The sequence below is a fragment of the Silene latifolia genome, chromosome 2 (assembly GCF_048544455.1).
Source record: "Silene latifolia isolate original U9 population chromosome 2, ASM4854445v1, whole genome shotgun sequence".
NCBI classification, from domain to species: domain Eukaryota; kingdom Viridiplantae; phylum Streptophyta; class Magnoliopsida; order Caryophyllales; family Caryophyllaceae; genus Silene; species Silene latifolia.
The window spans coordinates 39,372,919-39,445,007 of record NC_133527.1 but is presented as its reverse complement, the minus strand read 5'-3'; the positions used below and the strand labels follow the sequence as shown (position 1 = coordinate 39,445,007).

General features: G+C 37.0%; 5 protein-coding genes across 13 annotated transcripts in view; all 5 read right to left on the bottom strand.

The window, feature by feature from the left end:
* Positions 1-3,531: 3,531 nt before the first annotated feature.
* On the bottom strand, positions 3,532-4,563 carry LOC141639945 (uncharacterized). The gene has a single exon (XM_074448916.1). The coding sequence runs from the start codon at positions 4,561-4,563 to the stop codon at positions 3,532-3,534; it is 1,032 nt and encodes a 343-aa protein (XP_074305017.1).
* Positions 4,564-47,129: 42,566 nt separating this feature from the next.
* Positions 47,130-47,612, bottom strand: LOC141639940 (uncharacterized). The gene has a single exon (XM_074448911.1). It carries the CDS (start codon positions 47,610-47,612, stop codon positions 47,130-47,132), a length of 483 nt encoding a protein of 160 aa, XP_074305012.1.
* A 2,983-nt stretch (positions 47,613-50,595) lies between these two features.
* LOC141642629 (F-box/kelch-repeat protein At3g23880-like) lies at positions 50,596-59,219 on the bottom strand. 3 transcript variants are annotated; one of them, XM_074451481.1, is made up of 6 exons: positions 59,000-59,219; positions 53,736-53,840; positions 51,507-52,778; positions 51,293-51,382; positions 51,004-51,098; positions 50,596-50,861 (listed from the first exon to the last, which is right to left on the bottom strand). In XM_074451481.1, the coding sequence occupies exons 3-6, from the start codon at positions 52,730-52,732 to the stop codon at positions 50,836-50,838; spliced, it is 1,437 nt and encodes a 478-aa protein (XP_074307582.1). In that variant the 5' UTR covers positions 52,733-52,778; positions 53,736-53,840; positions 59,000-59,219; the 3' UTR covers positions 50,596-50,835. The 3 variants fall into 3 exon arrangements, with proteins under 3 accessions (XP_074307582.1, XP_074307583.1, XP_074307581.1); XM_074451482.1 differs by having other exon boundaries at positions 53,736-53,829; XM_074451480.1 differs by lacking the exon at positions 53,736-53,840.
* A 3,866-nt stretch (positions 59,220-63,085) lies between these two features.
* Positions 63,086-66,830, bottom strand: LOC141629346 (cysteine-rich receptor-like protein kinase 25). Its single transcript, XM_074442365.1, has 7 exons — positions 65,953-66,830; positions 65,629-65,763; positions 65,404-65,525; positions 64,918-65,128; positions 64,574-64,811; positions 64,339-64,489; positions 63,086-63,778 (listed from the first exon to the last, which is right to left on the bottom strand). The coding sequence occupies exons 1-7, from the start codon at positions 66,809-66,811 to the stop codon at positions 63,470-63,472; spliced, it is 2,025 nt and encodes a 674-aa protein (XP_074298466.1). The 5' UTR covers positions 66,812-66,830; the 3' UTR covers positions 63,086-63,469.
* Positions 66,831-68,005: 1,175 nt separating this feature from the next.
* The window catches only part of LOC141642628 (cysteine-rich receptor-like protein kinase 25), a 7,330-nt gene continuing 3,246 nt past the window's right edge, over positions 68,006-72,089 (bottom strand). For 3 of the 7 annotated variants that reach the window (XM_074451475.1, XM_074451477.1, XM_074451476.1), the window contains exons 2-9: positions 71,063-71,823; positions 70,316-70,450; positions 70,061-70,182; positions 69,747-69,957; positions 69,271-69,508; positions 68,798-68,948; positions 68,276-68,583; positions 68,006-68,212 (exon numbers count right to left, since the gene is read on the bottom strand). In XM_074451475.1, the coding sequence (XP_074307576.1) occupies positions 68,182-68,212; positions 68,276-68,583; positions 68,798-68,948; positions 69,271-69,508; positions 69,747-69,957; positions 70,061-70,182; positions 70,316-70,450; positions 71,063-71,823 (1,957 nt within the window). In that variant the 3' untranslated portion in view covers positions 68,006-68,181. Of the gene's footprint in view, positions 68,213-68,238; positions 68,584-68,797; positions 68,949-69,270; positions 69,509-69,746; positions 69,958-70,060; positions 70,183-70,315; positions 70,451-71,062 lie in introns of those variants that run through there. The other 4 variants (XM_074451473.1, XM_074451479.1, XM_074451474.1 and 1 more) reach the window with 4 other exon arrangements.

Sequence of the window (72,089 nt, the reverse complement as noted above, 5' to 3'; positions counted from 1 at the left end):
AATGGTTTATTTTGTAAATCCATTTGCACTGAAGAGGTCGTACCTTGTTAGGTAAATCAACAAGATCCCATACGTCATTCTCATACATGGAGTCCATCTCTGATCGCATGGCTTCAAGCCATAGCTTAGAGTCAGAACAGGTCATGGCACCTTTATAAGTAGCGGGTTCATTACTCTCTAGGAGTAAAACGTCATTTTCCTCGACCATACCAATGTATCTATCTGGAGGATTAGAGACTCTACCCGACCTCCTAGGTTCCTGAGGAATATTAACCGTATCATTAGTTGAAGGAACGTCTTCCTCCATCGGTTCCTCGGTTGTTGATTCTTGAATCTCTGATAGCTCGAAGGTTCTAATACTTGACTTGTTCTCGAGTAATTCTTTCTCTAAGAACTTTGCACTAGCCGCAACAAAAACTCGATGTTCGGTAGGCGAATAGAAGTAATGACCAAACATTCCTTTTGGATAACCAATAAAGTATGTCTTGACCGATCGCGGACCGAGCTTATCCTCGTGTCTTCACTTGACATAAGCCTCGCAGCCCCAAACCCGAATAAAGGACAAGTTAGGGACCGTTCCCTTCCATATTTCATACGGAGTCTTGTCGACAGCTTTAGACGGATTTCGGTTAAGTATAAGAGCAGCTGACAAAAGAGCAAAGCCCCATAATGAATCAGGTACTACCGTGTGACTCATTATGGATCGAACCATATCAAGTAGTGTTCGATTTCTCCGTTTGGACACACCATTTAATTGAGGTGTTCCAGGTGGAGTTAACTGTAAAACTATTCCACAGTCTTTAAGGTGTTGATCAAACTCATTTGAAAGATATTCGCCACCACGATCTGAACGGAGTACTTTAACCTTTCTTCCTAGTTGGTTCTCAACCTTATTCTGGTATTCCTTGAATTTTTCAAAAGACTCACTTTTATGCTTCATTAAGTAGACATATCCGTATCTACTCAAATCATCCGTGAAAGTGATAAAATATCTATAGCCGTCTCTTGTGGTGATTGACATAGGTCCACATATATCAATATGTATGAGCCGTAATAGGTCATTAGCGCGCATTTCAACACCTTTGAAGGAAATTCGAGTCATTTTGCCGATAAGACATGATTCCCACGTGCCAAATGATGAGAAATCAAATGTGGAGATAGTCCCACTCTCAATGAGTTTCTTTACACGTTTTTCATTTATATGTCCCATTCGACAATGCCATAGATAAGTTTGATCTTTGTCACCAACCTTTAATTTCTTATTATTCACATGTAATATATCTGTGGTTTAATCTAAGATATAAATTCCATTCATGGAAACTGCTTTGCCATAAACCATTTCATTAAAAGAGAAAATACAGCTATTGTCCTTTATTGAAAATGAAAAACCGTCTTTATCAAGTACAGAAACAGAAATAATATTCTTAGATAAACTGGGTACATAGTAACAGTTATATAAATATAACTCAAAACCACTCGGGAGATGGATTACATATGTTCCCATTGAGACTGCAACAACTCTTGCTCCATTCCCGACTCGTAGGTCCACATCACCCTTTGCGACGGGTGTGATGTTTTTTAGGCCCTGCAAATGATTACACAGATGAGAACCACAACCAGTATCAAGTACCCAAGTTCCGAAACTTGCAAGGTTAATCTCAATCATATGAATATAAGATGACATACCAACATGAGTGACGCGGCCTGCTTTTATGTCCTCACGGTACACGGGACAGTTCCTCCTCCAATGCCTAGTCTTGTGACAATGGTGGCACTCAACGTTACCGCCCTTGCTCTTTTCCTTGCCATGTGAGCCACTAGTCTCACCAGGCCCACTCTTACCGTTTCCTGACTTCTTAAACTTTGGCTTTCCTACAGTTAGGTCGCCGTGAGCTTTGCCCTTACCCTTATTCTTGTTGGAAATCATGAGAACATCTTGCTTCATGCTCCCACTCAATTTCATATCCTTCGCGGTCTGTACGAGAAGTGAGTGTAGCTCATGAGGACTTTTCTTCATGTCATTCATGTAGTAATTTGCCCTGAAAAGGGCAAAACCATCATGAAGTGAATGAAGCATACGGTCAATGACTATGCTCTCACTGATTTTGCAATCAAGTGCCTCCAGTTTCTCGACATTCTCAATCATTTTAAGAATGTGTGGGCTAACCGGTTGGCCCTTCTGGAGTTTCGCCTCAAAGAAGCGACAGGTATGCTCATAAGTAACGATTCTCGGTGCTTTTGGGAACTCATTAGTGAGCGTGGTGAAAATCTTGTTTGCACCTTGGGCAATGAAGCGTCTTTGCAAATTGGTTTCCATTACAAAAATGAGTACGTTCTTTATCGCACCCGCTTCCATGACGAAGTCACTATAAGCAAGTGACTCGTTAGCTCTTGCATTGGGGCCTGGGTTTGGCGGTATTGGCTCAGTCAAGTACTTGAGCTTACCATCAGCAATGGCAGCATTCCATAATGATGCCTCCCGATCCAAAAAGTTGGACCCGTCATTCGTTAAATCGTGTGGGACTGATTCATGTGGTCTATGAAAGTTTTGAGCCAGGACTCGCGTGCAAGTGTGGCACTTGGCATAGGGATATCATTATTTCCAGCCATTTGTTGTAAGCAGTATTATCAATATAAAACGAATTCTACACTGCGAAAAGAAGAAGAAAAACATAATAAGCATACTCATCGTTATGATTTAAGTCTAATGCAAAACTGTTATAATGCGAAGACTCAAGCATTTATACAATTGACCTCCCTCAAGAATTATATAAATGATCCCAAGACTCAATTATCTGTAAATTGATAAGCCAACCTCTTGGCTAATTCTACTTTTAGAATTCTTGGTTGATAAATTTCTGTAAATTCTATCTTTAATCCATCATAATCTCGAGAAACTCTTCGGATTATAATGTTGAGGTAAAATAAGTCAACACAAACTACTTACCCAACGTAGAAGGGGTCATATGGAGAGTAATGACCTATATGCCTACCGACGAAGAAGGGATTCATAGTTGTTTGGCCTATAAAGACTAGTCTCAATTTTAGTTTTAGAAGAAGATCCCATCAACTTTATTTTAATACATTTTTTTTTGGGAAAGGTTAAGTATATTAATCATCTTCTCAAAAGGAGTACAAAAATGGAGTATAAGTTCACTAGGTATCTAGGGATCTACAAAATATACACAAATACCATACAAAAAGCAGGGAACTCAAAACTAATATCTAATTTGCTGCAACCAATTTTCTTCCTCTCTTGTCAATTTGGACGTATTCCTAGCATGAAACCGAGTACACACATCCAAAATCAATGTCTTGATGAGCACTGTAGGATGAAGTACTTTAGAGTATATCCTCTCCTGATTTCTCACTTGCCAGATCAAGTAAACCAGTTGTATGTGACAAGCACAAATGAGTCTTCTAATTAGAATGCTTCTTCTTCTTCCTCTCCTGTTCCATTCAACTAACTCCCTAGGATTAAACTGGACATTGAGTTTCAGCTGCAGTAAAGAGACACACCTGGAGCTAAATTCACAATAAAAAAAAGAGGTGTCCATGGTTCTCATCATCAGTAGAGCAAAGAAAACACTTCAGATCAATTACTCCTCCCATATGAACAAGACGATCCTTAGTGAGAAGTCTACCAAGGTTATAAATCCAGAAAATGAACGAGGCTTTAGGTATGTTCAGTGAGTTCCAGCAAATTTTATACCAACTGACAGGAGGGCCAGGGCATCTCAGCCAGTTGTACCCTTCAATCACAGAATAATCAGAAGCTTTACCAAGCCAGGAATCAGCACTATACGCAGGTTTGAAGATGCACATAAGATGAGCTATTTTTTTCCAAGACCAACTACAATCAACAGGAGGATTGTAGTTGGACCAATGAACCCCTTTCAAGTAGACATGAGAGATCCATTTAACCCACAAATGATCCTTCTTAGATGCAATCCACCAAATATATTTGCCTAAAAGAGCCTTGTTCCAATTTTTTGAATGTTTGAGCCCTAAGCCTCCCTCACTTTTTGGTACACAGCAGTGATCCCATCCCACAGCAGGGGCACGCCAAGATGTATCTTCCCCCCCCCCACCACATAGGAAGTTACTGCACATGCTATCAATCCTGTTCATTCTACTATTAGGTATGAGGAAGATTGTAGACCAATAGGAATGAAGGGACTGTAGAACTGATGTCACCAAAGTGAGCCTGCCAGCATAGGAAAGATGGGTTGCCCCCCAGGATCTAATTCTTGTAGTGATCTTATCTGTAAGTTTCCTTCCCTCATTCTTAGTGAGTTTCTTTGAGGAAATAGGAATCCCCAAGTATTTGAAGGGAAGGGTGCCTTTCCTGAATCCTGATACTTGTAATATATCAGCCATAATCAGATCAGGTACACCATTAAAGTAAATTTCAGTATTCTCCTTTTTCAAGCACATCTCATAAGCTGAAGAGAAGGTTGCAAAAGCTCTCATCATCCACATGATAGAGGTTGCAGTCCCTTTGGAAAATAGGAGAAGATCGTCAGCAAAAAGTAAATGGTTCAATTTCAGAGGACCACACATGGGATGAAACCTAAAATCATCTTGTTGACCCACCACATTAAGGATCCTAGACAGGTAATCCATGCACAAAGTGAAGAGGAGACAGAGGATCTCCTTGCCTGAGACCCCTTTTTCCCTTGAAAAAACCAAAGGAATTGCCATTAAGTGTTAAAGAATAACTAGGAGTGGTTACACAACTCATAATCCATCCAATGAATTTTTTAGGGAAATTCAGATAGGTGAGCATCTGCAGGAGGAAATCCCATTCAACACTATCATATGCCTTCCTTAAATCAATCTTACGGAGACACCGAGGGGAAGCAGCTTTCCTATTGTAAAGTCTCACTATGTCCTGGCAAATGAGCACATTTTCAACTATATTCCTCCCTTTGATGAAGCCTCCTTCGTTAACACTAACTACCTCAGGCAACACATCCCCCAGTCTAGAACATAAAAACTTGGCAATACATTTGTAAATTGTATTGCAATAAGCAATCGGTCTAAACTCAAGGACACTGGTAGGGTTATTGGTCTTGGGAATGAGAGTAATGTTGGTAGTATTTAGCTGTTTCAAAAGTTGGCCAGTAGTGAAAAAATCGGTAATAGCAGCACAGATTTCAGGCCCCACAATGTCCCAAGAGTCTTTAAAAAATTGACTAGAATAGCCGTCAGGTCCAGGACTCTTATTGGATGGGATAGAAAAGAAGCATTGTTTAATTTCCTCAGGTGATACAGGTTTCAGAAGTCTTTGGGCCATCTGAACATCAACAACTCTCCCAGTTTTAACAGTAGCCTTATGCACCTTAACAGTAGTAGCACTCGTCCCCAGCAACCCTTCATAATAATTCAAGAAAGCTTGTTTAATAGCTTGAGGATCTTGATGTAAGACTCCTTGAACATCCTGAATCTGAAAAATTTTGTTACTGATCTGCCTCTGTTTAATCTGGCTATTAAAGTATCTGGAATTTTCATCACTCCCTTTAAGCCATTCAGCTTTAGATTTCTGCTGCAAATAACTATTTATGCTTTCTGAAGCAAAGAGTAAGAAGCAGCAGCCTCTCTCTCAGCATGACTGATATGAGTATCATGAGTGCTAAGATGCAACTGAGTTTGTAAATCTTCTAAGATGACCCTAGCCATATCAGCTGTTCTTTCCACATCAGAGAAGTTGTTCCTGTTCAGATTCCTCAAGGGTAGCTTGAGATTACTAAGCTTAGTAACCATCTGATACATTTTCACACCCTTGACCTCCTTAGCCCATTCCATCTGAATGATAGAGTGAAAGTTAGGAGCAAGACTCCGCATGTTGAAATATCTAAAAGAAGTTTTCCTAGCAGGCGTGTCAACTTTCCTATAGCAAATGCAAGGACAGTGGTCAAACGTGCCCTCATTCATGAAGTAAGCATAGCTATCAGGATAAAGGAACATCCAATCAATATTAACTAGGAATCTATCAATTCTTGAAAAAACTCTAGTATCAGGATCGTGCTTATTGTTCCATGTGAAGAAAGACCCATGAGCTTGTATATCAGTTACTTCACAGTAGTGCACACAATGCCTAAAATCTCTGAGTTCATTCCCATTCACTTCACTACCAAGCCTCTCATTATAATTGAGTAAAGAGTTGAAGTCCCCACACACACACCAGGGTTTAGTACATATGTCTTTAAGATGTTTCAGATTATCCTATAGACTATAAGCCTTTCTCCTTCAGTGTTGAAACCATAGACTACAGTATACCAGAAAGAATCCCCAGTACCAGAATCAGTGACCTCCACAGTAATATGCTGATCAGAGCTATCAATAGTCATAATAGAAAATATTGAGGTATCCATATGACCAAACTCTCCCTCCAGGATGATGATTATTATTGTTAACTCCCTCCCAATAATGCCCTAATTTATTGAGAGTAGAGAGAAAATCTAACTCTTTTATTTTAGTTTCAACAAGCCCAAATAGACCAATCTTATTCTGATATAGGAATCTTTTAATCTCTAACTGTTTATTTGGGTTATTCATACCACGAACGTTCCAAAAGCATAACTTATCCATTATCACTAGTTGAGGTGGAATCAATCTCCCTAACATCTTGCACAACATTCTTCCCTTTATCTCTTTTTGGTGAAATAGCTTCAGCATAGGTCTTTGAAGGACTTGTAGGACTGCTAACCACATGCTCCTTCCTAGAGACTTGAAAAATTGGACTAACAACTGGTATTAGATCAGAGTTATGATGTGTAGGTCCTCCAAAAGGAGTCTCAGGAACAGCACCATGTGCCAAGGAGGGTGCAGGGGGAACAGTGTCTGAGCTTGAGGCGACCAGAGGTGCCACTGGTACAGTATGTGGTTGCACTGACCCAGAGGGCACACTAGTTGTCACAGGCACAATATTTTTGGTTACTGGTCTCCACACAGGCACCACCCTTGGAGGGGCAACAGGTTTCTTCTTGCAAGCTTCCTTGGTGTGGCCAATACCTCGGCAAGCACCACATTGTACAGGCTTCCACTCATATTCCACAATAACACATACATCCTCCCATTTTTCATCTTTGAAAAAGATCCTATTAGGAAACTCTTGTCCCACTTGCACTTCCACCATGAGTCGAGCATATCCAATCCTAGTTTTATCCATGGTAGCAGTATCAGCCCTCAAATACTTCCCTACTAGAGATGCAATTTTCTCTAAGCACTTCCCACCCCAGAACTTAAGACCAAGCCCACACAAACGAACCCAAATTGGCACAGCTTTGACTGGTTCCTTTGCCAAAGAAGCAGTCTCAGTCCATGGTTTGACAACAAGAGGCTTATTCTCAAACATTGGGAACCCCTACTTTAAGACCAGATCCTTGCATTCCATGATAGGAAAATGAACCAAAAAGGCTCCATTAGGTAAAAAAGACACCTTATCAAACTTGTACTTTCCCCAGATATTGTTAATAAAACCAGACAATTGTGCCCACGGAGGGTTCCCTCCCAACACATAACATATAACCGTTGTAGACCAATAATCAATTTCTGGCTTAACATCATCAATGGTAATTTGAATAGAAGAAGGAGTCTGAGGGGGAGAAGAAGGACGACGCTTACCCGTGACTGTTGTCCATCCTGATTCCTCAACAACAGGCACAGATGCTTCCTCCGTTCCAACAGCAGACTCATCTTCATCCTCCGTTTCAACAGTAATCTCAACCACCTCATCAAGGTCAAGAACCGGAATCCTCACAATATCACTGACCGGACGAGTAGACTTCGCATCAGCAGTATTTGGGATAGACGGACATTCTGAAGTAGATGGGGGTATCACCAGATCTGTTGGTTCTTCCATATCGTCACTAGTATCAAGACGCAAATTCTCAGTATTAGTAAAAGATAGACGTAATTTAGCTTTAGATTGTAGTTTTTGTTTATTGAGAGAAGATTTGGATCGAGATTTCTTTGCCATTTGCAACTGAAACCCTAAATTTCTAGAGAGGATTTTCTCTCTCTAGATGTCATTCTCTCTCTAACATTTTAAGTGAACTAAACTAAGTTGATGGCTTAAAATTGTGTGACATCTTTATGTCCATGATAACTAACATCCAAACTATATGAGTCAATTTTCATGCTTATAAGTAGGTGGTTTGGTTTTGGCGGAATATGATGCACTAATTATCATGCGAAGAAAAGCAACAAGTATGGAAAAACGTAAAATAAAAACAAAGTCCTAGTGTGGCCTATCTACCAAAATGAACATAAATACAACTTTGGAATCCTTCCTAAGACCCGAGAAGCTTGTCTTGATGTTCCATCTTGGTCCATGTAGCGGGAGTGACTAATCCAATCTCCATCTTTAGTCTTCTCAAAATTACAATTAATAAATTACAAAATAAACCTATTTACATTCTAATTTCACAAACATAATACTAAAGAAAACCAAAGGAGATTCGAGATCTCAAAATTACATCAAGATTATGTTTCCATCATTACGAAAACATAATCAAATAAGGCCACACTATGTAATACAAATTACAACCGATTGCAAAAATACGTAAATAAACTGTTCAACAATTCATACAACTAAATAAAATGCATCAACAATAAATTAATCATTCAAGACATAATTCCTTAATTATGTAGAGTAATTTATCCAAACCACCTATTTTAAAATAATCAAAATTATGTGACAATTCCTCAATTACTCACAATAATTCCAATCTTAATACACATTAACTTGTAATATGAATTAATCTAACATCATTTTAAACCACTTTAAAATAATTGGGTATCTAAAATTTGTGAACTTTTTCACAACAAAACAATCATACATTATAGATATAATGTATAATAATTATTGGCCAAAACAAACAAAAAAAAAACGAAAAAATCTATTTTTCTTCTCGGCATTCAGCCCTAAAATCCCGAAAAACAGTTTTTTTTTTTTATTATTTCTTTTTCTCGAAAACAACCCCTTTTATGAGAACAAATTTGTTTAAAGTTGCTACTATAACAAGATTGGCATAATCATCAACTTTTAATTTAAACATAGATCCAAACTAACCTCTTAAAATGAATATCTAAATTATGTTTAAATCGATTATCTGAATATTTGATTCATCACAATTGATTTGAACATTATTAAATTAATGAATCATGATTCTAAACAGCAATTTAACACCATGTATGCCAAAACTATGTAGCAAAAACAAATGAACATCATAAATCAAAACAATTTCCATTTACATTTCAATTTAATTCTTATTAAATCAAAACATCTACAAATTTATCATATTATCATCTTAACATATTAAAACAACAATATCAATAAATCAAAATGGAAACAAGGCATCAAAAAAACCAAAACCCTCTCGGCAAAAAAATTTGATGCGGCCGATTTTTTTGTTTTTGTTTTTTGTTTTAATCCATTTATGAAAATCATATAAAATAATTTCGTGACCTATGCTCTGATACCACTTATGGGAAATATCGGTATATTTCATCAAGAAAATTAGGATTATAACGAAATTATGAAATATGAAATTACGAGTCATAAACGAAATTGCATAAACAAAAGAATAGAGATTAGAATTAACCTCCGGTCCTAGCAATTTGGCCTAAGAACAAATATCGAGATCGATATTCTCCTAATCGTCGCACCCAAGATGCCACTACTACAAATACAGGCTATAACAACGGTCAAAAACCGTTGTTATATAAAAAAGCGGACGTTGTTAAAGCGTCCGTTGTAGAAGGTTTTAACAACGGTTGGTTATCTTAAGGAAACCGTTGTTAAAACTATTAACAACGGTTTTATGTATAAAAACCCGTTGTGGAAAGTGTGACTCAATTTTGGGGGGAAAGTTATAACAACGGGTTTTAATATACAAAACTGTTGTTATAACTAAAGACAACGGGTTGCTTGTAAATAACCGTTGTTGTTTGTTCTTAAAATATAAAAAAAATTAAATTAAATATTACTAGATGCATGCATAATTACGGCCCGTTAGAATTCCGATGCATGCATTATTACTGACATCACTGTGCATATGAACGGACAATATGGAATGAGAAGGGTTAGTAATAAGATTTGAAGCAGCATTGAGAGATATGATGATTATGGCACAACTTACTAACATATATATTAATTAAAAAACAACTCAACCCACACATTGCTTAGTATAAATACATTGCATTATCTCAACTAACATTTCCATTATCTCAATATATACATCTCCAAACCCTAATCAAAAAACAAACTCCAAATAAATAACTCTACTTAATCTTTCAAAACAAACTCCAAACTCCAACAAAATGAATGATTTCATCCTTAAGACTCTTACTATGATCGAGAACAACAACAACTTCATCCGCCGGTTCCTCCATATTGAGGAAAGTTTCAGAGCTACCTTGCGGATCTTTGGATCCGCATCAAGCACGCCAAAGAAGATGGCTTGACGGAGCAAAGCAGCGATTGCGGTAAATGTATGACGATATAGCAACTGCTGAACGGAACCTTCAAATAGCCAAGGAGGAGAGGACGGATACGATAGAGCAGAATAAGATCCTTTATGAAAATATAAGAATTGCATTTTTATATATGTAATTTTTTTTTTTAATTTATGTATTTATAAATATATATATATATATATATATATATATATATATATATATATATATATATATATATATATATATATTAATTATGTTTATCTTGCTTCTTCATCTTGCTTCTTCATTGTTTTACTAACTAATTATGCGAACAATACTTAAACAAATAACATAATGGTCGATAAAAACACATACATGCAAAAGAAATAAATAGAAAAAGAAAATAATGACGATGAAACTAACAGTAACGGCGAGATTTACCTGATAAATACAGAACGTAAGAGACGATGAATTCAACAGTGACGGCGAGAAGAAAAAGCGACGATGAGAAAGAGAGAAAGAGAAAGTGTGTGTTTTGTGTTTGTTTGTCTGCTGTGTTTATGTTTGTGTTTGTGTTTGTGTTTGTGTTTGTGTTTGTGTTTGTGTATTAAGGGTTGTGTTTTGTGGCTGCAGCAGACTTGTGTTTGTGTGGTTTATAGTATGGAAGGTATTGACAACGGTTATTAAACAACAACTGTAATACTCCGTATTTATAAGTCTTGGGGTACTCTATCGAGTAGGCCTTACTCTGTCGAGTAAGGGTAAGTTGCGAAATAAAATAGTTTCTGACCTGTTGGGTACTCGATCGAGTAGCTGGGGTACTCGATCGAGTAAGGGGGTACTCGATCGAGTACCTTGGGTACTCGATCGAGTGTCCGGTTTACGGGGGAGTTTTTCTCGGGTTTTGTTAATTATGCGATTAGGGTATTTAAACATAATCGTCATTGTTTTAAAACACTTTTACCAAAACCTAAAACCCGTTTAAGAGAGAAAGCGATCATTCATCTTCCTAATCGCATCCTTAGCAATTCCGGAGTTCGACGGTCAGTTTGTGTCATAGTTCGTGTCGTTGAGTTCCTTGCGTCAAGGGTAAGCTTTTAACATAATTTTTATAATGTTTTGCTAAGATTGGTTAAACCCCAATTTAGGGTTTGGGGGTTTTTATGAATAGTAATTGAATAGTAGTATCTATGTGTTGTATGGTAGGAGGAGAGTTCATAGAAGAGGCGTTTTGAGACAGCTGTAGATACCGTCTGCGTGTTGTGCTTTCCAGGTAGGATTTTCCTACTCAGTATTAGTCCCATAATGGGATATTGGTGATGTGCTGTAGTTAGTTGATTGATATGATGATTGTAATTGTAATTGTGATTATGATTGTGGTTGTGTTTGTGATGGTTCTCAAGATGCGTTCTCGGCTGAGTGGGGTCACTTGCGGGAGTGATCTCACGCCCTAGTTTCGCCCTTCGTGGAACCCGCCACGGAAGGGGATGTGAACATTAATGGACAGGGTTATCGCTCGGTATGATGAGCGGGGCTTAGGTGGGAACGCAGGCTGCGGTCCCCCACTGGGCGGTGGTCCGGTGGACGATCGGTGATTGAGATTGTTGGGATTGGTGTGGTTGTGTGTGTGTGTGACGGTTAGCTGTCTGCTTATCTTATTGTTGATATATTGAATTGTGTGATTAGTACTTGACCTCGTTTAAATGTTTTAAAAACTCGTGGTGATCCATTCGGGGTGGTGAGCGATTATTGAGCGGTATGATATGACGCGTATGGGATAGCCGGGATGAGTCATCACGTGGCGCTTAGAAGTCTTCCGCCGTGTCGACGGTGTCTTATAGCTTTGATAGTTTTAGCAGTAGACCGTTTGAGAATGTTGTATTTCAGTTTATTAGTTTTGGTTTTGATCATGTAATCACTTAAACTATTTACTTTTAAATATGTTTCTTTATTGTCTTATGAATATCATTGCCTCGGGTAACCGAGATGGTGACATCCTTATACCTGAGTGGTCCTGGTAAGGCACTTGGAGTATGGGGGTGTTACAAATGGTATCAGAGCGACGATCCTGAAACCTGTAACCAATGAATCCAATGAATATAGGGAGTCAATTAAAATGAATCCGGGGTAAAGGTTGTAGGAGCTAATGCAAAGACTTGGGAGACGTCCTAAAGTCGCGAACTCGCCCTATAATTTTGAACCGGTCACATGGGATATGAGTTGGGATCGCTATGTGTTTACCTTGTGCTTTGTGTACCTATGGAGTGATGTGTGGCATGAATCAGTGGATGTATGTATGTGGAAAATAGGGAATGTGTAGAAAAGATGGTGATAATGTGATTTCGTATGTTGTTGATTGAAAGCATGTTGCATGATAGTTGATTTACAATGTTGGTTGGAATTGTTAGAAAAGTGTATGAGAATGATGAGTAATGTGTTGGAAATAGATGAATTGATTGGAAAAGATGGAGTAGCAATTGCATAAAAATATGAATTTTGTGATTATGAATATGTTTAGGTGACGAAGTGTAATTGTAATGTTGTTGTATTAGTAACATGGGAATATGATTCGTAAGGTATGATATATTTTGTGTTCCGAAAAGTTATAAAATTAAAACATGTGGGTAATATGTGATTGGTAAGTTGAATGATATATGTGCATCGGGTTATTTGTTGCTTAAGTTTTGAAAATAGTAACATGTGGTTAGGGATACTGGTTTTGTGAGTATTGAGTTGTTTTGTTTACCATTGTTATCGTTTAAGTGTTTGAAAGAGAAAATGGAATAGTTATGTCGTCTAATTACAGCAAAGTTGTCTTTAAACTGTTATGCCTTGAGATGCATAAATGATTTTAATGTGATTCCAATTGGAGGTGATAGCTTGTCCTTTTACGATTCTAACGATAGGTCACACGCCCAAATTGACCAAGAAATGAGTGAGTTATGACTGTTTTTCTACGAAAACTGGACGGTCTTTGAGAATTGGGGTACTCGATCGAGTAACTAGGATACTCGATCGAGTAGGGGGGTACTCGATCGAGTAGCCTTGGGTACTCGATCGAGTAGCCCTGGTAATTTGTTTACGTGCTTCTGATCTTCACCTACTCGACCGAGTAAGTCACTTACTCGATCGAGTAGCCTGTACTCGATCTAGTGACCCCTGTTTTGGGTCATATGCTTATCTTTTGACTTCGTTGCATATTATGTTTAATTCAAAGGCGTCATTTTGCTTCTTTATGCATTGTTTTACATGTATGTTAGTCTTGACGCGTAAGTTACCCAATTTTGTGGTGTAAAGAGTGGCACCTATGATGAGTATGAGTTCGGTGGGGAGGACATGATTTATGTGTGTTGGGATTGGTAAGACTTAATTGAGGCATAGAGCATGTTGTGTGAGACGAGATGAGTGACATGATTGTATGTTGAGTAATGAAAATGTAAGTGAATGTGAGCAAGGCATGATGTAAGTTTAAGGAACGTGAGAATGAAAAGAGTGAAAGAAAGGATGTGGATAGTAGCAACCTGAGATGTATAATAAATTATGGAGGGAGATGGTTAGAAATGGTGTTGAGTAAGAACATATGTAATGACGTTTGGAAATAGTGGTATATAGCGAACTTAATGGAGGCATGTCGCGACGTAGATTTGCAGATAGTGAGTGAGATTGGGAGATTTGGTTCATTAAGAGGTGAAACTAATGTGTGACTTCCTTGGGCAATTAATGGTATGAAATAAATTTGGATTTCTAGAGAGGTTCAAAGGAGATGCAATTGTTTGAACAGTGAACGTTGATTTTATGGATAAATTAGTGGCAAGGGTGAGTGATAGCATAATAAGAGGATATCTATGGTAAGGAAGAGGGAGATGATATCGATATAAAATAATGAGATGTGAGTTCTTGAACAATGAGAAGGTAACCGGAGCACTAGAGAGTTAGATAGAAATAATGAAGAGTTGAGTTAATAAGGGATTTTGTCAAGGGCAAAAGAAAAGAATGAGGGGAATAAAACTAAGGAAATGTCCACCGAGGTTATGTGATATAAAAGTAAGGAATCGTCGAGATGTATGATAATATCATGAGGATTTGAGTTTACAGTTATATAGAAGTTCCAGAACAACATGATTAGTTTTGAGTTTTGAGGAATTAAGGAAAGCAAGAAGTTGGTAGAATATCTGCATGATATGAGATTTTGGTGGAGAGTTAGATGACAATACAAATAAGATAGTATTGGGAATAATGTTGAGGTAATTTTGTTGATGGGTTTGTTGTTCGTTGTTTGGGATGTTAACCTAAGATAGGAAAGAAATCGTGATGTTTAGAGATGAGTGAAAAGGGTTCAATGTCCGGATAGTGGTAGTGTTATGGTTTTTGACTAATGGTTAAGAGTGACGGTATGTTAGAGAGATGGTAATTCTAAAGAGACTGATTTTGTAGAGACTGAATTGATAAGTATGGTTGTGAGGAAGTATAAGACATAGTCTTGGGAGGCGGTTTCTCATAGTGAGTGTTAGCTATATGGTTATGTATGGCAGAAGGTGTTGGGCATGCGAATGGAAGAATGTGATGAGGGGCATGCGAGTTAAGCTCGGGTGACAGGTAACCTTGGTCGAGTGGTAACTTACGTGATCAGGATTGATTGGTTGGATGTGATTATGAGTCTATGTTATATATAAATGTTTGTGTGAGGTTCTGACCTCACAAGAAGTGGTATGGTGTGATAATTATAAAGTTGTTATATGATTGTTTTGTAATTTATGTTGGGTACGGTATACTAATTGAATGATATCCAAAAGGGTAATAATTTGATTAATTTAACATGGCTAGTTATAATTTTGTGTGTATTAATAACACGTGTGTATTCCGTGAAATGGTAGAGATGATGTTCATGAGATGCTTATCTGTTTATCCATATCATATGTTGCGTGGTGATTTAATAAGTGGATTTGAGTAAGTTTTTCTTGTCGAGAAATTATTCTCGAGTCGTATTTATGGGAGTTGTATGCAGTCGTGATGACTATCGATGTGGTTGTGGTGCCTCGGGTGGTGATCCGAGCACGATATTTAGTGTTGTGATGCGGGTATTTTCGCACTGCGGTGTGACTGTTGGTGGCGGTGTTGTGATGCCGTCACCGGTCGTGGTGGAGTAGGCAGGATGATTATGATTCGAGTTTCGAAAGTACATAGCAGTTATACATAGATTGTTGTTTTGTTTGATATTGTTCCCTGCGAGTTTCAGTTTGTGTAGATAGACAGTTGTCTTATTTATTGATGTTTTCTTTACCTGGTTAAGTTGGGAACGAGGGTAGAGTATGATATACATAGAGTTGTATATGTTTTCGTTGTTGTCATAGTATAGTGACGTTCTGTTAATGGGACACGGTTGTGAGAGGTTGTTACAATAATTATGATCTTGTTCTAATTAAGGTTTCAGTAGACATGGTAATGGCAAGTGAGTCGTAGAACATGTGTGGTAATGACCCGAAAGATGCAGGTGGTTCATAATCTTTTGTTGAGACAGTGAGTGTAGGGTATTGGGAATTAGCGTCATGTTAAGTTGTGTATGAGTTTTGCGGTAATGGAAGAAAGAACTTGAGGATCTAGTGTGCGTGTACGTAACGAGTGTGGATCGTGAGTTATGCTTCTGGGAGATAAGTGCCTTACATAGAGAGGTATGTTGTTTTGCAGAAATAATGGAGAGTTAGTATGGTGATTTTGCTACGAGTTTTATGGTATAGGTTAGGTGGTATGCCAAATGAGTTGAGTTATGAGAAATGTTTAAGTAAGAGAGCCTTGGATATATGCATGGTGAGTGTTTGGTTTATAGACGGTTATCTTTGACATGTGGTGGTAAAGAGGGTAATGAAAAGATATATCTAGGATTTAGTATTAGTGAGTTACGAGGACGTAACATTTATCTTAAGAGGAGTAGGATGCGATAAAAGAGATTTTGATGGTTGTTCACATGGTAGTATATTTGAAAGTAGAGTGTTGGTGTAGCATAAGATATGGATTTGTATATGTTGTGGTTGATGGTGTTAAAAGGTCATGGCCGTACTTGTAGTAGTTTGATGTTAGGAATGCGAGAATACTTCGATAGTGTTGACAGTTGGATGATGAGATTATGAGTCTGAGTAAACTTCGAGGACGAAGTTCCTTTTAAGGATGGTAGAATGTAACATTCCGTTTGATGTCTATGAGTGTCTTGTTTTTGGATTTGATAGTGGATGATATTATGGAGCTAGCAGCGTTAGAGGATGGTAGTTGGTTATGTATGGAGTTGGTGTCGTGAGATATATATATATATATGTGGAGTTGATACGATATCGTGAGCCATGTTGTGGAGGTAGGAATAGTTAGTGGAGTTGGTGTTACGAGTTCATGTTTGGGTTGGAGTTTTGTTTTGAGTTCTTAGTTACGTTGTTGTGTCTTGATCGAGTTAGCATGTTTGTTTTTATGTATGGGTTGAACTTCGGGGACGAAGTTCTTTTTTAAGGAGGGAAGACTGTAATACTCCGTATTTATAAGTCTTGGGGTACTCTATCGAGTAGGCCTTACTCTGTCGAGTAAGGGTAAGTTGCGAAATAAAATAGTTTCTGACCTGTTGGGTACTCGATCGAGTAGCTGGGGTACTCGATCGAGTAAGGGGGTACTCGATCGAGTACCTTGGGTACTCGATCGAGTGTCCGGTTTACGGGGGAGTTTTTCTCGGGTTTTGTTAATTATGCGATTAGGGTATTTAAACATAATCGTCATTGTTTTAAAACACTTTTACCAAAACCTAAAACCTGTTTAAGAGAGAAAGCAGTCAGTTCATCTTCCTAATCGCATCCTTAGCAATTCCCGGAGTTCAGACGGTCAGTTTGTGTCATAGTTCGTGTCGTTGAGTTCCTTGCGTCAAGGGTAAGCTTTTAACATAATTTTTATAATGTTTTGCTAAGATTGGTTAAACCCCAATTTAGGGTTTGGGGGTTTTTATGAATAGTAATTGAATAGTAGTATCTATGTGTTGTATGGTAGGAGGAGAGTTCATAGAAGAGGCGTTTTGAGACAAACAGATACCGTCTGCGTGTTGTGCTTTCCAGGTAGGATTTTCCTACTCAGTATTAGTCCCATAATGGGATATTGGTGATGTGCTGTAGTTAGTTGATTGATATGATGATTGTAATTGTAATTGTGATTATGATTGTGGTTGTGTTTGTGATGGTTCTCGAGATGCGTTCTCGGCTGAGTGGGGTCACTTGCGGGAGTGATCTCACGCCCTAGTTTCGCCCTTCGTGGAACCCGCCACGGAAGGGGATGTGCACATTAATGGACAGGGTTATCGCTCGGTATGATGAGCGGGGCTTAGGTGGGAACGGCTGCGGTCCCCCATCGGCGGGGTCCAAAGGGACGATCGGTGATTGAGATTGTTGGGATTGGTGTGGTTGTGTGTGTGTGTGACGGTTAAGCCGTCTGTTTATCTTATTGTTGATATATGTATTGAATTGTGTGATTAGTACTGACCCGTTTAAATGTTTTAAAAACTGTGGTGATCCATTCGGGGTGGTGAGCGATTATTGAGCGGTATGATATGACGCGTATGGGATAGCCGGGATGAGTCATCACGTGGCGATTAGAAGTCTTCCGTTGTGTCGACGGTGTCTTATAGCTTTGATAGTTTTAGCGATGAGACCGTTTGAGAATGTTGTATTTCAGTTTATTAGTTTTGGTTTTGATCATGTAATCACTTAAACTATTTACTTTTAAATATGTTTCTTTATTGTCTTATGAATATCATTGCCTCGGGTAACCGAGATGGTGACATCCTTATACCTGAGTGGTCCTGGTAAGGCACTTGGAGTATGGGGGTGTTACAACAACCGTTGTGAAATATGTTTTAACAACGGTTGTAAAAAACACCCGTTGTGATTACTTTTCACTAACTTTGCGCCAATTTTGCGCCAAATTATTAACAACGGTTGTTCATGTGTGACCCGTTGTTAAAACTAATAACAACGATTTTTATAACCATACCCGTTGTAATTAATTTTAGTAAAATTCGCGCCATACATTCTACAACGTCTATTGTGATTTTCGTGAATAATCGTTGTTAAAGGGGCGTTGTAGTTGCCTGGATTTGTAGTAGTATGCTCCAAGAAAATGCCTTTTTCTTGCTAGAAAGAGAACCCCTAATTACTAATAATTTTTAGGGTTTTGAGTGGTGAGAGTATTAGGTCAAAAACAAGTGAGAAAAATGATCCTCCTCTTTCTCCTTTTAACCGTGCAAAAGAGAGAAAAAAGGGAAGATTTTTTTTCTTCTTTTTTTTCTTTAAACCGTGAATAACCAAAAATAAGGAGAAAATCTTCTTATTTTAGGTTGTTTTCATATTGTATAAAATGTGTATAATCATCAATTGTCATTTATGTCATCACGTATTAATAAGTCCACACACAACAGTTTGTAGTCGATTTATTAATACCGGTCTGTCATCATTTATTATGACAATTTCGTATAATATATACATTAACTATAAATATCGCATATTTATAATTTACTAATTAAATATAACCTTTTAGGTTTAATTACGAATTAACATCTTAATTCGTTTAAGCTAACATTATATACATTAATTAAATATAATAGTTTATATTCAATTTACGAATTAAAAATTAAATCGTCTAAGCTGATATTATTTAATTGTATTAAATAATCGACTCATCATCACATTGACTAACCTTTTAGTCAAATACATGGACTAACCTTTTAGTCATATAAGGCATCAATGTGATTATTTTTTCATATAATCACATCTCTCAAACACATCCTTTAGGTGTGACTTTTAGGGACCAGTTGATCACCGCCATCAGTATGATAATAACGTCAAACTTCAAGCAAGCCAACCGTTATTAATAAACGTTAATCAACTGATAAAATACTAAGTATACCCTGTGAACCTATAAAAGATTTATACACGTTATCACACTAACTGTGGAGGACACTAGCTCCAACAGATAGAGTTTGCAAAGCAGAGTAGGTGTGACAATGTTCTCTTATAGAACAGATAACCTGCAAAACTAATCAAAAACTTCGCAAAAATGAGATCAGTCTCAAGGAATAAATTCCTTGAAACGAGAGACAAACTTAAATAAAGCAACAAAATTGCACCACCTCCCCGGCAACGGCGCCAAAATTTGACAGGCTGTCGTATACCTATCAAAAATAACCAACTGGCTCTAACTAATATAGCTAGGGAAGTCAGGTCGATCTCCACAGGGAGATGGGAAAATGGCAGCTTTGACTAAGTTCGTCACGGTAACCAAATTGGGGAGTTGTGTTTGTTTGTTTTAAACTAAAAAGCCTAAGAAAGAGAGGAAAAGAAGAGAATAAAGATTAAGCAAAAATAGAGAAAGCAGCTAAGACAGACGGTTCACCATGATCATTCAGTGAAGTAATCTAAGTCTCAGGTCAGTGCAAGTATGGTCTGAGGAGCAGTGAATATCTCCTTCCGGTCTCAATTCGCCCTAAAGCACAAATAGCTTAGCTTCCGCCCTCACTACAGTGCCCTAATGTTCGCTATGAGTCTCGCCCTTTCCAAACTTTCGGTCTAGGTCAAGGTTTACTACGATAAAATGACTAATTGCGTCGACTCAAGTAGACAGAAACAGTTAACTGCAGCGATTAACAACAGAGACCACACAAGCACAAAACCTAAAATAGCAACTACTATTCCTTCATAATCATGGATCCCCTAGTCTTAGCAAGGGAATTTAGCTATGCATCACCATCGAATTAGCAACAATAATATACAGACGACAAGAATTAAACATGATAATGATAAAATGAAATGAAAACAAATAGCAATAGCAAAATAAAGGAATAGAGGAAATGGAAGCAATGAAATGAATTAAGAATAAGAACAAGAATTAAAAGAGAATAATAATACCCAATACAAGTTCCGGATCCGAGTAGAAGGGAGTAAGAGAAGAGTAAAAATCAAGAAGCAGTAGAAAAAGATAAAAGTCTAAGTGAATGAAAGATAAATTCAGAGTTACGCAGTCTACTCTCTTTAGTAGCATACGAAAATCTCTCCCTTAAACCTAATCCATAGCTTAATTAAAAAAGCCCATAGGAAATTAGGCGGAAAAACTCTTATACGGGCCAAACCACTCGATCGAGTAACTCAGCGACAAACCCTTCAATCGAGAGGAAATAAACCACTCGATCGAGTAACTCCTTGTATTGTCTTCTCGATTAGATACTAGAACTGCTCGATGGAGTAACCTTCAGTATATAAAGCATTCGATCGACTAGAAAAGTAGTCGATCGAGCTATTTCGGCACGTTAGACACTATGACACCTTCCGAAACCAGCTCACGCGTCTTCAAAGTGATAGATTCCAAGCTCCGGCTCCTTGTTCTCCATAAATGCATGCAAATGGGACGAGTTTAGGCTTGATTTAGCTCCTCTTTGGTTTATTCCTGCAATTTACACAAAACGAACCAAAGTAGAATATTCGGGGGTATTTGTAGCTAATTGCCACGTAAATAGTACAGAAATGCGTGTAAAAATGAGGTAAAAACCTTATATAAAATAAACGCATCAAACTGCCCGAGAAAATTACACATTAGTTTCACCTCTTGCTAATGCAAATTCCCAAACTCACTCGCTATCTTCACATCCACATCGCTTCATAACTCAATCTAAGCTCTTTATACACCATTTCTTTCCATTTACCTATAATGACCTTTCCATTACATATATTCTTTACCAATTGAGTCATAACTACCTCTGTTCATAATCCTTAAACATCCAAAGTTACCACCATTTGCATCTCTCATTTCAATCTTCTCATTCTCATGTTCCATAAACTTACATCACCCCTTGCCCACATTTACTTACCTTTACATTACTCAACACACAATCATATCACTCATCTCATCTCACGAAATATGCTCCATGCCTCAATTAGGTCATCAAAGTTCCTTTCCTTTTTCCACTAACTATTAGAACCACATATAACTCATGTCCTCCCACCGAACTCATACTCACCACAGGTGTCACTCCTTACATCATAATATTGGGTAACTTACGCATCAGGACCAATACATACGTAAAACAATGCATAAAGAAGCAAAAGGACACCTTTGAATCAAACATAATAGGCAACGAAGTCAAAATATAAGCATATGACCCAAAACAGGGTACTAGATAGTTGTTTTACGATATGGCATTATAGAAATACGGAAAGAAAGTTTGTTTTGTTTGAGTTATACATACATACATATATATATATATATATATATATATATATATATATATATATATATATATATATATATGTTGTTGGTTGTTTATGTACGAGTTTAAATAGCTGAAAGTTTGAGTAAGAGCATGCGGGTAGTGTACGAGTCTGCATGACTCGATCGAGGGGGGGGGGGCACTCGATCGAGTGGGCTGGATTCGATCGAGTGGGTGGTTTCGAAATTTTCTGGACAGTAGTCTGTTTTGGGGGCACTCGATCGAGTGTGGTCAACTCGATCGAGTGGGTGATAGACTCGATTGAGTATGTCATAGCAAAAGCTTCTAGTCAGATTCTGTGTTTATCATTGTTCTTATGCATATTCTGGGTGAATAAGTTGAATGGATATGTTGGGTGAATAAGTTGAGTGGATGTGTTGGGTGAATATGTTGAACGAATATGGTGGATGAATAGGTGGTATGATGGATGAATTGGCGGAAAAAGATGAATAATCGTTGCATTATAATATGATTTATGATTAAGCATGTTATATGATGGAAATTATTTTATAATGTTGTTATGCTAGTAACATGTGAACAGGGGACTTGATGTCATATATTTGTGATTCTGTTTACGTAAAGTTAAAGAATAATAATATGCGGGTAATATGTGATTGGTAAGTTGAATGATATAAGTGCATTGAGTTGTTTGTTGCTTGGCTTTTGAAGATAGTAACATGTGGTTAGGGATAGTGGCTTTATGAGTATTGAGTTGTTTTTGTTTACCTTGTTGTTGTTTAGGTTGTTTAGAAGTAAAAATCAAGTAGTTGTGTTTTTCGATTATAGAGAGGTTGTCTTTAAACTGTTATAACTTGAGATGTATATATGATTCTGATTTGATTCCAATTGGAGGTGATAGCTTGTTCTGTTACGATTCTAACTATAGGCTATAGGTGAAGGTCAGAAGCACGTAAAACAAATTACCAGGACTACTCGATCGAGTAAAGGCTACTCGATCGAGTAACAAGGGGTGCACTTGATCGAGTGAGGGCCACTCGATCGAGTGCCCTACGCATTTCTCAGCACTATCCAATTTTCGTAAAACGGTCATATCTCACTTGTTTCTTGGTTAATCTGGAAAGAAACAGGGTTACGTCCATGTAACCATACATACCTGATCAAAAAGAGCGGGTACCACTCTCTCATGGCCTCTTCCGCTTCCCATGTAGCCTCCTCAACCTCATGATTAGACCAAAGAACCTTAACCAACCCTGTCTCACCATGTCTAGTTTTCCTAACTTTCCGGTCAAGAATCTGTTTAGGCACCTCAAGATAAGATTTTGCATGTTTTTATGTTGATTTTGATATAGTTAGTAGTTGTTTGAGTCGGGTTGAGTTTGGTTTGGGAAGTATGTTTTGGAGTTTTATGTTGTGTTTTGTTTTTGTTTTTGTGTCGGGAGAGTGTTAGTGTTTTATTTGTTTTGTTGTGGTTTGAACTTCGGGGATGAAGTTCTTTTTAAGGAGAGAAGACTGTAATACTACGGTTTTATGAGTCTTTTGGTACTCTATTGAGTGGGGCTTACTCCGTCGATTAAGTATGTTTTTATACGAAACAGTAGTCTGCCTGTAGGGTGCTCGATCGAGTAGCCTTGGCACTCGATCGAGTAATTGGCACTCGATCGAGTACGTGACTTACTCGATCGACTAAGTCGGTTATCGGGTGATTTGCGACGGGTTTGTTAATAATGCGGATTAATATATAATACTCCGTCATCTTTTTCCTAAACACTTTTACAAACCTAATGTTGGAGTAGTGTCCTCCACAATAAGTGCGTTTACATATTAAATCTCGTAAAAGGAATATCAGGGATTTATTTATTTATTTGTCAGCTGATCGTCGTTAATCGGTAATGATTGGCTGACTAGAGTTTGACATTAATTTCGTGTGACGGCGGTGATCAGCTGATCCCTTTAGGTCACACCTATAGGATGATGCCCAAATAGAATAAATTAATTGTTTGTATGAGATACGAGATAATTAATTCCTTGTATTATTTGACTCTTAGTTAGTCACATAAATGTATTATTTGATGACGGGTTACGAACTCGGGACAAAGAGATTTATTATTTAATTATGAGATATTTAAATAATAAATGATTAGAATTTATTAATTAATTGTTAATTAATTAATTTTATACGATATGTGTATATGTTTTGAGGTCGAATTAATTAGCTATTAAATTTTACAAGAGGTTGTAAAATTAGCTAAATGGGTTAATATTGACACATTGTATGTTGATAAAATGGTCTTATGATTACTTAATAGTTAAGTAGTCATTGGTAGTTAATTTATATTATTTAAGTGTTAAATAAATTAAATTAATATTTAATTATGTAAGATAATTAAATATACGACTTATAAGCACTTGTGGGGCAAATATCGAAAATCGAAATGGACCAAAAGTAGTCCACATATACTGGTTTTTTGAGGACATCACAAGTGTCTTTTAGGTGGATTTTTCCACTTATAATTGTCCCCTCAAATTGCCTATAATTACCATTGAAACTCCACCATTTCTCTAGTTGGAAAATTTTGAAGAAAAATTGGTCTAGGTTCATATACACTACCTAAAGACCAAATTTTTCTTCTTATTTTGTTCATCTTTTATATCAAAAACATATATAAATATTAACTAATAATATTATCAAAGTAATAATATTTATTAGTACATCATATATACAATTAAACAAGGTTTACTACTACATATATCTAGTTAGTATTGTAGTAGTATTTTGGGTTGATTCTTGGGTGTATCCTTAGGAGACCATCTTTTTGGTGGTTTGATGTCTTGGAGGATCATCCATTTTCATAGCTCAAGAACAACATCAAGAAAGGAGTCCTTGAGTTTTGCCCAAAACTTGTCTTATACAATGTAAGGAACTTTTGTCTTAAGATGGTTTAATACCATCTTTTATACTTTTATTTGCATGCATGTAGATTTAGACCATTTTAAATTAATTTGTAATTTTAATATCATAAGATGAGTATTAATATGGTCTAAATAACTAACACCTAATACTACGTTGATCGATTCATTCGCATTGTTAGCAAATCCCGGAGCTAGAGGTGTCGGTTTCCTTTGTTCTTTATACCGTTGTGATCCTTGTGTCAAGGGTAAGTTCTACATATCATTTTTATAGCAATTGGTTAATATTGGTTAAACCCTAATTTGGGGATTTGGGGGTTTTTATGATTGTATGGTTAAGGTAGTAATTGTATGAATGTATGTATAGGAGGAGGGTTCGTAGAAGAGAGGTTTTGAGACAGCTGCTAAATCGTCTGATTCTGTGATTGTATTTCAGGTAGGGTTTCCCTACTCAGTATTAATTACATAATGTGTTTGGTGGTTTCATTGTGATTATTATTAAAGTATATTGTTGGTGGTTGTGACGGTTGTTGGTTATATTGTTGGTTGTATTGTTGGTTACATTGTTGATTGTTGATTGTATCTATGTCTGTGATATTCGGGGCGCGTCCCTGGTTGAGTGGAGTCACTTGCGGGAGTGGCTTCACACCCTTGGTTCGCCCTCTGTGGAACCCGCCACAGGAGGGGATGTGCACATTAAGGAAACTTGGGTTATTCGCTCAGTGGTTGATGAGCGGGGATTTGGTGGGTACGACTACGGTCCCCCATTGGCAGTGTGGAGTACCTGTTGCAATGGGTACTCTGGCAGGACTACACACTTTATTGTGTAGTCAGTTGTGTGGAGATTGATTATGGAGACTGGGGTTTGATGTGACGATTGAGCTGTTTGGCATTTGTTTTATTGTGATTTTTATTGTGTAATTAGTACTAACCCCGTTGTTTGTTTTGTAAAACTGTGGTGATCCATTCGGGGATGGTGAGCAGTTGTTGAGCAGGTTTGATATGATGCTTTTGGGCTAGCTGGGATGAGTCATCACTTGGCAATTATAAGAGTCTTCCACTGTGTCAGACGATGTCCTTAGTTGTTCAGTTTTGCTAGTAGACAGTTTTGGTTTTGGATTGTATTTTATTTAACAGTTTTGAGTTGGAACATGTAAACACTTAAACTATATTTACTTTTAAAATACGTTTCTTTATTGTCTTATGATTATCATTGCCTCGGGTAACCGAGATGGTGACGTTCCTATACCTGAGTGGTCCTGGGAAGGCACTTGGAGTACTCATAAACATCAGACGGAATGTTACATTCTACCACCCTTAAAAGGAACTTCGTCCTTGAAGTTTACTCACACTCATAAACATCATCATCTCACTGTCAACACTATCGAAATATTCTCCCATTCCTAAACATCGAACTACTTCAAGCACGGCCATGACCCTTTTATAAAATCAATCACAACAAAGATCCATCATTTATGCTACACCAACACTCTACTTCCAAATATACTACAACATGCACAACCATGAAACTCTCTCTTATCGCATCCTGCTCCTCTTAAGACAAATGGTACATCCTCGTAACTCCCTAATACTAAATCCTAGCTTATCTTCTCATTATTCTCATCACCACCGCATGTCAAAGATAACCGCCTATACTCTTAACACTCACCATTCCTATATCCAAGGCTCTCTTACTTAAACTGTTCCCATACCTCAATTCACTTGGCACACCACCTAACCTATACCACAAAATCTTTAGCTTAACCAAAACTTCAAATGTTCCCTATTACCGCCAAAACGGCATAGTCCTCTATTGATGCACTTATCTCCATACTCAGAACTCACGATCCACAATTATTATACACACTCACACTAGATCCTCAAGTTCTCCCTTTTATTACCACAAAATCATCCACAACTTACCATGATACTAATTTCCAACACCCTATACTCACTGTCCTAATAAAAGATTATGAATCATCTGCAGCTTTCAGATCAGTACAACACATGTTCCACAAATCACTTTCCATTACTATGTCCACCAATGCCCCATCTAAAACAAGATTAAAAGTACTGTAACACCCTCTCACAACTGTGTCCCATCACCAGAATATCACTATATCATAACAACAAAAACATTCATAACTCTCTTCCATACCAAACTCTACCCTCACGCCCAAACTGAGACTGGTAAGAAACATCAATAAACAAAACAACCGTCTATATGTACAACCCGAAACTCACAGGAAGCAACATAAAACAAAACAACAATCTATGTATTACTGGTATGTACTCTCGAAACTCGAATTATAATCATCTCACTTACTCCACCACAACCGGTGACGACATCGCAACACCGCCACCAACAGCCGCACCGCAGCGCGAAAATACCCGCATCACAATAGAAGTATTGTGCCCGGATCACCACCCGAGGCAAAACAACCACATCGATAGACATCACAACCACATACAATTTCCATAAGCACTGACTCAGTATAACTTTCCGGACAAGAAAACTTACTCAAAACTGCTTTACTAAATCACAACACAACATATTATACGGAATAAACAGACAAGAATCTCATGAATATCATCCATACCTTTTCACCGAATAAACATATATCATGAATACACATACCAGTATAGCTAGCCATGCCAGATCACCCAAACTATCACTTTTGAACATCATTCCATTAGATTACCGTACCCAACATGCATTACAGAACTTTCAAATAACAACTTTATAACTATCACACCATACCACTTCTTGTGAGGTCAGAACCTCACACAAACATTTATACACATCATAGACCCGTAATCATATCCAACTAGTCAATCTGATCACGTAAGTTACCATCTGATAAAGGTTACCTTTCGCCCGAGCTTAACTCGTATGCCCCTCATACACATTCTTCCATTCGCATAACCAGCACCTTCTGCCACATATAACCATAAAGCTAACACTCACTACTAGAAACCGCCTCCTAAAGCTACGTCTTATACTTCCTCACAACCATACAAATCAGTCCGGTCTCTACAAAATCAACCTATTTAGATTGGCCATCTTTCCTATTTATCATCACTCTTAACCTCTAGTGACAACACCTCAATACTACCATCGTTCAGACCTTAAACCTCTTACACTCACCTTTAAATATAAAGGTTCATTTTTTATCTTTGGTTAACATTCCAAATAACTAAAATCAAATTCACCAACAAAATTTACCTCAACATTCTTCCCAATACTATCCTTAATTTTATTGTCACCCAACTCACCACCAAGATCTCATATCGTGCAAATTCTTTACCCAGCTTTTTACTTTCCTTAATTCCTTGAAACTCATGATTAACATGTCATCCTAGAACTCCTATATAACTGTTAAATCAAAACCTCATGATAGTATCATACATCTCGACGATTCCTTACTTTTATATCACATAACTCCGGTGAACATTCTCCTAGTTTACTCCCCTTATTCTTTTCTTTTCACACTCGATAAACTCAGTTACCATTTCATCTCCTTACTCCTTATATCCAACTCTCCGGTAATTCAGTTACCTTTTTGTTGCTCCAAAACTCAGGTTCCATTACTTTATCTCGGTACCTTCTCGCTCTTTCTTACCATGGGTCCTTTCTCATCAATCTACTCACTCACACTTGCCACGAATTATGAATCCCAAAACTCATTTCATACCGTTAACTGCCCAAGAAAATTACATATTAGTTTCACGTCTTGCTAATGCAAATTCCCAAACTCACTCGCTATCTACACATCCACATCGCTGCATAACTCAATCTAAGCTCTTTATACACCATTTCTTTCCATTTACCTATAACGACCTTTCCATTACATATATTCTTAACCAATCGAGTCATAACTACCTCCCTTCATAATCCTTAAACATCCAAAGTTACCATCATTTGCATCTCTCATTTCAATCTTTTCATTCTCACGTTCCATGAACTTACATCACCCCTTGCCCACATTCATTTACCTTTACATTACTCAACACACAATCATATCACTCATCTTATCTCACGAAACATGCTACATGCCTCAATCAGGTCATCAAAGTTCCTTTCCTTTTTCCACTATCTATCAGAACCACATATAACTCATGTCCTCCCACCGAACTCATACTCACCACAGGTGTCACTCCTTACATCATAAGATTGGGTAACTTACGCATCAAGACCAATACATACGTAAAACAATGCATAAAGAAGCAAAAGGACACCTTTGAATCAAACATAATAGGCAACGAAGTCAAAAGATAAGCATATGACCCAAAATAACTACTAACTATATCAAAATCAACATAAAACCATGTAAAATCTTATCTTGAGGTGCCTAAATAGATTCTTGACCGGAAAGTTAGGAAAACTAGACATGGTGAGACAGTGTTGCTTATGGTTCTTTGGTCTAATCATGAGGTTGAGGAGGCTACATGGAAAGCGGAAGAGGCCATATGGGAGCGGTACCCGTCTCTTTTTTATCAGGTATGTATGGTTACAGGGACGTAACCTTATTTCTTTCTAAATTAACCAAGAACCGAGTGAGATATGACCGTTTTACAAAAATTGGACAGTGCTGAGAAATGCTTAGGGTACTCGATCGAGTGGCCCTCACTCAATCGAGTGCACCTCTTGTTACTCGATCGAGTAGCCTTTACTCGATCGAGTAGTCCTGATAATTTGTTTTACGTGCTTCTGACCTTCACTTGTGGCCCATCGTTAGAATCCTAACCGAACAAGCTATCACCTCCAATTGGAATCAAATCAAAATCATATGTACATCTCAAGTTATAACAGTTTAAAGACAACCTCTCTATAATCGAAAAACACAACTACTTGATTTTTACTTCCAAACAACCTAAACAACAACAAGGTAAACAAAAATAACTCAATACTCATAAAGCCACTATCCCTAACCACATGTTACTATCTTCAAAAGCCAAGCAACAAGCAACTCAATGCACTTATATCATTCAACTTACCAATCACATATTACCCGCATATTTCTATTCTTTAACTTTATGTAAACAAAATCAAAAATATATAACATCAAGTCCTCTATTCACATGATACTAGCATAACAACATTATAAAATAACTTCCATCATATAACATGCTTAATCATAAATCATACTATCATGCAACGATTATTCATCTTTTTCCACCAATTCATCCATCATACCACCTATTGATCCACCATATTCGTTCAACATATTCACCCAATAAATCCACTCAACTTATTCACACAACATATCCATTAAACTTATTCACCCAGCATATGCATAAGAACAATAATAAACACAGAATCTGACCATAAGCTTTTGCTATGACATACTCGATCGAGTCTATCGCCCACTCGATCGAGCTGACCACACTCGATCGAGTGCCCAACCTACTCGATCGAGTGCTACCAAAACAGACTACTGTCCAGAAAATCTCGAAACCACCCACTCGATCGAATCCAGCCCACTCGATTGAGTGCCCCTACCTACTCGATCGAGTGCCCCCCCACTCGATCGAGTCATGCAGACTCGTACACTACCCCCGCATGCTCTTACTCAAACTTTCGGCCATATAAACTCGTACAACAACTACCAACAACATATATATATATATACACACACACACACATAACTCTATGTATAACTCAAACAAAACAAACTTTATTCTTTCCGTATTTCTATAATGCCATATCGTAAAACACATATCATGCTTTCAATCAATAATGTATAAATTCACCTCATTATCATCTTTCTCTACACATTTCCCATTCTCCACATACATACATACATCGTTTCATACACCACCTTACTATATAGATACACAACACACATGGTAAACACATAGCGATCCCGACTCATATCCCATGTGACCGGTTCAAAATTGTAGGGCGAGTTCGCAACTTTAGGACGTCTCCCAAGTTTTTGCATTAGCTCCTACAACTCCTACCCGGGTTCATTTTATTTTGACACCCTATGTTCATTAAGTTCATTGGTTACAGGTTTCAGGATCGTCGCTCTGATACCACTTTGTGACACCCCATACTCCAAGTGCCTTACCAGGACCACTTAAGCTATAGAAACGTCACCATCTCGGTTACCCGAGGCAATGATAATCATAATACAATAACGAAACATACTTAAAAGTAAATACGGTTTAAAATGATTACATGTCAACTCCAAACCTGTGTACTGAAATACAAAATACTCAAAATGGTCTACTGTTAAAACTATGAAACTACTAAACATCGTCTGACACAGTGGAAGACTTCTAACTGCCACGCAATGACTCATCCCAACTATCCCATACGCGTCATATCATATCTGCTCAATAACTGCTCACCATCCCCGAATGGATCACCACAGTTTTTAAAACATTTAAACGGGGTCAGTACTAATTACACATAACCATGGTTGGTAGGGTTTGGAGTTGGTGTCCAGAGAGACTATGATGTAGTTGATATGATATCGTGAGCCGTGTTGTGGAGGTAAGAATAGTTGGTGGAATTGGTGTTATGAGTTCATGTTTTGTAGGTTGGACTTTTATTTTAAGTTCTTAGTTGCGTTGTTGTATCTTGATCGCGTTAGTGTGCTTGTTTTGAGTATGGGTTGAACTTCGGAGACGAAGTTCTTTTTAAGGAGGGAAGACTGTAATACTATGATTTTATGAGTCTTTGGGTACTCTATCGAGTGGGGCTTACTCTGTCGAGTAAGTAGTTTTTGACGCAAAACATTAGTCTACCTGTAGGGTACTCGATCGAGTAAGTTGGGTACTCGATCGAGTAAGGGTCACTCGATCGAGTAAGTGAGTTTACGGGCTGAGTTTTGACGGGTTTTGTTAATGATGCGATATTGGTATATAAAGACGTCCGTCACTTTTCTTAAATCTTTTTATCATTATAAAAACCTAAATTGAGAGAAGGAAGTTACGTAAGTTGATTCATCGCACCATTAGCAAATCCCCAAGGCTAGGAGAGTCGGATCATCTTGTTCTTTACGCCGTTGTGATCCTTGTGTCGAGAGTAAGCTTTTTATATAATTTTTATAATATTTTGTTATAGTTGGTTGAAACCCTAATTGAGTAATATGGGAGGTTTTGGGGAGTATTGTTGATGTTATATTGTGATTGTATGATTGTATGTTTGATAGGAAGTAATTTTAGTGAAGGGCGATGTTGATTAGCTGATTGTGACCGTCTGTGGTGATTTCTGTTCCAGGTAGGGTTTTCCTACTCAGTATTAATTACATAATGTTTGGTGATGGTTGTTGTGATTAAAGATTGATTGTTTTGCTAAGTTGTCAAACGGTTGTTGGTTTCGTACTGTTGATTGGTGTGTATCTGTTTGTGATCCTCGGGGTGCGTCCCTGGCTGAATGGAGTCACTTGCGGGAGTGGCTTCACGCCCTTGGTTCTCCCTTTGTGGAACCCGCCACAGGATGGGATGTGCACATTAAGGAAACTTGGGTTTATCGCTCAGTGTTTGATGAGCGGGGATTTGGTGGGTACGGCTGCGGTTGTAACACCCCCTCATACCAAGGTACCTTACCAAGGACTACCCTAGCATGAAAGGATGTTACCATCTCGGTTTCCCGAGGTTAGTATATCAAAGTTACAATTTCCAAACAACATTTATTAAAGTATAAAGAGTTAGCGAATACATTATCTCAAACCAACTCAAACTAAAAGTGTAAGAACTTCAATACAACTGAAATCATTGACGGCTAAACTCGTAACGGCGGAAACTAGACTCGAAGTGATGTCTCCCCATGTCTGTCCCATAACTAAACATCTGCATTACCTGTCATATCTGCTCACCATCCCCGAATGGATCACCGCAGGTTTTACAAAACAACAACACGGGGTCAGTTACCGCATAATTCAAATAAAACAAACAAATAATGTAACCGGCTGATCATCCTCCATCACCGGTCTCCCGATTTCACACATTAACCGACTACACACCGAAGTGTGTAGCCCTGCCAGATTACCCATCGCAACAGGTAATCCTCGCCGCCAGTGGGTGACCGCAGCCCATCCCCACCTAGTCCAGCTCATCAACGAGCGACTAACAATCCCTGTCCCTTAATGTGCACATCCCCTCCCGTGACGGGTTCCACGGAGGGCGAACTAGGGTGTGAAGCCACTCCCGCAAGTGACTCCACCACAATCACACATACCACAGCATCACAGCTGTCACAACACCACTTCCATCACAACACAACCACATCACCACCGTCACCACAACACCAACACTCCGATGATCAGCAGACAACAATCATACACAATACAACAAATATCTCAAATCAATTACACAAGAACTGAGTAGGGAAACCCTACCTTAGCAATCAACAGTGGAATGAACTCGAACAATCAGAAAGGCTCCTCTACGAAGTCTTCTCCTATACCATAATCATATCACACAATTACACATTGCACAACCCCCATATTCCCAATTCCGTAAATGTACAGTAACCCCAACGAATACGAATAACATATAATTAGAACTTACCAACAGTAGGATGAGGAATTATACGCAAGGACTCCAAAGATTTCACAAACAACAAAGCTATGGGATGATTAGGGAGTGATTAGGGAGAGATTAGGGTTTACGTAGAAATGAGGAAGTTGAAATGATGTTTTGAAAACTGACGCGGGATATAAAATAATCTTAAACACTCCCTAATCAAACCGTCAAAATAATACTCGCCAGACCGAATACTCGGTCGAGTAAAGTTATACTCGACCGAGTATCCGCTACTCGGTCGAGTATTCACTATACTCGGCCGAGTATTTATCGGCAGAACCAAAACAACTCACAACAACAGCACTACTCGGCCGAGTAGGCTCTACTCGGTCGAGTAGTCACCAAAGAAAATCCGTAGTGTTACAATCTTCCCCCCTTAAAAAGAACTTCGTCCCCGAAGTTCCAACCCAACCTATAAAACATGAACACTTAACAGGAACTTCGTCCCCGAAGTTCCAACCCAACCTATAAAACATGGACACTTAACACTAACTCCACAAACCACTCTTCCTTCCACAACATGGCTCACGATATCGTCTCAACTATAGCATAGGCTCCCAATACTGACTCCATAACATTACCAAATAACCACAATATAATGTTGCCAACCTTGTCTCACTTCCATAACACTCAATAGCACTCAATCCACAAAAGAAGATCAACCATCAAAACGGAATGTTACATTCTACCATCCTTAAAATGAACTTCGTCCTCGAAGTTTACTCAAACACATAAACATCATCTTCCAACTGTCAAAACCAACTGTCAAAACTATCGGCCTCATAATCATCATCATTCAACTGTCAACACTATTGAAATATTCTCTCATTCCTAAACATCGAACTACTACAAGCATGGTCATGACCTTTAATAAAATCAAAACAAATATCCGTCCTTTATGCTACACCAACACTCTACTACCAATTATACTACCATATGCACAACCATCAAAATCTCTTTTATCGCATCTTACTCCTCTTAAGATAAATGTTACGTCCTCGTAACTCGCTAATACTAAATCCTAGCTATATATTCTCATTATCCCCATCACCACCGCATGTCAAAGATAACCACTTATAATCTGAACAGTCGCCATGCATATATTTTAGGCTCTCTTACTTAAACAACTCTCATCCTTCAATTCACTCGTCACACCCCCTAACCTATACCTCAAAATCTTTAACTTAACCCAAAACTTCAACTCTTCCACATTACCGCAACATGACACACATCTTTATATAAACTATATAAAACTCATATCACCAAAAGCATAACTCACACTCCACACTTGTTATGTACACTCACACTAGATCCTCAAGTTCTTTTCTTTTATTACCGCAAAACTCATACATAACTTAACATGACACCAATTCCCAATATCCTGCACTCACTATCTCAACAAAAGATTATGAACCACCTGTCGCTTTCAGATCATTACAACACATATTCCACGAATCACTTGCCATGACTATGACTATCGATGCCTCATCTTAAAACAAGATCAAAATTACTGTAACAACTTCTCACAACTGTGTCCCATCAACAGAATATCACTATACTATGACAACAACGAAAACATATATAACTCTCTTTCATATCATACTCTACCCTCATTCCCAAACTGAAACTGGTAAGAAACATCAACAAACCAAAACAACAGTCTTTATGTTCAACCAAAAGTCACAAGGAACAAAGAAAAAACAAAACAACAATCTATGTTTAATCGTATGCACTTTCAAAAACTCGTATCATAGTCATCTCACCTACTCCACCACAACCGGTGACGGCATCGCAACACCGCCACCAACAAACCAGACCGCAGCGGCGAAAATACCCGCATCACAACACGAAGTACCATGCCCGGATCACCACCCGAGGCACCACAACCACACCGATGGACATCACAACATACACAATCCCATAAACACTGACTCAATATAACATCTCGGACAAGAAAAACTTACTCAAGACTGCTTTACCAGATCACAACACCATATATCATACGGAATAAATAGACAAGAATCTCATGCATACCATCCATACTTTTTCATGGAATAAACATATATCATGAATACACATGCAAGTATAACCAGGTCTTGTCGGACCACCCAAACTATCACTTTTGATCATCATTCCATTAAGTTAACGTATCCAACATATATTACAGAACATTCAGATAACAACATTATAACTATCACACCATACCGCTTCTCGTGAGGTCACAACCTCACACAAACATTTATATACATCTTAGACCCATAATCACATCCAACTAGTCAATCCTGATTACGTAAGTTACCACTTGACAATGAATATCTCTTATCCGGACTTAACTTAGGTGCCCTTCCTAACATATCTTCTCTTACACACAATTATCACCCCTCCGGCAAATGTAGCCATAACATCGCACCCAACTTCCAAATAACACCTCGTATATCCACATCTTATACTTCCTCACAACCAAACATACTAACCACCTCCAAAAAATCAACCTCATTAGAACAACTAACTTCTCTAAAGTAACATCATTCTCAGCCACTAGTGACACTACTATGACACCAACATCCTTCATGTGACTACTCTCTTACTACCACTTCTTAATATAACAATTTGTTTCCTCTCTTTGATTATCATCCCAAATACGAACATCCAATCCATCAACAAAACATACTTCAACATTATTCCCAATTCTATCCTTTATCATATCGCTACCTAACTTTCCACCAAAATCTCAGATCTTGCAACACTCCACAAGCTTCTTATTCCCTTAATACCTCGAAACTCACGGCTAACACGTCGTCCTGCTCTCCTATATAACCATTAACTCACACCCTCTAGTGGGGATATCGTACATTTCATAATTTCCTACCTTCATGCTCCTTAACTCCGGTCAACGTTCTCTCAACTTACTTCCATCCCTCTTTCCCTCCTTTTACTCAATAATGCCAATTAATAAGTCATCTCCTTTCTCTTTCTACCTAACTCTTTAGTCATTTGTTTATTTTCCATAGCTCCACAACTCTAATTCCATTATTTCATATCAATATCTTATCATTCTTCTTATCATTTATCATCTCTCATCTTGCTTCACACTCACCCTTGTCACCATCAAGTCCACGCACTAACAGTTACTCTTCAATTAGTCGTATCTCCCTTTCGCATCTCTAGAAACCAAAATTCACTTCATACCGTTTGTCCAAAGAATTACACACTAGGCTCACCCCTTGATATTCCAACTTCCCAAACTTAGCCACTATCTACAAATCCACATCGCGACATAACTTCCTTTAAGTTCACTATATACCTCTCTTTCCTATCTTCTTACAACAACCTTCCATTACATATATCCTTAAGCAACTCTATCCTAGCTGTCTTCCTCCATAAATCCTTACACATCCAAATATGCCACTATTCGTATCCCTTATCTCAATCTTTCATTCTCATGCTTCTTTACACTTACATCACCCTTGCCCATATACACTTACTTTTATACTACTCAACACACGACTATATCACTCGTCATATCGCACAAAACATGCTCTTTACCTCGATTAGCTCATCATTCTTCCCTTTTCTTTTTCCACCATCCTTCACAACCACATTAACACATGTCTTTCTTACCCAACACATGTCCCTCATAAGCCGTCATTCTCCATGTCATAACTTCCGGTAACTTACGTATCAAGACCGTCTCACATATAAAAGAATGCGTTAAGACTCAAAACATACATGTGTATATACCCTACGACTCAAAACAATGTAAAAACATAGCCACCGGCTCAAAGTGGCCGCCCAATGAGGTACTCGGTCGAGTACATAACATACTAGGTCGAGTACAAGGTACTCGGTCGAGTAACTATATTACTCGGTCGAGTTTTCGACTCCAGAAGCAAACTCAATTGTCGCAGAAGGATTACTCGGTCAAGTATTGGGAATACTCGGCCGAGTAGACCTTACTCGGTCGAGTATGAGACTACTCGGTCGAGTTCACGACTCCAGACGCTAAACAGTATTATCACAGAGAGATTACTCGGCCGAATATGGAATACTCGGCCGAATATGGAATACTCGGTCGAGTATAAAAGATACTCGGCCGAGTAGGGACTACTCGGTCGAGTATCGGCGCGTTCTCAGGACCGTCCAGTTTTTTCGTAAAACAGTCATATCTTACTCGTTACTTGGTCATTTTGGGCGTGTGACCTATCGTTAGAATTGTAAGAGGACAAGCTATCACCTCAACTTGGAATTACAGCAATATCATTTCTAGAACTCGACTTATGTCAGTTTTAAGACAACCCTTCCGTAATCGTTCTTTATACAAATCAAGTTTTCTAAGCCAAAACAACTTGAACATACATAAGGCAACTATAACAATTCAATACCTCTAAAAACCAGTACATAGTTGAACATTTATCATACTCACATTAAAATTAAACACGACATTTACATATATAGACGCATGACCTTAATCACATGCTTCTACCAACAATTAAGCATTAAAATCATCATGTTCATATGCACATGTACCACTACCATACTTCATGCTCAACATTGTATTAAACAGATAACATGATCGCATTCTTCATACTCAATATCAATCAGATACAAATTCACAATTCACCTTTCATATTTTACCATGTTCCAACACTTAACATGCCAACATATTCCTTCTCAAAGTTTAACATGAACAATCCTCGATGCATCTTTCAACAACTATCACATTCCACTTCTTTCATCATTTCATCCAACCATGCACAAGGTTCAAACTATAGATATCAAACTCACAGAACTCAAGCATACAACAGTCCCCCCCATGTGACCGGCTTGAGATCGTAAGGGCCTTAATGCGACTTCGGGACGTCTCCCAAGTCTTTGCGGTAGCTCCAAACAACTCTCCCCGGGTTCATTTTATTTAGACTCCCTAAGTTCATTGGGTTCATTTGTTTTAGGTGCCGGAATCGTCGGCTCTGATACCACTTTGTAACACCCCCTCATACCAAGGTACCTTACCGAGGACTACCCTAGCATGAAAGGATGTTACCATCTCGGTTTCCCCAGGTTAGTATATCAAAGTTACAATTTCCAAACAACATTTATTAAAGTATAAAGAGTTAGCGAATACATTATCTCAAACCAACTCAAACTAAAAGTGTAAGAACTTCAATACAATCAAATCATTGACGGCTAAACTCGTAATTAACGAAACTAGACTCGAAGTGATGTCTCCCCATGTCTGTCCCATAACTAAACATCTGCATTATCTGTCATATCTGCTCACCATCCCCGAATGGATCACCGCAGTTTTACAAAACAACAACACGGGGTCGATTTACGCATAATTCAAATAAGACAAACAAATAATGTAACCTACCGATCATCCTCCATCACCGGTCTCCTGATTTCACACATTAACCGACTACACACCGAAGTGTGTAGCCCTGCCAGATTACCCATCGCAACAGGTAATCCTCGCCGCCAGTGGGTGACCGCAGCCCATCCCCACCTAGTCCAGCTCATCAACGAGCGACTAACAATCCCTGTCCCTTAATGTGCACATCCCCTCCCGTGACGGGTTCCACGGAGGGCGAACTAGGGTGTGAAGCCACTCCCGCAAGTGACTCCACCACAATCACACATACCACAAAGATCACAAATGTCACAAACACCACTTCCGTCACAACACAACCACATCACCACCGTCACCACAACACCAACACTCCGATGATCAGCAGACAACAATCATACACAATACAACAAATATCTCAAATCAATTACACAAGAACTGAGTAGGGAAACCCTACCTTAGCAATCAACAGTGGAATGAACTCGAACAATCAGAAAGGCTCCTCTACGAAGTCTTCTCCTATACCATAATCATATCACACAATTACACATTGCACAACCCCATATTCCCAATTCCGTAAATGTACAAAGAACCCCAACGAATACGAATAACATATAATTAGAACTTACCAACAGTAGGATGAGGAATTATACGCAAGGACTCCGAAGATTTCACAAACAACAAAGCTATGGGATGATTAGGGAGTGATTAGGGAGAGATTAGGGTTTACGTAGAAATGATGAAGTTGAAATGATGTTTTGAAAACTGACGCGGGATATAAAATAATCTTAAACACTCCCTAATCAAACCGTCAAAATAATACTCGCTTGGATCAATACTCGGTCGAGTAAAGTTATACTCGACCGAGTATCCGCTACTCGGTCGAGTATTCACTATACTCGGCCGAGTATTTATCGGCAGAACCAAAACAACTCACAACAACAGCACTACTCGGCCGAGTAGGCTCTACTCGGTCGAGTAGTCACCAAAGAAAATCCGTAGTGTTACAGCGGTCCCCCACTGGCGGTGTGGAGTACCTGTTGCGATGGGTACTCTGGTAGGACTACACACTTTAGTGTGTAGTCAGTTGTGTGGAGGTTGATTGTGGAGTTTGGAGGATTGTTGTGTTGTTGAGCTGTTTTTGTACTTGTTTCGTTGTGGATTGGTTATGTGTAATTAGTACTGACCCCGTTTAAATGTTTTAAAAACTGTGGTGATCCATTCGGGGATGGTGAGCAGTTATTGAGCAGGTATTATATACCACGTATGGGATAGCTGGGATGAGTCATCGCGTGGCAGTTAGAAGTCTTCCGCTGTGTCAGACGATGTTTACTAGTTTGATAGTTTTAACAATAGGCCATTTTGAGAATTTTGTATATCAGTACTACAGGTTTGGAGTTGACATGTAATCAGTTTAAACCGTATTTACTTTTAAGTATGTTTCGTTATTGTCTTATGATTATCATTGCCTCGGGTAACCGAGATGGTGACGTTTCTATACCGTAAGTGGTCCTGGTAAGGCACTTGGAGTATGGGGGTGTCACAAAGTCTTGGGAGTCAGTACTAATTAAAAATTAAAATGAAGCCGGGGTAGAAGTTGTATGAGCTAATTCAAAGGCTTGGGAGACGTCCTAAAGTCGCGAACTCGCCCTACAATTTGTTGGAGCTTGTGTCCTCTACAAATTAGTGTGATAACATTTATAAATCTCTTATAGGTTCACAAGGTTATACTTCGTATTTTATCAGTTGATTAACGATTACCTAATAACGGTTGGCTTGCTAGAAAGTTTGACGTTATTATCATACAGATGGCGGTGATCAACTGGTCCCTAAAAGTCACACCTAAAGGATGTGTTTGAGAGATGTGTTAATGAGACAATTATTTAATGCCGATTAAATAATATTAGTTGAGACGAATTAACTGTCAATACGTAAATTGAATATAATAAGTTATATTTAATTAATGTATATAATGTTAGCTTGGACGAATTAATATGTTAATTCGTAATTAAATGTAATCGGTTATATTTAATCAGCAAATGATAATTATATGATATTGTCATAAAAAATTATTATTGACCCGTATTAATAAATCAATCGCAAGCTGTTGTGTGTAGACATGTTAATGCGGAATAATATAAATGACAATTTATATTTAATACATTTTATACATTTTGCATACTACCAAAATAATAAGATTTAATCTCCTTATTTTGGGTAAGTAGAAAAAACCGAAAAAAGAGAAATTAATCTCTCTAATTTCGGTTATTATGGGCCGAATAATAGGAAGAGAAAATTCTACCCTAATCACTCCTAATACACGGTTAAAGGGAGATTAAGGGGTGAATTTTTCAAACCTAATTTTCTAACCTATTATTGCCTCTCATCTAAAACACAAAAACCGAAAACCCTAAGCAATTTTACAGAAAATTTAGGGATCGATTCTAGCAAGAAGCAGGGCATATCTCATATCGTCTTGGGTGCAACTGATAGGTGAATATCATTGCGATATTGTTCTTAGGCCGATTTTGCTAGGACCGAAGGTTATTTCTTATTCATCTATGATTTTGTTTATGCAATTTATTTTATGACTAGTTATCATCACAATATATTCGTTATAATCCTTAAAGTTAAAGGGATGCATACAGATAAATCCCACAAGTGGTATCAGAGACAAGGCCACGAATTTTATTTTGATGATTTTCATAACATTGGATGTAAACAATTTTTAAGGTTTCGAAAAAAAAAGGGGCACGGCTGAAATTTTTTTTAATGCCGAATTGATTTTTTTTTTTTTTTCAACCGGTGTTGTTCTTGTTTTGTTGTTTTGATTCCATTTGATTTATTCATATTATTATTTTAATAGGTTAAAATGATAATATAATGAATTTATAGATGTGTTGATTTAATAAAAATTAAATTGATATGTAAATGGAATTGCTTGTTTCTTTGATGATAAATTGTTTTTTTTTTGCTATATATTTTTGGCATTAATGGTTCTAAATCGTTGTTTAGAATCATGTTTCATAAATTTACATGTTTAAATTATAAGGTGATTATGCCAATCTTGTTAATAGCAACTATAAACGATCTTGTTCATCAACATGTTTTTGCAATTTAGGGCATAATGCCGAATAGAAAAGGATCCGAGAAAAGAAAGAAAAACCGTGTTTAAAGAAAAAAACGGGCTGTTTTTTTCTTTTTGCTGTTTTGCCGAAAAAGAAAAAAAAAACTTGTTTTTGTTTTTCTTCCTGTTATGCCGAGAGCATTTTTGAAAAAAAAAAATCGTTTTTTTTTTGTTGTTTTTGGCCAATATTAATTTTACATTACATTTACAATGTATGATTAATTGTTGTGAAACGGTTCACAATTTTAAGATACCTAATTATTTTAAAGAAGTTTAAAATATTGATGGATTAAATTCATATTACAAGTTTAATATGAATTAAGATTAAATTTAATGTGATTAATTGAGGAATTGTCACTTAATTTGATCAGTTAAATAGGTGGTTTGGATAAAATTAATCTACATAATTAAATAAATTATGTCTTGTATGTTTAATTTTTTTTAGTTGATGCATTTTATTTTAGTTGAATGAATCGTTGAATGGTTTTATTTACGTATTTTTGCTATCGGTTGTAATTTGTAATACCTAATGTGGCCTTAGTCAAATTATGTTTTCGTAATGATGGGAACATAATTTTTAATGTAATTTGAGATCTCGTATCTCCGTTTTGGTTTTCTTTATTTATTACGGTTTTGAAATTAGAATGTAAATAGGTTTATTATGTAATTTTTAAATTGTAATTTTTGAGAAGACTAAAGATGGAGATTGGAGCTCACTCCCGCTACATGGATCAAGATGGAACATCAAGACAAGCTTCTCGGGTCCATGGATGGATTCCAAAGTTGTATTTATGTTCATTTTGATAGGATAGGCCACACTAGGACTTTATTTGTTTTACGTTTTACCGTTCTTATTGCTTTTCATTCACATGCTAGTTAATGCATCATGTTCCGCCTAAAACCAAACCACCTACTAAAATGCATGAAAATTGACACATATAGGTTGTATGTTAGTTTTCATAGACATACAGATGTCACATGTTTATTAAGCCATCATCTTAGTTTATTCATTCACGCATGCTAGATATTAGTTCACTTAAAATGAATTAAAATAAAGTTGATGGGATCTTCCTCTAAAACGGAAATTGAGATTAGTCTTTATAAGGGCAAACAACTATGAATCCCTTCTTCGTCGGTAGGCATAATATGACCCCTTCTACGTTGGGTAAGTAGTTTGTGTTGACTTAGTTTATCTCAACATTATAGTCCGAAGAGTTTCTCGTGATTATGATGGACTAAAGATAGAATTTACAGAAATTTATCGACAAAGAATTCTAACAGTAGAATTAGCCAATAGGTTGGCTTATCAATTTATAGATAATTGAGTCTTGGGATCATTTATATAATTCTTGAGGAAGGTCAATTGTATAAATGCATGAGTCTTCGCGTTATAACAGTATTGCATAGACTTAAATTAAAATCGATGCACATGCTTATTAATAATTCTTCTTTTCGCAGTGTAGAACACGTTTATATTACTGTTACAACAAATGGCTGGAAATAACGAAATCCCAATGCCAAGTGCCACACTTGGACGCGAGTCCTGGATGAAAGTTTTTATGGACAACATGAATCAGTACACACGACTGAAGAATGATGGGTCCAACTTTGCGGACTGGGAGGCAGCACTACGGAATGCTGCCATTGCTGACGGTAAGCTCAAGTACTTAACTGAGCCAATACCGGGAAACCCAGGCCCCAATGCGGGAGTTAACGAGTCACTTGCTTATAGTGATTTCGTTATGGAAGCGGGTGAGATAAAGAATGTACTCATCTTTGCAATGGAAACCAATTTGCAGAGACGCTTCATTGCCCAAGGTGCGAACAAGATTTTCACCACGCTCACTAACGAGTTCTCAAAAGTACCGAGGATCGTTACCTATAATTAGATTGAATAATTTGAGTACCACCGTCCCATGGATCGACCTCGACTTACCACTAACTAGTTGTTTGTTGAGAATATAAATGTGTTTGATTGAGAGCCCCAACGACACTCTTCATCAATAGCAATGATTGCCTTCTTATATTTTAGCTTGGCACCATTGAAATCAACCACAACCATCACACTTGTAATATAGCTTCAATGAATTTGCTGCAGTAGGTTCCGAAGACCTTATATTTGATCTTTTGTTGCATCTTGGACATTGTTTGTTTTCTACTTGAATTCCTCTTGGATAAGAACTTGCATGAGATGTATAAGACATTATTGAGTTATTTCCTTATGTATTGATACTTATTTTAATTGTAAAAGAGGGAGATTTGCCTTTTGATGCGTGCGTTAAATCCACTTTTTCATTTCAACCAGACGTGGATATATAAGGGAGTGGGTGAGACCATAGAACCCTTTTTAAAGAATGAAAAGATATTGACGAAAACATAGAGGATGAGACCATATGCTCAGTTGATAATCCTTTCTTTGAGGAAAATTTAGAACCTCTCTATGACAAGTTTACAGAATGTGAGGCGCATGAGGAAGACTTGATGGACCCTCTAGAGAATCCCTTTTGTGACGAGTTTTGCGATAAGGAGAGTGAGGGTGTGCCATTGGAAGCTCTTGAGGTCAAATGGGATACATATGATGATATACTAGATGAGCTTATTATGGGAGATCCCCTTGACACATTTGACTTTACCACCCCTTGTATTTGGGATGACTACGCACCTTTTCCTATTGCACACTTGACTCCTCCACCTCACATAGAATGCCCGTCTATGCATGTTGTTTCTACTTACGTGTTTTTAATGTTATATGCTTCAGTTGTACCTTATGGTTTGAGCTTTGATGTTCCATGCTTAGCTGATGGGTGGAATAATTTGGTGGATTGCTATGAGACATGTCAAAGAAATTACAGCAAGCTGAGACGGTCTTTAATCTTAATTTTATATGCTCATATTATATGTTGGTGCTACTTCTGCTTTTGTGTAGCACGTGTGCAGATTTATGATAAGCTTTTAAGGGCCTTGATCGCTTACATACTTTTACTCACACTTAGATGAAGGTTGCTAATTAGTGGCATGCTGTCTACGACCTCCCCTTGTTGTTGGTTAGTTTGGGGAGGTCTTTTGCGCCCTATTTTGTGAGTTTTCTTTTCCCTTTCTGATTTACTTTACTTGTTTCCATCTCGTTTTGCATACCCTTTTCCCATATATTTTGATACTGTTGGTTGTTTGCTGATCACAATGAGGCATTGTGTGATTTGGTTTAGGGAGGGTATGCATCTGTCTGTTTGTATCCATTTGCATTTTTATTGCATTTCTGTTTGCATATTTCTTGCATTTCCATATGCATGATCTTTCTTTTCCACTTAAAAGAACACCCAAAAAAATTGAAAATTTTGAAAAAAAAAATACAAAAACATGTTTTCTTTTGCATATTAGGTTGAGTCTGAACGGTTGAATAACAATGATGAAACTGCGTCTGTGCTTTTATTTTAGCCCAAGCCTTGCATAGTTAGTGCCCTTCTTGTACAATCATTGCATAATCTATGAGTTTTTAATTAATTTACTAAACGAATAGACTTGGCTTAATATCGGCAATCTAGTCAAAATTTCTGAGATATAGAGCTTAATAAACTGATGACATTCATGATCAATTTCATTCTAGGATGAGAGTAGTACTCCTTATGAGGCATGTAACATCAAATTGCATAAGCATGACATTTGTCTCTTAGTACCTTTATGCATTCGATTTGTGGCGGTGACACATGTGGAGAGGCAAATCCCCCTTTCTCGTCTTTTTACCCTTGAACTTCACTAGCCAAATTGACCTATTTTGACCAATTTATTAACTACAATCCTAAAATTAGCCTACCTTAGTCAAGCTAGTTTATTTGTTAATTGTGGGTATGTGTTGCTCGTCATTTTGGTATTTGTATATTGAGAATGAGAAGAGGGTTGAAAAGAGAAGGGAGAAAAGAAAAAAAAAGTTGGAAAAAAAAAATCAGCAAGAAAAAAAATGATAAAAAAAAAAGAAAAAAAAAACTGCTGAAGAAAAAAAAAAGAAAAAAATTTTGTCGGGCTTACTCCCTTGTTGGTCTTTATATATTATGGGGAGTCGTGTTTTAATGATGTGAGTGAGTTTATGCCATCTTGGCATCGTTTCTATCTTTTTAGTTAGGTATACAAAGCGGAATAAGCTTTTTATTTGGTTACAGTTGTACTAGCTTGACTTTACCTTTACATTCCCAAATCGTTTTGTCCCTTTTTACTAAATTACTTCACCTCACACTATATGTAAGTCCTCGACATGTGTCTTGGTCCTGTTTGGTTGGAATGCATATGTACGGATGGTAGAGATCAGTTTCATGTTAGATTGCATGCATGTTCTTATAGGTCGCAGTTAGGTGAGTGGCTTATTTTCTTTCTATCTTACAATATATTTACCTTGTGCTTTAAATGAGTGATGAGCGGGCCGTGAGAGTCCGATATATACATGTCTTACAAGGTCGACGGTTCAGTAGCTTTATCATTGGTTTAACTCGTTTGCATTTGATTTCGTACTTTGGTTTTGGCTAGATTGCATTAAATTGATTTTGGCGTACCAAAAGAATAGTTAGCTCTGAGTTTTTATACTGTTCCATCAGCCCCATTTTATTTCGTGTGTCTATTGCTTGTTTGGGGACAAGCAAGGGTTTGGTTTGGGGAGGTTTGATGCGTGCGTTTTATATTCTTTTATTCCATCTTTTTGCATGCATTTCTATGCATTTCATATGCTATTTCATTAGTATATTCCCCGCGTTTGCTACTTTGGGTACATGTTATGGATTTGACAGGTTATTCACCTAAATGTGTAAATATAAGCCAAATCCTATCAACAAAGGTGAGATGAGATACCGTTCCTAGTCTTGATATAAACGAGCTCGTAAATCATTCTTTTGGAGTAGTGAAGTAAGGAAACTTATCGAGCAAAAGAAAAGCTTCACATTACTAGTGCCTACTTTGAAGAGCCATAACTCGAGTTCTATAAATGATAATCAAGTGATTCAAATTGTTTATGAAAGCTTGTCTTCTTAGCTTTCCAACGCCACCAAAAACGCTCTGTTTTCCCAAGTAACGAAGACATGGCGGCCATTTGAAGTTCAGTGATCGTTGCAAGAAATGCGCGACGACAAAAAGTCGATCAACTGGTGTTTTTGGTCGATCAACTTATTTCATCTCAACAGCTCTTTTTAGTCGATCGATCATTTTGCTTGGTCGATCGACTGAATGTTATTTTGGCCGAGATTTCCAGCTTATGTTTTCAGCCCAATTAGTCTCTTGTTCAGTTTATTTTGGACTTAGTATAAAAGAATAACTTGAAAACTTTATTAGGTTACATCTTTCATATAATGTTAAACCATCATACATTGTTTTTGCTTTTGATTTCGGATCTGAAACTTGTAATTTCTCCTTCCGATTCTACATTCGGTAACTTAATTAAGCTTTGTTCTTCATTCAATTTCTCCTTTTTATTTTCCTTTAATCTCTTTATTCTTTATTTCTTTTGTTTGATGTTTTTTTTTTCTTGACAGCTGTAAATAAAGATATACCTAAGTAGCCATGGCCTCACAAGCGAGATCATGAGCAATTTTATTAAAAGACCTATGAATAAAACTAAAAGCTAACCAATGAAAAGAAGAAGCAAGAGCATGAATGTCGTTAAGGACATCCGCAAGATGTTGATGAGGCTTCTGAATCCCTGCAAGATTAAAAATAAGCAAAATACAATCCGAGGAGACTTCCAAGTGACGAAACCCCCTATCCACAGCCCATAACAGAACCTCATAAATCCCCAATCCTTCAGCCTGTAAAGCTGACTCGGCTCTAATGCTTCTCCTAGCTGTGAAGATAACCTCCCCAATATCGGAGTACATGACCCATCCTATTCCTGCATTATCCATTGTTTTCCACCCAACGTCAACCATAATCCGCAAATGTTCACAAAAGCTAATGGTTCCCACGACACAAACAAGTTTGCTTTCTCGAACCCATAGAAGTTGTTCTTCCTGTTGTCCCGAACCATTATGCCCCATCACTTGCCTTTCCAGCCTTAGTCATGTCCAAAGCCTTGTCGGCCATCCCAACAACTTGGTTCCATAGCCGGAAAAACATTTGTGGATGAAAGGAATCCGCTTGAAAAAAAAATATGATTTCGTATACTCCATAAACACCATAATGTGGCTATAAACCTGACCACACGAACCTCTGAATCCTCCAGCTTATCCAGATAAGAGATCTAATCGATGATCCATTTTCCAACAGATAGGTGTGACCCATGAGTCGCACGAATTCGAATTTCGGATGAAGCCCACAATCTTCGTGATACAGGACAATCACGAAACAGATGTTCCATAGTTTCCATAACCGTACCATCATTGTTACATAGCTTACATCCCATATCAATTCCAATGTTTCGTCGTGCAAAGTTGTCACCCACTGACAGAGCGTTAGTAATAATACGCCAAATCAGAATTTTCCACACTTGTGGCCCAGGTAGTCTCCACAATTTCCTTCTACAGAAAAGACGTCCATCATCATTAAGCCTTAATTTATCCTTTGTCGACCCCTTTTTATCCATAAAATCACCAAACAGAACCCCATATCCACTTTTTCCACTGTAATCCCCGTCTTTAGTATGCATCTAATAAATTTCATCGCGCTTCCTCGACCGACCAATCGGAATAGCAAGTATATGTTTGGCATAGTGATCTGAAAAAATATTTCGAATTAGTGGTTCATTCCAGGTTGCACCAGACCCATTACGACTCTCACACCTTAGGTCTTTAATCGTTAAATTACAAAATTCCACATGTTCCGGCGCCAAAATCTCGTCATTTGGTTTGATGTTTAATTGTTATTGTTCTCATATCATTATGTTCAATTTAATTTCAGTTGTCAATCTTGTTATTATTGCTTTATTCAATTTAATTATGCATAGCTAAATTCCATATGCTAGGATTTAGGGGAACCACGGTTTTATGATGGTATTATTCTGTTAAGTTTTTAGGTCTACCCTTTTACTCCGTCTGAATTGTTAATCGTAGCACTTAATTGCGGTTTTAATTAGTTAAATGCATGTGACTAATTGACCACCTTGTTAAACCTTGACCTGGATCGAGAGATTGGAAAAGGTGAAGACTTGCCACGAACAATATAATACTCTAATTAGGGCGAGAGCAAATTAGAAGTGTTTCTAGGGTGAATAGTGGATCGAGAGGACCTGTTCATTACCCTTCAGGCCATTTTATGTTGACCGTTGACCTGACCTTAGACCGTTGTAGAGCGTGGTGAACTGACTATCCTAGCTATTTCTCTATCTATTTTTAGACCAAATTTCTTATTTGTTTACTCTTTCCTTACGCTACATTAGTTTTAGTAATCAATCAAACAACCCCCAATTTGTGACTCAGACGGACTTATAATTAGCAAATAGAACACAATTGTCTCCTTGTGGATACGATCCCGACTTCCTCTACTGCATTAGTTTAGGCCAGTTGGTTTATCTTTGACAGGTTTGTGATTTAGCCTTTTAAAGCAAGAGATTCCAGCGGTTACATCAATATAGCCGTTATTTTTGTTCTGTTCATGTAATTGGGTATATTTGGCAAAAGTTTGAAACACAGGGGTACCATGGGCAAAAAATATACAATTTCAACTTTCTCACCAAAAACTGAAAACCTAAGTGATGTTAGGAATACTCAACAGCCGTTTGTCAATGGGCATTTTGGGAAGGATAAAGTCAAACTAATGGGTACCATATGTAGAAAGTTAATTTGAGGGGTATCATGTGTAATCTGCCAATGTTCGAGGGTACCATAAGAAATTTCCTATTTTTGACATCAAAAAATTAAAATACAAATAAAGAATTATAAGTGTTCGAAAAAACTACACATAAACTCAATTAAATTGGTCATGATTGTACAATACTTTTGTACAATCGGTTGTATAATAATGTTTGTACATATTCATCATTAGTTGAGTAATAGAACATGCACCTTTTCGTCCTAATTTGAGCAAAAACACTTCATTTTATTTTCCCCAAATCACCTTAAATATCGCAGAAACTGAAATAATAATTCAACCAAAAATTGCATGCATAGCTAGTTGCTAAAAAGAAAGCCAAAAAATTCAAACACCAAGGCCCTCTTCAATCGGGATGAATAGAGTTAAATTTAACTAAATTGAGCTGAATGAGACTGAACTAAATTGAAATTTATTGAGATAAATATAGCTGAAATAAGCTAAACTGAACTGAATTGAGCTAATTTACGATGAAATTAAGCGGAAAAGAACAGAGCCTAAACATCTAAAACTGAAACTTGAAGTCTTTTTAAACTGTCTCATAAAAGTCAACAAAACACCATCTAACTAAAATATCAGTTACTTTAACACTTCAAATTTACTTTAAACCTAGACCAAAAAAAGCTTTAAAAAAAGGGAGAAATTATACCCCACTTTTCGTGTGTTTCCAGAGCACAAATTAAATGGAATAAAAAAAAGGATCTATTAAACTTGCTATGTTTTGTTTAATGAACTGATAATCATTCCACGTTTTCAACATATTTTTCATTCAGGTCATCGAGAAATAAAAAAAAATTAAATGGAATATAAGAAAATGAGCGGGTAAACTGGTTATGTTTTGTTTAATGAAGTAATCATTTCACGTTCTCAGTATATTTTTCATTCAAGTCATCGAGAAATAATTTCTTTATCATATCAAGCTATCCCCTCAAAATAAAGCTACATATATCTCACCCATGTCTATCATGGGAGCCTTTTTTAAGGAAATAGGATAAATGCATTTGAACTCATGGTTTGAAACTTTGAATACACCAATGCCCCATGATTTGAGTCAATCATTTACTTACTAAATCGATCAATAAATGGGTTTTCAAAGGAACCCATCCTCCAATAACAGTGAATTCAAGATCATTCATGTCTCATCTTACGTCTCACCTCTCACTTTTGTGTCTCGTTTCAAAAAATTCTGTCTAAAGCTAATTAAAGAGTAAAATAGACGTTAAGAAAACTTAAGATAAAAGGTTTAATCGCGTCATGTAAATTTACAGCGTCCGAAAACCTAACCAAACCGACAAATCCGGCAGCAATGTCGAAAACATGTCTCAAAAGATAAAAGTGTACGTAAAAGCGAGAACGTAGTCTTGATTAAGGCTTACAACAGCCACCATTAGTTTTATGTTGTAATATTTCAACTCTGCACAAAATGCTGTTGTGTTGCATTCCTAAGTCAGATGGTTAAAGTTGAGATATCCCGTCAGGTTCTGCATGTTAGAATTCAACATATAATGAGTTAGACTGAGTGCAAGGACGATTGCGAAAACGAGTAAATCATAGGACGAATTTAACATATAATGACTTGGAAGTATGAAGAATGAAAAAGCGAATAAGTTTAGGGTCTCATACCTAAGTAAGATAGGAGGTCTGAGATCTCTTCAGTCATTTTGCCACCACTAAATTTAAACAGTTGCTCGCAAATCACGTAATCACCATCATAAAACCTGCATTAAGAGTAACCAATTGTTTCATCTTTAATTGATGCATTAAACCTGTCAAACTATCTCAGCAATCCAATGATGTCGGTTCGAGACCCGACCAGATACAGTGAAAGAAATTCATGAAATCAGCTTTTATTGTCTGTTTGAGTGGGAGGGCGCAAAATAAAGTTTTGAGAATCAGGAAGAAGAAAACTTACATATTAATAGTACCATTATTCGGGACAATCTTAACCTCCTTTTCTTTCACAATTTCAGCACGAGTTCTCGGGTCAATCTTGTACTGAAATCTGCAGACAGCATAGTGAAAGAAGCAACAAAAGCAGTCGTGATTACCGAAGGATTAGTAAAAGCAACATTGAAACACATCATCTATCTCCAACGGAATTACTCGCTCTATAACAAAACCTTTACCTCTTCTTTCTGTGCTTCGTAACTTGGTCGTAAGTACCCACGCCATCCTTCTTGTCTAGGAGAATCAGACTCTCAGTAAAATCGCAAGTGAACCACGATAGCCAACGGCCATTGAGCCCGTGTGTTTCAATTTGCTTTGTACTTGGATCATATGACACTAACGTTGCTCGGTCACCGATTGCAAGTACCTCTCCACTCTTCCTGAGACAGTGAACCCAATTCAAACATGCCGGTTCCAAATCAATGTTAACCATTTGGCACCATGACTTCCCTAGTTTATATTCTTTCTTGACCCAAATCTCACAACGTTTCATTTGTCTGCCCGTTAAATTATCCTTCAGCTCGGAGCATAAAATCGACAGTTTTCCATCATAATGAGAAACACTCAGATTGAGAGTGTTTACCTTGCTAAGCGGCTCAGGTACCTTCATTTTTTTAAACTTCTCTTGCTCGACATCAAACAGCAGCAGCCAATTCTTTAGGAAACATCGGGTTTTATCATCCCTCTCCCAAGAAATCCAATGGATATTACCATTCAGGAAACACTGTGACCACCTCATATTACACACACACATATTAACCACAGATTCACCGGAAATCCACCTCCATTTCCCATCTTGAACTGAGTATAGCTCGACCATAGGAGGAGTCGTGTCTAAATTATCCTTCCCACGTATATAAACCAGTCTCACCACTTTGTGATCACCCTTCTTAGAATCATACCCGAAACCTAACATAGATATAAAGTCACCTACTGTTGAATTGTGTGTGGCTAAAGGAACGGGAAGTTTAATGTACTTGTGGATGAAGGGGTTCCAAAGAAGTACGACATAAGTGTGACCCTCATAAAATAGGTCATCAGAGAGGCACAACAAACCATTAACGGAGCCTACAACACGGAAATGGTGTACCTTCTTTGAAGCCATAAAGGGACTAGTGAAGGTGCGGTGGATATCTAGTTTGTCTCCTTTTGATTCAGGTGAATCGAGAAAGAGAGTGTAGCGGTCTTCTTCTTCTGGGTAGCCGGTGATCTGCCTGTACATAAGGAGAGTATTGGCAGCATTTTGAGAGTAATGTTTGAGGTGAGTGGCTATAAAAGATGACGAAACAATTCGACTGTTCCAGGGTTTACAGACACAACGACATTGCCCCAGAGTTTTCACAGGAAGGCGTTTCAGGATTTCCGACCAAACTTCATGAGTGATATGTTTGTTTAAATCAGACATTTTAGAACAGGGAGTTTGTCCGTATGAGCATCAAATCGAGGCTAACCTGGAACAAAGTACCAAAGAAAAAAAAAATAGATCAAAATACTTAAAACTTCATTCTTTTTCCCATGGAAAGTACATCAAATAGACCATCAAAATTCTGACAGGGACATTTCGATAAAAACCAAGAACGAGATAACAAAAAAGGCTCATTCTTTTTGTTCTAACAATTTTGAAACGTAATAACCAGCTTTTCCCTAAAAACTGACCATGGAAACTTCAAAAGGGTAATATAGGTGATCAAGTGAACACGTGTGACATTGTGAAAATGTAACAATAACCCACAAAAGATAGCCGAAAAGATTCAATTCTTTTGGTTCCGAGAAGATTTCGGAACAAAATGATTACCGATTCTCAGTTTTCCCCCTGCAATTTTCAAAGGAAATCGACCGAATGTCAAACATTAAAGACCCATCAAAACATCAAAAGACTTCAAAAGGGTGTAACATCACTAGTAGAAAAAAGTGCTATTGACATCGGCTTTCAAACAACTCAAAAGAGTTGCAAAGGAATCTCCCCTTGAAAATTCAACATCACACTTCCCCTTCTACACCTCACATATTTGTAGCTCTAGTTGATTGCGCTAGCAACTTATTACTTTTTTTCTTAATATGTTGAGGTATATTTTATTAGTAAAAAAATGACAGCATTGTAGTTCATATAGACTAGACAATCACAACATAGGCAAAGCATATGATAATACATTTGCAGTAACACCCTTGACTCCTTGAGCATCATTTTGTAAAACTATCAAACCATTTCCTGTCATGCCTAGCGCATGACTCCCGAGGACGGTATCTAATTCAACTAATAACATCCTTCTTAGTACTGAGTGCAGTCCTGTCAATATGCTCCATTTGTTGGTTCCATACAGCTTCAATACGTATTCCCAATATAAGATGATATAGAGTAGACCATTCTATGTAAAAATTTACAATAAAACACCCTTCTCAACTTTCACCTTTGCTATTAGGGTTGGGTCTGGATATTACTGTATGTCTCAAGCGAGAGTGGGAGACCTAGTTCCAGTTGCTTTCCTTTCCTATACGAAATACCTGCAAATAGACTGAATTCTCTTGCAGTCGGTATAAAGCACAATGAATATAGAAGCCCATTAAGAATGTACGGAAATTTCTTGAGTGATGAGTTTCACGCTGCCGGGATAGGGCATATTTCTAGCACCCTAATGTTCTAATTCTCAAAGTAAGCTTTTCAATAAATATTTCATAGTCCATCTTGCTGATATTCCTTGAAGATCTAATTAATCACTTCCTAGACATAGTACATAAATTTATTAAAACACTAATGATCTTGTAGAAGTCTTTTATAAAGCAAAGGACAATATCCAGCTATTATTGGGTCTGACTTCTGAGGCAATTGAGTTTTATGATGTTATGCAGCTGAGCATATTAACGAATCATCTAATTATCTAAATGTGGTTACCATTAACATCATGTATGAATGAGTATAATATATACACAGATGTGAAATGTGCAATTGGGATTAGTGATTTGGAAGAAGTATTAAGGGGTAGAAGACCTACAAAAGAGACAAACGCCATTAGAACAAAGCCACCTATCGATACAATCAGCGTGGAACTGGTGGATGCAGACAGGCAGAATTTTCAAGGTCTCGTGTGGGCAATAATCAAATTTCCTACCCTTTATTTATGTTTTGAGATTCATTATGCAAAAAACGATCACCCGAGCACTAAATTGAGTGACAAAAGAGCATACTTGGGTAAACAGTAGATAGAATACATGGAATGCAAGCACCTAAGTTTTTAGACATCAACTACCGAAGACAGAAGAATGTTAATTCACCAGAATGAATGATTCTGAGAGCCAACATAAGCACTCGATTTTTGATCCCCCTTCTTAGATTTGATGTTAGCTACACGAATCAGAGACCAATCAAACAATAGCAGCGATCAAATTTACCCCACTCGCTACTACAACATAGATTTGGCTACCATTAACATCATGATTCCTAGATTAAAACCAAACAATTAGCAAACAATTGAACAAAAATCACAGTCATAGTCATACTAATACACAGTCATACTCCCTAACAAGTAAACAAACTTAGCGATGTTGGTGATTTTGATCACAAAGTCATTTAAGTGTATTCGGGTTTTCAAGCCGAAATCGGTATGAACTTGTGATTGATATAATGTGAGTTAGGGGGTGCGGAGTGCACACTCATATAATCGAAATTATCGAGTTCATGGGTTAAGTGGATATTATTATGATAAATGATTTTTATCATGATTGGCGGTTATTTACATTTGCTGGTTGGTTTTGGTATGAAAACCAATGTTCTTATCCACTAACAACATGCTTTATATACATATATGTTATGTATATATAAGGGAATGTGACAATAATTCATTTGACACTTGAAAAATCAGATTTTGGTATACAAAGAAAATTATAAAACTCCATAAAGTATTTCTCTTTATTTTTGCCTAGATGAAGAGGTGTTAAGAATATGTATTCGGGTTAAGTATACGAATTCTATTTGTGATAGAAGCCGGACTATTCGTCTCGACTAGAGTTCTATTCTATCTCGACGTCTATTCTGTCACAAGAGGGCATCAATCGTCTGATCCTACAAGGGATTTCGTGTAGCCCAAGGCATGAAATAGGGTCGAAATACTCTTAAGGAAAGCGCGTTCAGCGTGATTCGATTGATATCCAAGTTTACAATCATTATCACTATTACCCTTACCAAATTTTACCAACATTCTTAAGAGTATTTACGTGTTGTGGTAATGATGATTGTGCCATTATGCAAGATGACATCAGAAACCGAATTTTGATATGGACTGAAGACGATATGTTCATTGATGTACGTATGGGTTTGTGACTCAGTGGTGCGGAACTTTGGTCAGTTTTACGTGATTAATACAATAATACATCAATTGTATTAACCACAAAGGGAAATCAAAAATTGGATAATCACAGACGTTTGACAGTTGGGTTCTTGAATTTGTTTTGGGAAATTGACATATTAAAGTGGTACAATGGTTAATAGATGAGAAACTGCAACCGGCGTCGACTGCCAAATTGGCGTTGGCAATCAAGTCTTGAAACATCACTAGAGATAAGTATATTATTTGTTTTAAGTGATGTTTGATAATGGTTTGCAAGTTTATGAACTGGTTTATCTATTATGCGGTTTAGTTCACATGGTCGTCATTACGGAAATATTTGGTGGACCATGGTTACTTGCTTAATTGTTATGTGTATGGATAATTACATGTTAGTATTCATGATGATTATGTATGATTACTAAGAAATGTTTGAAGGCAAGTTTGTTTATTTGTATCACGTCATGGATAGATTAATTACATTCTCATGATGATTAATTATTATTATTCATATATATATCAGTTATATTGTCTAGGAATATTAATGGATATCATGGCTAATATTCATGTCTTGAACTGACTTGTATTAATTGATGGCAATGCATTTGCTTGGTGATGCAGTTTGATTTTGATAACGTACACCGATGCATACTTGTTTGATAGAGATTGTTAATATCAGGATTAATTATGTGATTTTGGTGTGTGTTTTCCTAATCATATAAGTAACTGATATTCACAATAGTTTGCCATCTGGTGTTAGTTCTCATCAATACATGGACATGCGGGATTGAGTTGCAAATAGCATAGTGTATTGATGAGGGTTATTGTTGTCATGATCCGTTTATGTGGATTTGAGACACCTTGTTTTGGTTCAAAGAAAGTTGAAAACTCCATGAAAATTGGATATGTAAAGGAATATTTATGAAATATGATGTTTTGATCAATGAATATTTGATCGGTTTTTTAACATGTTGTTGGTGTACTAACTGTTTTATAATGATTGTTTAACATGTTAATGTTTTGTGTAAAGCATTTTAATGTTTGATTATGTAATTGATTTTATGATATAATCTCGGGAATAATGGTTTGTGATAACCATGGTGATGAGATTATGGAGTCATGGTGGTTTAGCCATGTAAGAAGTAAATTGACAACATTGAATGTACAACTATTGACAATCTGGTTATGGAGTTGTCATGTGTTATAGGATTAATGATAAGTCGATCTTTGGCATAGACCAAAGATGAATTTTCCTTGTAAAAGGTGGTTCTTTTATCGTGTTCTTCTATGAAAGACATGGGGGAGGTAGTATGATCCTTGGTATTGGGATCAGGGTGAGAGTATGATTATTACTCTTCGGTTAATACTCCCAAGGGTCAAGTATGACGGTTTTATCCAATAGTGAAAGTGGAGTCATGACTCGGGTTTTTACAAGGGCTTAATTATTGCGGTTTAACAAGTTGAGTAAGTATACTAGTTTAGCTAGTACTCATCTTTGGCAAGCGATTAGGCAAGTGTGAAAGTGGTAGGAATCCAAGAATTATGAGTTCTCCAATGTTGGCTTTCCTTCGGTTTTAGAGGGATAGTATATATATGCAAATTGAATTACCAATGTAGAAGGTTATTTTCTACTAGTGGTAATGTATTTTACTTGGGAAAATATCATGAGTATATGTACTTCCAAGAAGCGAATTTGCATTATGAGTTTGACATTGGAATTGGTTTGCGTAGTGTTGGCATAGCCGGTTAAGGCTAAGTAGCTAAGGAAATTAATCTACGGAAAGTATTAGACCAATTTCATCCATGATTTTTTGATAGTGAATAACAGTGCACCTGGATGTTTGTTATAACATGGTATATGGACTATCATAAAAGGGGATTGATCTTGGTTGTGTTTTGTGAGATCTCTATGTATCTAGTGGATCACTTTGCATAAAGGATCAACTAGGGACTTGGTTAACAAGTCGGATATCGGGATGATAAAGCCTAAATTGATCTTTTGTGGTAGGACACCCAACTCCCCTCTAATTTATGTTAGAGGCTGAGTTCAATGTGGAAAGCCTATTATGAAAGATTGAAGCACATAATATATAATGTCCCGAAAGGATGTGCTTAAACCTGCAAGAATGGTAGGATCTTTGAAAAAATGGTATTGCAGGCCATGATTAAAAGAATCCACCTATATGAGTGTGAAGTGTAGCCGCTTCTTAAAGCTCGGGCTTGGCTTTGTATGCGCTCATGAATGGATATGGACACATGGCTGTTAAAAGTGTCAAGACTAAACTTTTTGGAGTTATTTGAATTTATGTGTATGTTATCTTCATGTATTCAAAATGAGTTGAAGGGTTCAATCCGTGGGACACCCTGATTCTCGAATATTTGGAATGTGTAATGTACTAATGTGGAAGTTCAATCCTTGGGACACTTTCATTTATGCATAGATTTGTTTGCTTTGTTGTTTTATTGGAAACAAGGGATACACTTAAATGGGGGAGGAATGTTGGTGATTTTGATCACAAAGTCATTTAAGTGTATTCGGGTTTTCAAGCCGAAATCGGTATGAACTTGTGATTGATATAATGTGAGTTAGGGGGTGCGGAGTGCACACTCATATAATCGAAATTATCGAGTTCATGGGTTAAGTGGATATTATTATGATAAATGATTTTTATCATGATTGGCGGTTATTTACATTTGCTGGTTGGTTTTGGTATGAAAACCAATGTTCTTATCCACTAACAACATGCTTTATATACATATGTGTTATGTATATATAAGGGAATGTGACAATAATTCATTTGACACTTGAAAAATCAGATTTTGGTATACAAAGAAAATTATAAAACTCCATAAAGTATTTCTCTTTATTTTTGCCTAGATGAAGAGGGCATCAATCGTCTTATCCTACAAGGGATTTCGTGTAACCCAAGGCATGAAATAGGGTCGAAATACTCTTAAGGAAAGCGCGTTCAGCGTGATTCGATTGATATCCAAGTTTACGATCATTATCACTATTACCCTTACCAAATTTTACCAACAAGCGATTTTCCAACTGATACGAAATGAAACTTTATAATGCCCGATATATTTGCTCAATCAGTCAAACAACACTAATACTCCCTCAGTTCCGGTCATTTGTTTACCTTTGCTTTTGACACAAAAAATAAGGAAAAAGGAGGGTGCCAATTATTGGATGACAAATGGACCAAATTAAGAGTGTAGGATCAAATTATCTACCAAAGACATTCCCAAGATGGAACGGAAACAATTAATGAGACACCAAAAATGGAATAGGTAAACAACCGAGGGAGTATAATGAAGAAACAATAAGAAAAAATTTTATTCATACGTACCTTAATCATACAACGTCGAGGACTAGGACGTGAGGGTGCGGCGGCTGTGGTGGTCGAGGGTGGTAGACAACGTGACGGTGGTGGGTTGTGCTTGTGCGTGGGGTTTCTGTGAGAAGCAAGGGTTTTGCGTGAGGGTTTTGTGAAAATTATGGAAAGGAGGTAAGTAGGTAACTCTAGGGTCTGTTTTCCTTATTGACAAATGGAATTTTGTGAGATCCGTTCACTAATTTACCGATGCAACGTAAATATCATCTAAATAAATGGGAAAAATAGCAAATCACTCTCATAAGTTTGATACTATGGGCTTGTTTGGTTGCCCCGTAGGAAGATGAAGTTCCCAGGAAAAAATTCACATGATTTTTCAATTCACGTGAATTGAAAAAATGTTGTTTGGTTGGGATATGGGAACTCAATTCATGTGGGAAGTCTCACTTACCTAGGGGGGCTAGGTAAGTGACTTCCTACATTACGTAGGAATTGGAGTTCCATGGGAACTTCAACTCCCCATGAATTGGGTAACCAAACAAGACCTCATTTTTACACTTCCTAGGAATTTCCAATTCACATGAATTTGGAAGGCAACCAAACAACCCCTATATGTAATTAAGCCTCTTAACTTATAAATGTAGCAAATCAACCCCATACGTTTTTTTTAATGTGCAATTAACCACATATCTTATTTTTAAGAATAAATTTGCTAATTAAATATTTTACTATTATTGAAAAACAAAATTATTGATAAGATTTTAATCCAAAAATTTATGATTATTAAAAAGCATGTTCAAATATTTTTTTTATTTTGGTGAAAAATGTTCATAATATGAGAATTCTTAATTAAGTTACAATTAAAAGTTACATGACCAAATTTTTGTTTATACTAAATTAGTTCGCATTTTTTGTTGAATATGTAAATATTATATGTAATTTTTAATAAATATATTTAAAATAATTTTTATAATAGAAAACAATAAGTTTTAGTTAAAAAAAAAAAGGTAAAAAACTTGATTTGTGCTTAATTGCAGATTTTTGGAAAGTTATGGGGCTAATTTGCTACGGGTGAAACTTAAGGGGCTGATTTGCACATAGTTCATAAGTTATGGGGGTAATTTGCTACATCCCGTAAATGAATCGACATTGGTTTGCCAACAAAACCAATGCAACATAATAAATATAAATAATAAATTAGCATTGGCTTTCAAATAATGCTAAATAGTAACAACGGATGTCAATAATAAAAATAAAATAATTTACATTGCTTTTTTTTTTTATATATATCTACATAGTATAAAAGTTGGGTTTTTCTTTGGCTTCTGATTGGCTGATTGATTTGAGAGAATTGGGTGCATATGGGACCCCCCATGATTTATACAACATTTAATTACTCTCTCTCCTCTCCTCTCATCAACTCAATTTATATTTATATTAATCTTAATCATATATTCATATTCATATGTTAAAAAACTTATGATAAAAAAAATTAAACACATTCAATCTTACACTAAAGATAAAATAAATGGAAAATTGTATAGAAAATTAATACAAACTGGATAGTTCATTTTCTTCAGAAGCTTTTACTTTCATTTTTTCTAAAACAAATCTTCATTGAACATTATACGTAGTAGAAAATAATCAAGTTACTTCAACAAAAAAAAATATCAATCAAGTTAATTTGTCTTTACTATATGATATTTATGATTGATCAGATTTTTGTCATTAATTAAATTATTTAAAAAATAATTAAAATATTTATTTTATTTTTCTAAATGATCAAATATTTAATAACCAGCAAAAAAATAAAGTTGCGTATATAAGCCATTCTTTATTTAAAATAAAAAAATACCAGAAATATTTTAAAGGAAAATAAATTAAAAAGAATGAAATTTTTGTTGAAATCAAAATAATTTAACTATGGTTCATGACACAAACACAATAATCATCAGAAAATAATTATGGAAAATAATTTAAATAGTAGTCCAAAAACAAAGTATATTTAAATTGAAAACAAAATACTAAAGTACCTCATTAATATAGGAAAAAAACTAAATATAAAAAATGCTTAAAAGGAAAAAGTCTTAAAAACATATTTAAATTAAAAAAAAAATATTTTCTTGGAACACAAATACATGGATGATTTAATACTAACAAGAGCATCAGATCTACAATAAAGAGTATAACAAAAGTAGTGAAAATATACTAAAACAAGAAAAAAGATATATAATAATGATTAAAGTGTGAAAATATAGTTAAAAATGAAAATTTTAACATAAAATAATACACCGCCTCTTTTGAAATTAGCTTTTCAAAAATTATGGAGACCCAGATACAATTAGCAATAGATCTACAAATTTCGAGGCACAACAACGCAAATATATGATTATTCGCATTGATCACGCTAGAATCGTGTTCTAATACAGTGAAATGGAAAATAGGTGCGATTGATTTGAAATGTTGGATGAGTAGTAACCGTCTTATGCTACTGTGGAGGCGGAGTGATTGGGGAGGGAGAAGGGATGTGGAATGTTGTGAAGTAGTGGACAAATGTGTACAATTAGGCTAATTAAAGAACAAAGTCCGATTAACATTATAGGTAGTAAGGGGATAACATTAGGATGGATAATTTTTGAGATGGAGATAGTCAAAGAAAAGAAGCAAGATGAAAAGTCGGTTAGTAATTGTGAGAGGAAGAGGGGCGCTCATGGGGTATAGGTAATATGAAGTAGGATAAAATTCTTAGAAAGAGTTGATTTATGTATTTATATATCATAAATTATAGTGTAAAACGGTCATACAATAGACAAGACAATTGCACTTTTGTAAAAAAGTTGTTCATTTATTGCTAAAACCGTCCTTTTTTCCTAAATTATATGTACATTAATGATGAAAACCGTATTATCTCATCAGAATGAAAAAAGTTAATTAAATTATACGTATGTCGAATTTTCAATTATAGACTTACTTATATTATCAGGACATTCACATTTAGTAACGCTCATTTATATGGTCCTGAGTCCTGTGTCCAATAATAGCGCATGTTATCATGACCCGTACATTTTTTTGCACGGGTTTAAAACTAGTATATAAGAAAAACCGAGTCAATTGCATATTACTCTATCTTACAATCATAGTAACCGCTCTTTTTTTAAAACCGATGTCAATGTTATTTTCTTGTGGTTGTTTGTTTGGCTTTTATGACATGGTTTGTCCCATTCTTGCGTCGTCCTAAAACAAATTCAAACTCGAAAAATATAAATAGATACTTTATCTCCTAGAGTCCTAGTGAAATCAAGATGGGTAAAATTAAATACACACCCTGATTTTAATCGAAATTGATTAGAACGCATTATATTGGGCAATGATCAATATCTAAATGAAAAACTTGAATCGACCTAAATTCATTGAACAATACACTCTTGAACATTGATTCTAAATTTAACTATTACGGAGTACAATAATCCTAATAATAATGAGATAATTATAAATATTATTGCTGCTCTACTATTAATCTATGATCATTACAAATTTACAAGTACTGTTTTTCTGTCATATGACTATTAAACGCCATACAAGTATACAACGGTTTTCGGGGACTTGGTATTGTCATTCGAAATCATGATGGAAGTGTTTACCGGACAGCTTGTAAGAGGTTGGAGGGCGACTTTGAGGTGGATGTGACGGAGGCACTGGCTGCTCGGTTTGGTCTTGAGGTGGCCCACGATGGAGGAACTAATCGTATTATCCTTGAGACGGATAACTTAAAACTCTTCTCCCACATTAGTAAGAAACATGTTGAAAGATCGTCCTTTGGCAGGATCGTTGCTGATATTTTCTCTTTAACTTGTAGTTTTGAGTCTTTTAATTGTTTACACGTTAGACGTAGTGGGAACAAAGTGGCTCATGCGCTGGCGAAACTCAGTCTTAGTCGTAGTAGTGATCAAGTATGGTATGAAGGGTATCCAAGTGAAATTGGAACGATTGTAAACTCTGATTTTCGTATTTTAAATTAATATATATATATATATATATCTTTTTTCAAAAAAAAAAGTATACAACGGTCTTATATATACGGAGTATAAACAAACTCTCATATCAACTTGGCTAATACTTAAGAAAAAGTATAGCATTCTTTCAGTCAGAACATATTACAGGATGAGCATATGAACAAATATAGAAAGTACAGAGTCACAGAACCTCAGTGTTCATGGCTTTCCGAGTATGGATGCTCAAAATCTCGACAAGATCGTGTTCAACAGTTTAAATTAGTTGTTTCATCAGAGGATGCCTATCATTAGTCAATACCAATTATCAAAATCTACAGTTCCTTCTGAGAGTCTTTGACAGGCTAGCTCCTGTATTTTCAGCAGTTAAAAGTTGCAGACTATCTTCATCACTTCAACTATTGGAAATATGGGCAGAATTGTAAGTAATATTTCCAATATCAACCTCCAATAGTCCATTGAAAAAAAAAACGAACTACCGAGCTTCCAGGACTGTAATGTTTTTCGATCCTGAGAATGTTTTGCTAGATTGAGAAGTCCTCGGTTCTTCAAATCCAAATGAGCCTGTCATGAAGATATGAGGTGGAGCAGGAGAAGGTAGGACTATGGCATCACCATTTAACGCAGATGCCACACTTGTCATTCCGGGTCTTCTAGCTGCGTCTTCTTGGATGCACAATAGCCCTATGTGGATGCATTTAGCTGCCTCTTCCTGTGTGAAATTGTTCCCCATTGTTTGGTCAACCAGTTCCATTGTATGCTTCTCATTCCAAAGTCTCCATGCCTGTGACAGTTTATTTAGGTACCGCTTAATTGTACATAATGCATATATCAGCTGAATTATCTGAAAATAATTACTGAATGGTGATACACTGTTACTACTCAGGACATGTGTTTGAAAACCTTCCAACATTAAAACATCTTTTTAAGTTCACTTTACGACAGCAACAGCATTACAGATTTACAGTAACAAACTCGTCTGTGTCTGAATGCCTCTCGCTTGAGGCGGGATAAGAAACATAGAGGACTAGCTTTATGAGTAATGCATTATGAAAACTGCATCATAAAATGCATCAGGCAAAAGACCCTGCTATTTCACAATGCAAGATGTATAGAGTTTATTGTACTTCAAAGCCGAAAAATAGCAAGTCTTTTAGCCCTTTAAAATGGAAACCCTTGAATGTACGTTAGTGAGATCAGTGGCGGACCTAGGAATTATGGACCGTATGGGCATATTATGAAATCGAAACAGACACATACCCATTAAAATTGAAACCCTTGAATTTGAATGTACCTTAGTGAGAATGTGAGATATCTAACAAAAACAAAAAAATCATAACTTACCCGTTCTAGCAATGATTCCTCATGATTATCTGTCCTGGAAAACTTGTTCCTCTGACCACTTACTATTTCCAAAATTATAATCCCGAAGCTATACACATCTGATTTAGCGGAGTATTGGCCCGCAATCACATACTCTGGAGCCATATATCCACTGCAATTAACTGTGTTAGTTTATTACCAATATGAAAATATGGCTAGGAAAATCATATTGGAAATCACAAGTGGAATCACTCACAATGTTCCAGCAATTTTGTTGGTGTTTCCCTGAGTTTCATCCGCACCAAAAAGTCTTGCCATCCCAAAATCTGAAATTTTAGGGTTCATATCGTTATCCAACAAGACATTACTAGCTTTAAGGTCCCGATGAATGATCTTGAGTCGAGAATCTTCGTGAAGGTAAAGTAGTCCTCTGGCAATCCCACAAATGATCTTGAATCGTGTATTCCAATTCAAGGATTGACACTTCAGTGCATCTGCTGAAAGAGATGAGTAAGTGGCAAGTAGTAAGTAGTAAGTAAAAGTGAAGAATCTTAGCTCATTTTTTCAGATGAACACGAATAAAGTCGTAAATCTTCGTACCAAATAGAAGCTTATCAAGACTGGAATTCATACAGAACTCGTAAATGAGTAGCTTTTCTTGTTTTGAAGTGCAGAAACCAAGAAGTTTCACTAAATTTTTGTGTTGAAGTTTTGCAACTATATAAGCTTCAGTCTTGAACTCCTTAACTCCTTGTCTTGAGTTTCTAGAGAGCCTCTTCACCGCAATTTCTTCTCCGCTTAGGAGCTTCCCCTGCCAATTCCAAGAGAGAAATTCGTTGAATTGCAGAAAACTAGGTATCCAAAGTCCAAACAGCTAGAGCAGTCAAATCACATAGCTAGGAACATTTCAACAACAACAACAATACACTAGGGCCTGAATGGCTCACAGTTGTGACCAGTGTAATTTGTAAGGGTTCTGATATATGCAGCCTTAACGATACAAGAATCATAAAGAGTTCTGTGAGTGAGTGATTTTGTTTTATTCCATCATATCATCGGCTTGGCAACATGCATGAAAATGATTACCTTGAAAACTTGTCCGAAGCCACCTTCTCCAAGCTTTTGATCGCTTGAGAAATTATTGGTAGCGGTTCTTATCAGGTTGAAATCAAACTTCAGGTTCTCCACGGTTTCAATATCGTTACAATCTGCGAAAGGAAATTGCGTGCACAGGTTAACTTACTTGCATCAGTTAAATGTTTCTCACAACATGCTTCAGTTCTGTCCATAACTTGTATGAATGAATCTCACCATTATGCGGTTTTTCGATCTCCCTGCTCCATAAAAATTTCAGAAGCCCAGCAATAATCACTGTTACTACCGCTGCTGCAGCTGAGAAGCCAATGACTAGAGATCGGTTGTTACTATGAACCCTTTGACCAGTTCCTACATGACAGAAATCTTACGATTAAAGAAAAACAACAAACCAAGATGTTTTACCTCAATTGAAGATCATTACTTCCCAGAACACATACTAGCTTGATCCGGCCTAGTCATTTGTTTTAGAAAAAAATTAAAACAAACGACTGGGACGGAGGGAGTTGATTTAGTGCAAAAATAACTAACATAGTGTACCTTTGAAATTGGGACTTGGAGAAGGGGTTGGAGAATCTACCAATAATGCATCACCATAAAACGGATATGTGTCGTATCGTATATTACAGTTGAGGCACATCAAAGTACAACCAGCTTTCTTATTGCATAGGTCCGATATATTACCAATGGTTGCCTGAAGACAGTTTTTGCAATCATTCAAGGTTATATCAGGTGAGCATTCAAGAAGTGTGTAAATCGTATTCAAATTCATCAAGTCTTCAGCAAAAATTCCTTCTCGTGTCGCAAACATTTTATCAGTAGGGCCACTTGTTGCTTGGTTTGCTCCTTCATCCAGAGTACTAAGCAGAACTTGATTAAAACCCGGCATGTTACTCGTAACATCCCAAATGTTCAGAGAATTCTGTCTATTCCACATGGCTATCATAGGAGTTTCATGCATAGTGCCAAGAAAAGGCTTGTTCGAGTACCTAACCATACACTTATCAGAATACCATAATACCGCGTCTTTCTGCCTACGGCATTGAATTTTCATAGCATCTGTGGCCGGGGAGACGCACTGCTGACAGACAGCATTAGTAACATCAAGCCTACAGAAGTATATACCGTAGATCTTGTTGCTTCCAGTGCCAACAGTCGTGTTGTAGAAGCGACTCGTGGTGGTGCTCGAGTTTGACGCTAAGAAACTGAGAGTAGAATTTATGTTTGCTTGATAGACACTATTTGGAGCAACTGGGTCTGTATCATTGCAAATAGAATAGACATATGGTTGGGATGTTTCAGAATTATTGGCAGTTATTTGGTTAAGATCACTCAATAAGATAAGCAGATTTAGCAGCAAAAACAAAGATAACCTTAGCATAGAGCAAAGTGTTACCATTTCGTTAGGAATTACAGAATGTACAACAATGTGTGATTTGGGAAGATGGAAATGTCAAAGGGTTAGGTACGTAAGGTGTTATAATACGTTACTCATTTAAAACGGAAGTATTCCTGCTAAGCTAATCTTAACCTTACGTCTTAAAGGAGACTTATTGATAATATGACAAATATGTTAGACTATATGGAACTAAAAAGGGTATTGATAAAGTCAGATTTGATACGTACCAACAAAAAATAAAGTCAAAATTGATGCTCCAATTTGATGTAGGGCTGGGGTTAGTAGGAGAAAGCACAAAGAAAATTCAGAGCACATTATATTTGCTAGAAAATTCAGAGCACAAGTTGGTGCAAATTTATCATATTTAGTATGCGCCTTCTGAGTTTGTACGGGTCATGTCATTCAGATTTGCACGCATCGGGGTTAGGTCGAGTCTGGTTATTTTGGGTTTAGTTCAGTTTTAAGTGTGTTATTACTTGTTATAAAGCTATGCTAAGGATAATGGTCAATACGTCATACGTGGTAATAAAAAACATATGGGATATTCGGATGGGGTTGGGTCAACTTGGGTTATGAGTCAAATTCAGTTCCTCTGTTTGGGTTAGGTCAGATCGTTGGGTCAGGTTATTCAGATTAGGTCAATTTTCCTAGACTGATAAGGCATCGAAGGTGACAGTTTGTCGACTTTGTTTAAAGGTTCTGACTTGTTAAATTAACTGTAAATAGCATGAAGATACCAGAATCAGCGTACGCCAAAATAAGCATGGAACAGTGAAAGCCGTGGCTTGTAAGTTGTAATAACGACTGGTAATCTCAATACCATGTGAGAGAAACAAGTATTTAACACTGCTTTTTTTGAAAAATCAGCGCATGAATATGTCATGCATATATAAGGCATAAAATTGAAGTCAAACAATATATTTGCCGTTGATTTTGTCAAAAAAAACATTATAAATTGTCTAATGAAGAGTGCTGAGTTATCTGTCAAAGCATACAGTTCCTTATCGCAGTAATATCTTGAGTAGCAATTTAGCAAATTGACCATGGCAACGTAATAGGCAGTATTCAGCATCAGTAAAGCAACTATGTCCATCACTCGACAATTGAGACACAACCATATGGAATGTTAAGAGTTATGTTAAAGGTTAGTTGTCGGATAATATCCAGTAATTTCAACCCGTCTAGCATTGCATGTTTCTATCTTGAAACTCAGATTACGCCATTGTTGTCCGCATTTACGTTCATGATTTGATTTCACAGACACCATCTAAAAACGGTTCATCTAGAATTTACAATATATGATCGACTATTAGTAAATGTCAATTGACACTTTAATAACCTCAATTAGTAAAACAATTCGAAGGCGGTGATTACCAACCCATTGACACTATCAGAAATATACTACGGAGCATATTTTCTTAGGACGGCAAAAAAAAAAAAAAAAAAAAAAAAAAAGAAAAAAACTACCGAGCATCCATAACAGTAATGTTCTTTGATCCTGTAAATGTAGTGCCGGATCCATCTGTGGCCGATTCATCAACTCCAAACGGGCCGGGAATGAAGAAATGGGGTGCAGTAGGACAAGGTAAGACTATGGCATCTCCATTTAGTGCAGAAACTACAGATGTCATCCTTGGTCTTTTAGCTGCATCTTCTTGGATGCACAGCAGAGCAATGTGGATGCACTTCACCGCCTCTTCCCATGATACATTTTTCTCCATTGTTTTATCAACTAATTCCATCACTTGCTCCTCATTCCAAAGCCTCCATGCCTGTACAACAACAACGACATTATCCCAATGCTGCAAGGAGATCAGAAGTACTGAGATTTCCCATGTTAAAAACACTGATAGGTTGTTTCTAGATGACCTATAATGCACTCTATTACTTTGTCATACAAGAGGTGTAGAGAGTTTATCAAGCTATTTTAATTAATTTTAAATCATGTATGTTATTCTAAAATCAACCCGAAAGATTGCAACTTACACGGTGTAGCAATGATTCTTCGTCGTAGTCTGTCCTAACATACTTGTTCCTCTGGCCGCTTACTATCTCCAGAACTAAGATCCCAAAACTATACACGTCTGATTTGACTGAGTAATGGCCGGCGATTAAATATTCTGGAGCCATATAACCACTGCAAAAATATCTCAACTTTGTAAGCTTTTCGATCTTAATTGGTAACTATGTTACTGAGACTCAGCAGTAAATATCAGATATGGGTGTGTGCATTTGAACACTAATATTTTTCTAAATTTTTTATGTTTTCACCTAAAATGAAGTGTACAAGTGTCAATGGTGAGACTCGGAAGAAATATCATGTCAACACATGAGTACACGACACATAACCAACGGACAGTGTCGTTAACTCCTGGCTTACTAGAAAAGACACCATGCAACAAGAAGCTACAACACAACACTCAAGCAATTAAGGGAAATTTAGAACTGAAGCTACTCACAATGTGCCTGAAATTTTATTAGTGTTTCCCTGAGTTTCACCCGCACCAAAAAGCCTGGCCATTCCAAAATCTGAGATTTTCGGATTCATGTCTGTATCTAGCAAGACATTACTAGCTTTAAGATCCCGGTGAACGACTTTTAGCCTGGAATCTTCATGGAGATAAAGTAGACCTCTTCCAATCCCACATATGATCCTAAACCGTGTCTCCCAATTTAAAGATGGAGACTTTGTTGGATCTGCAGACAATTTCAAGTTCAGAGCAACGGGAGAAGTGATATGCAAAGCAGCTGGCGTAAAACAATTAGTCTTTGTATGAGACGATCTGACATGTGAGACAAACCAATTCCTTACGTATTCCTCCATTAATTACATAGTTAATTGGTTGATCTCATATGTAAGGACATCTTATATAGGTTCAGGTTCTTGGAGAAACCAATGTATGATGAACACAGACAGAAGAGAGAATCTTCATACCAAATAGCAGCTGATCAAGACTTAAATTTGGGCAGAACTCATAAATAAGTAGCTTCTCTTCCTTAGCCAGGCAAAATCCGAAGAGTTTGACTAAATTTCTGTGTTGTAGCTTTGCAACTAGTTGAACTTCTGTCTTAAACTCCTTGACTCCTTGTGTCGAGTTTCTCGATAGCCTCTTTACCGCTATTTCCTGCCCATTTTGGAGCTTCCCCTGCCAATTTCATCAGCAAGATTCCATGAATTGCTAAGCATAAAAATGACAAGGTGAGGTACACAATTCATCTGATAACAAGCAAGATAATACAAAGTACTACCTTAAAAACTTCACCGAAACCACCTTCTCCAAGCTTTTTATCGTTCGAGAAATTATTGGTTGCAGATCTAATTACACTGAAGTCAAACTTCAGGTTCTCCACGGATTCAATATCATTGCAATCTACAAATGGAAATTACTTCAGTAGTCGATGAATTTCGTAGTATTTGCCTATCAGCCTATGTGGTTTCAGTACAATCAAAATCTACAAAGCGGAGGTAATAACTACAGAGTATTTGTCAAATTGATTTCTCACCAGTATCTGACTTCTCTGGCTTTCTCTTGCGTATGAAAATTAGAACTCCAACAGCGATCGCTGTTAATAGAGCTGCTACAATGACGATGCCTGTAAGTATCGCTTGTTTCTTTTTACTAGCCTGTAAACCAGCTCCTATTTCACACAAGTATGAGATGCATTACTAAAAATAATACCAGACTGATAAAAGTTTCATTTTGCTCTTTGTAAAAAATATACTCCCTCTGCCCCGGTCATTTGTTGTCCTTTTCCATTTTGGGGTGTCTCAGTCAATTGTTGTCCTTTCTATTTTAGGATTGCATTTGATGAACAACTTGGTCATTCATACTGAATTTGGTCCACATGTCATTTAGTAATTGGTCCTCTCCTCTTTCCTTGGTCTTTGTGCCAAAAACAAAGGACAACAAATGACCGGGACGGAGGGAGTAGATGAATTAGGAATACAAGAGTTAAAAATAGAATAGATAATTTCAGAACAAAACAAGATATCAAAATTAAATTTCAGATTGTTGTTTCCAAAGCCATATTAAATAAATTTATGCTCATGGACAGGATGCAATGGTTGAATCTGAACATAACAGAGATCCTACCCCCATGTAAAAACAGTTGACTCTGTGAACCCAAGCACAAAAATCAAGAATTTAAGCAAATATATAGAAAGTTTGACTTTTTAGTGCATTTAAACTGGAAATCAGTAAGAGCAAACTGCAAAGAACAAGTTGATTAGCTTATCTCCAAAATTAGTACCTGGGGAGGCTCCTGAAGAATTTCCCAGTGCATCGCCATAAAAAGGATATGTGTCGTATCTTATATTACAATTAGGACACATCAAAGTACAACCAGCCTTAAGATTACAAAGCTCTGATATATTCCCAATGGTCACATGAAGACAATGTTTGCATTCACTTAAGGTTATATCTGGAGTGCATTCAGCAAGTGTGTAAATAGTGTTCAATTCCGTCAAATTTGCTGTAAATTTCCCATCTTTTGTCGCAAACTTTTTGTCGACTGCCCCACTCGTTGCTATATCTGCTGCTGCATCCATAGTATTTATCAAATCTTCCATAAAACCCGTCACGTTACTCGTTACATTCCATATATCCAGAGAATTCTCTCTATTCCACATGGGTATCATAGGAGTTTCATGCATGGTGCCCAGAAAAGACGCATTAGAGTACCTTACCACACATTGATCAAAATACCATACTATCGCGACTTTTTGTCCTGGGCAGCGAGTGTTCAGGGCACTTGTAGCCAATGAGACACACTTTTGACAGGTGGCATCAGTAATATCAAGGCGACAGAAAAACAGGCCGTAGATCTTGTCCTCTCCAGAGCCAACAGTTGTGTTGTAAAACCGAGTCTTGCTGCTTGAATTCGAAGAGAGGTATGACAGAGTGGTTCTGAGATTTGAGGCGTAAGCACTACTGGAACCCACCGTCTCCATGGCAGGGCAAAGAGCATAGACATATCCTTGGGAAGCTTCCGAATCATTGATTGCTGTTGTACTATGTGAAATTAATAAAACCAGAAAATTTAGAAACAGGGTTGAAGAAAACCATGATATAGAAAAATGGTGAACCATGTTTTCAGTATACAAAATGTTAATGAGAAGGTTTAGAACAGATGATATAGACCACTGTACGAGATACAACACACGATATAGACAAAGTCAGACGTGATTAAAGAATTTTATATAGTAATCCAGCATGATTAGGGAATAACAAATAACAAGATTAGAATTTTCGATTAATTTTGTATAAACAAAGAAAGT

What these genes read in the sequence shown, in the direction of transcription:
- LOC141639945 (XM_074448916.1), bottom strand. Translation starts at nt 4,563, where the DNA reads ATGTGTGGTCCTCTGAAATTGAACCATTTACTTTTTGCTGACGATCTT.
- LOC141639940 (XM_074448911.1), bottom strand. Translation starts at nt 47,612, where the DNA reads ATGGGGCATAATGGTTCGGGACAACAGGAAGAACAACTTCTATGGGTT.
- LOC141642629 (XM_074451481.1), bottom strand. Translation starts at nt 52,732, where the DNA reads ATGTCTGATTTAAACAAACATATCACTCATGAAGTTTGGTCGGAAATC. An exon ending in AATAATGGTACTATTAATAT is followed by an intron (nt 51,099 to 51,292) that starts GTAAGTTTTCTT and finishes CTCTTAATGCAG; the next exon opens with GTTTTATGATGGTGATTACG. An exon ending in AGACCTCCTATCTTACTTAG is followed by an intron (nt 50,862 to 51,003) that starts GTATGAGACCCT and finishes TCTAACATGCAG; the next exon opens with AACCTGACGGGATATCTCAA.
- LOC141629346 (XM_074442365.1), bottom strand. Translation starts at nt 66,811, where the DNA reads ATGGTAACACTTTGCTCTATGCTAAGGTTATCTTTGTTTTTGCTGCTA. An exon ending in TCCAAGTCCCAATTTCAAAG is followed by an intron (nt 65,764 to 65,952) that starts GTACACTATGTT and finishes TCTGTCATGTAG; the next exon opens with GAACTGGTCAAAGGGTTCAT. An exon ending in GATCGAAAAACCGCATAATG is followed by an intron (nt 65,526 to 65,628) that starts GTGAGATTCATT and finishes TTCCTTTCGCAG; the next exon opens with ATTGTAACGATATTGAAACC.